The sequence below is a fragment of the Apium graveolens genome, chromosome 6 (genome assembly GCF_009905375.1).
Source record: "Apium graveolens cultivar Ventura chromosome 6, ASM990537v1, whole genome shotgun sequence".
In the NCBI taxonomy this organism is placed as follows: Eukaryota; Viridiplantae; Streptophyta; class Magnoliopsida; order Apiales; family Apiaceae; genus Apium; species Apium graveolens.
The window spans coordinates 38,380,341-38,452,429 of NC_133652.1; the positions used below are offsets into that span (position 1 = coordinate 38,380,341).

At 32.9% G+C, this 72,089-nt stretch overlaps 5 protein-coding genes, 2 long non-coding RNA genes and 1 pseudogene across 29 annotated transcripts; all 8 read right to left on the reverse strand.

The window, feature by feature from the left end:
• Positions 1-12,380: 12,380 nt before the first annotated feature.
• Positions 12,381-14,885, reverse strand: LOC141667893 (cysteine-rich receptor-like protein kinase 44). Its single transcript, XM_074474533.1, has 7 exons — positions 14,417-14,885; positions 14,196-14,336; positions 13,993-14,120; positions 13,693-13,903; positions 13,302-13,539; positions 13,038-13,185; positions 12,381-12,920 (listed from the first exon to the last, which is right to left on the reverse strand). The coding sequence occupies exons 1-7, from the start codon at positions 14,739-14,741 to the stop codon at positions 12,618-12,620; spliced, it is 1,494 nt and encodes a 497-aa protein (XP_074330634.1). The 5' UTR covers positions 14,742-14,885; the 3' UTR covers positions 12,381-12,617.
• A 1,754-nt stretch (positions 14,886-16,639) lies between these two features.
• Positions 16,640-19,482, reverse strand: LOC141667894 (cysteine-rich receptor-like protein kinase 10; annotated as a pseudogene).
• Positions 19,483-28,416: 8,934 nt separating this feature from the next.
• Positions 28,417-30,781, reverse strand: LOC141664023 (transcription factor ILR3-like). Of its 2 annotated transcripts, none has more exons than XM_074469885.1 (5): positions 30,478-30,642; positions 29,607-29,664; positions 29,336-29,413; positions 29,063-29,225; positions 28,417-28,915 (listed from the first exon to the last, which is right to left on the reverse strand). In XM_074469885.1, the coding sequence occupies exons 1-5, from the start codon at positions 30,503-30,505 to the stop codon at positions 28,652-28,654; spliced, it is 591 nt and encodes a 196-aa protein (XP_074325986.1). In that variant the 5' UTR covers positions 30,506-30,642; the 3' UTR covers positions 28,417-28,651. The 2 variants fall into 2 exon arrangements, with proteins under 2 accessions (XP_074325986.1, XP_074325985.1); XM_074469884.1 differs by having other exon boundaries at positions 28,420-28,915; positions 29,607-29,669; positions 30,478-30,781.
• A 7,599-nt stretch (positions 30,782-38,380) lies between these two features.
• LOC141664921 (uncharacterized) lies at positions 38,381-38,860 on the reverse strand. The gene has a single exon (XM_074470878.1). It carries the CDS (start codon positions 38,858-38,860, stop codon positions 38,381-38,383), a length of 480 nt encoding a protein of 159 aa, XP_074326979.1.
• Positions 38,861-39,757: 897 nt separating this feature from the next.
• LOC141668510 (uncharacterized) lies at positions 39,758-40,856 on the reverse strand. The gene is made up of 2 exons (XR_012553078.1): positions 40,778-40,856; positions 39,758-40,509 (listed from the first exon to the last, which is right to left on the reverse strand). It is a non-coding gene; the product is annotated as an uncharacterized LOC141668510 (long non-coding RNA).
• Positions 40,857-42,072: 1,216 nt separating this feature from the next.
• On the reverse strand, positions 42,073-45,415 carry LOC141668555 (uncharacterized). The gene is made up of 2 exons (XM_074475483.1): positions 45,329-45,415; positions 42,073-44,553 (listed from the first exon to the last, which is right to left on the reverse strand). The coding sequence occupies exon 2, from the start codon at positions 44,511-44,513 to the stop codon at positions 42,291-42,293; it is 2,223 nt and encodes a 740-aa protein (XP_074331584.1). The 5' UTR covers positions 44,514-44,553; positions 45,329-45,415; the 3' UTR covers positions 42,073-42,290.
• A 9,806-nt stretch (positions 45,416-55,221) lies between these two features.
• On the reverse strand, positions 55,222-56,600 carry LOC141663536 (uncharacterized). Its single transcript, XR_012551542.1, has 3 exons — positions 56,390-56,600; positions 55,683-55,721; positions 55,222-55,613 (listed from the first exon to the last, which is right to left on the reverse strand). It is a non-coding gene; the product is annotated as an uncharacterized LOC141663536 (long non-coding RNA).
• Positions 56,601-62,340: 5,740 nt separating this feature from the next.
• LOC141666602 (eukaryotic translation initiation factor 6-2-like) lies at positions 62,341-66,628 on the reverse strand. 22 transcript variants are annotated; one of them, XM_074472692.1, is made up of 10 exons: positions 66,387-66,628; positions 66,156-66,204; positions 65,951-66,047; positions 65,690-65,784; positions 65,437-65,596; positions 65,126-65,230; positions 64,943-64,996; positions 64,772-64,830; positions 64,301-64,531; positions 62,341-63,772 (listed from the first exon to the last, which is right to left on the reverse strand). In XM_074472692.1, the coding sequence occupies exons 2-5, from the start codon at positions 66,163-66,165 to the stop codon at positions 65,478-65,480; spliced, it is 321 nt and encodes a 106-aa protein (XP_074328793.1). In that variant the 5' UTR covers positions 66,166-66,204; positions 66,387-66,628; the 3' UTR covers positions 62,341-63,772; positions 64,301-64,531; positions 64,772-64,830; positions 64,943-64,996; positions 65,126-65,230; positions 65,437-65,477. The 22 variants fall into 22 exon arrangements, with proteins under 22 accessions (XP_074328793.1, XP_074328792.1, XP_074328797.1 ...); XM_074472691.1 differs by having other exon boundaries at positions 64,915-64,996; XM_074472696.1 differs by having other exon boundaries at positions 64,301-64,386; positions 64,943-65,026.
• Positions 66,629-72,089: the final 5,461 nt, after the last annotated feature.

A 72,089-nucleotide genomic window follows, 5' to 3' on the forward strand; every position in this document is an offset into this window, starting at 1 on the left:
TTTTTCAATTTAAAATACAATAAATCAAATACTGTAACTTATTTATAATCCAAAGAACTTCAAATTACATAGTTAAGTTAACTACCAACATTCACCATAATTACACAACTATTCAATATAAAATATTAATTACTTACCAAAATTAACTAAATAACCTCTAGTTACACAACAATAAATCAAGCACAAATATTTTAATTACCTTTAACCTGTAGTAATAATTTAATTACGAGTAACTTTAAGTTCCTGCAAAATTGGCGAAACAAATAAGGTCACACAAATATTTTAATTACCTAGTAATCTGTAGTAATTATTTATTTACGAGGAAATTTAAGTTCCTATATAACTACAAAATTGACGAAGTAAATGAGGTATAATGAAATCACTATGATCCACTTCTTATTAGTTATTTTTAGCTGACCTCTCTTCTCTTAAAGCATATAATTTATTATAAATAATTAAAAATAATTATTTTCTCTCTTTCATCTTGCAATAATGGTATTTTTTTAATAATAAAATATTACATAAGGGATTACTACAAGAATTTTATTGGAAATGAGCATAAATATTGATGTCGCATCTCCAACGCCATGGCATAAATAGTATAAAATACCGATAATTTAAAATTTGTTGAATGTGTTTGATTATAATGATTGATTATATTTTAAAAATAATATGTTATAATTATTTCAAGACGTTATAAATAAAATATTTTATTTTTCTTTGGCAATATATAACATGGAGTTTTACTACAGATATGTAGAGGTTTAACAAATATAACCAATTTCTTGGGTTGACTATTTTTACCAAGAGTTAAGATTCATTAGAGTGCCACTTATTTTACAAATTTTCTATATTCTTTATTTAAGGAATGACACTTAGACTTTTAGCTGGTTAAAGATGGTAACTTAAAGACTCTAAGTTATTAGAATTCTCTATTATATACTTTTTCATGCTCTTCCATTATGTCTATTCCGGAGCTATTATCCACGTCCCGTTAGTATGGTAACTTAAGTTCTAATTATCTTTCGTTTTGAAAAGTAATAAACAGAAAATTGTTAGTTTGTTTAATATAATTAAATAAAAAGTGAAAATTTAATTAGTGACAAAATGAGCGATATGGAAGGGGTATTAAATTTAGGAATGAATTAAGATACAAATTAAGATACTGTTGAAATTGCTCTACCTGAAATTCAAAGTGAATCACGATAATATTTACTTGAATTTGTTTATTTTTTTGAGACTATGATAAGATCGGATCAAATCTGAAGCCAAACATTTTCGGGGAAATTCATATACCACTGGTTGGGAAGGATCATTGTTTATCGAATCGAATGTACAATCTATTTAATTAATAAAAAAATTTAGGTGATGGGCAAAAATATCACATTTTTCAAAATTGGTGATTTAAATATCTAATTTGAGATATGCGGTAAAAAACATCATTAACATACGCTTTCTTATACTAGATATTTGAAATAGGTCATCTCATAACCTAGTATTTAACCTAATTTTAATTCGTTTAAAAGTTATTTTCTGAGACTTATTATATGAGATACGTTTTATCCCTAAATACAGATTGGGGATTTCAACCAATTTATTTTTAAAAAAATGCATATTGAAAATAAAATTTTGTGGGATACTCATTCTGAAAATGAGCCAAAATATTAAAAATAGGAATTATTGTCACTTAATCCCAAAAAGTGTTATTTATGTCATTTATTTAGTTTTTTTAACTAAATATATTTAAAAATATGATATAAACATTTGAAAATTTAAATTTATATTATAAAATAATTATATATTATATATAATATACGTACTATAATATAATATATTCAGATCAGATAATTAATAAAAATTATCCAATTATTAAGTATAAATTTAATATATGCATAAGTATTGAATGGATTGGATTTGAATTAATGAACAGAGGCCCAATGTTACCGTTTGGGCTATGACGTTTCTTCTTTCACAATCTTCGTTAAACAGCTTCTTTTGTGACGGCATCAACCCCGGGGTCAGGGGCTGACATCACCAAAATATAACAAACTACGAATATAAATTACTAATTAAACTTTCTTATAAAACACAACCCCAAACCATGAGTCGATGCAGGTTCAAGTATTATTTAGTTTACAACACAACAACTAACTAACTTATATCACAATCCAGCACTCTAACTTATTACAGCAACTCATCAGACCTTAGGGTCTGATACAACTACCTCAGAGGACCCGGGACCGGAGGGGGCTGACACTCTACTCTGCCCTGGTCTTCTAGACATCTGCAATAAATAAGTGCAAAATAAGCTGCAAGGGTGAGCAATCAATTGCTCAACAGTACCACTATATGAATAACAAGTAAAACAGTGTATATAAAAACAGTATAGGAACAGATATCAGGTCTCGTTTATAAAAACAAGTAAAACAGGTACAAACTGGATATCAAAACTAGCATGCTCTGGGGAACAATATCATCTGTAATGTGCTGTGTAAAAAAAGACCAGAGTCCAATTTTAGCATGCTATTTCTTTTCCAAAATCACTGTCCCATTACAGGAAACATAAATCATTTGTCACGTTACGGGGACCACAAAACTGTTTATTCCGTTACAGGAACCACAAAACCAAAATCAGGTATAAAATTGGACGAATCCTAGGGACAGCTGATCAGTCTATCCCACCATAATTTATTCCTGAACTCAAAGACTAGCTAGATCTCTGTCATGCTGGACTAAGCAGTCTAAATAGGGCGACCGACTTAGCCTCTTACGCAACCATGATGGGCCGTTATGGGCCTCTTATGCCGCCATCCACTATCTGATCCGTTTTTATCCAATTTTCAAAATCAATTACACCTATCTCTTTTTAAACAATTATCTCACATCACACATTCTAAAATCTTTTCAATTTAATCACAATCTAGAGATAGACATTTTCAGAAGTTACTTTTCCCCCAAAACATCAGTTAATAAAATATATTTGAATACGGAGAATACGTAACTTAAAACGTTCTGTTCCGGTACGTAATTTAAATCAACAATCATTCATATATACTGAACCGTAAAAGATTTGTTCAGGGGTACTTGCCTTGCGAAGCTTTACACTAACACTGACTCGGCTCTAACCCGACTTCAACTACTGGGTCCTTCGACTAGAACCTACATAATTGAAACAATCTAGGTTAAATGACCGGTTATGCTTGACTTATCCTCACTAAACTAATTACCCAACGACACGATTCCCGACTCGTACACATTCGTATAATAATAATAATATACACATAATAATGGTACACATAACAATTAGGGTTCGATTTGTATCTATTTAAATATATACACTTGATTCGTATGTAAAAGTAATTTTTAGAAAAATATTGACAGCGACTCCTCTATTTATAGATCTACCCGTCGAAACATTAATCGACGTCATAACCCAACAATTCACAATTCATAATTTCCATACAACTCATCACACAAATATTTATTTATGCTTTGAAATTAATTTATACGATCATTTTATTTATTTAAAATATTTAGGACTCAGATCAAAATCATCACCGTTCACCGTCCGCTCGTAAATATTCATCGCGGACGGCGGTAAAATCTGTTGGTGCCCAACGAATCTCGGGTGTCCGAATAAATTTCACTAATTACTAAAACAATTTCCCGCGCACATTGAATTTAATATCACAAAATATTAATCAAACATTTTCTGCTCAAAAAGGAACCCAAATTAGAATTACAACAGTCCAAAAACAACTGCACACAAACATACCAGCCAGACCCAACTAAGGCCCAACAGAAGCCCAACCCAACAAATCACAGCCGCAGCACACACACGGCCAACCGCCGCTACACACACACATAACCACAATCACACACACACATACAGTCACAAACACACACTTAATCACACATGCACAGAAATATACATATAATCATGTATGTATATTTATATAATCAAGCTGAAACAGGAATCGAAACCAGAAAGCTCGCCGGAACTACCGGCCGAAAACTCACCGGAGCAACAGCAAGAGAAACCGGAGAAGAAGAAAGAGAAAGAGAAGAGAAATCGAGGAGGAGAAAGAGGGAGGGAAGAGAGACGAGAGCGAGAGAGATTTGAGAGGAGAGAGATGGGAGAGATTTGATTGAGAGAGAGACAAAAAAACATGGCTCGTTTGGGGAGGGGAAATAACAGAGAAGGAGGAAAAAAGAATAAGGTTTGGACACGTATCACTGCATCTGCCATAATTAAACACGTGTCCAGCCTGCTTTTATATCATTTTCTGTTACATTAACGTACCGGCTACGCGTTAAAACACATCGAAAACTTACAAACTTTATACCCAAAATTCTCGAAATATTCAGAAGTTAGTAAAATAAATTTTCACAATTTAATATGAAATTTTCAAACGCGCAAAATACCCGGATTTAACAAATTAACGAAACAACGCGCGGTTGAAACTAACCCCGAAAATTACCAAAATAATTTTAAAATTCTCAGAATATTATGAACTTAATAAAATATGAGTTTCATGATTTTTGAGGAATCCTGGAATTAAATATGGATTTTACAAATAAACACAATCATAAAATCATTTAAAAATAAATAATTAACAAAATATTGATTTGTAAATTTTATAAAATCCCAAAAATAATTAAAATTATAAATTCATAAAAATAATTTTAGAGACAATCCAAATAATTTTGAAAATAAGTTTACCATAAAATTATTTTTAAAAGCGAAACAAAAATAATATGGTGCAACAAATAATCATACAAACAATCCACGCAATCCAACAATTGCATATAAATAATAGTAAATAGAATACATAGATCAAAATTAATCTACACTCTTTATTTAATTAATTATGCAATAATTACACATTTAAATATTACAAAAATATGCGAGTCGTTATATCTTTGCTCTAGGCTTGACCTTTGGGCTAGGACTTTCCCTAGTCGAGGCCTAATACCAACTTTCCCTGGTCGAGACCTAATGCTAACCTTTGGGCTAGGACTTTCCTTGGTTAGGGCCCAATACTTACCTTTCATAATCGAGGCCCAATGCCAATCTTTGGGTTAGGACTTTCATAGATCGAGACCCAGTGTCAACCTTTCCTAATCGAGGCCCAATGCAAACTTTTGGGTTATGGCTTTCCTTGGTCAGGGCCCAATTCGAACCTTTCCTGGTCGAGGCCCAATGCCAACCTTTGGGCTAGTACTTTCCTGATCGAGGCCCAATTGCAACCTTTGGGCTAGGTTAGTACTCCGCGAACCCATAGTCTTTAAGTCAAATATCTTTAATGCTTTTCCTACCAATAGAGCCTAAGCATAGCTTTGGGCTAGAACAAAGCTTAGTGGGATTTTTTCGCATAAAGCTGAGAGTCTTCTATATCTCTTCTGTAAATAAGACCTATAACCATTCTTTGGGAGGGTTATTCCTTTAGGCGAGCCCATTATTTTCTCAAGACATAAAATTAGGTTACACCTAATTCTGGGTGTAATAATTGCCCTTAGTTTCTTGCAAATTTAAGAGTAAAAGAAACTTTTTAAAAAATCATGATACTTGGGCGAGCCTTTCTCAAGTCCAATGTCTTTATGTTTTCTTCTACGGCTAAGGCCTCAAGTAAACCTTTGGGTGAGCTCTATCATTGGGCGAGCTCTATAAGCTTTAGTAGAGGACACCTTTTGGGGAGGACACAGTTTTGGTGGAGGACACTATATATGGTAGTGAACATCTTTGGTAGAGAACCCCTTTTAGTTGAGGACAAACCTTTGGTGGAGAACACCTTTGTTAGAGCAAATTTTTTTGGTAGAGAATACCTTTAGTAATGGACACCATGCATTGAGTGACACGTCAAACTTGAAAGATAAAATCTTTTATCGTTAATTGTGTCCAAAAGAGGACATCCTTCAGAAGTGGGCATGGCCCCTACCTTTGGGCGATGTCTTTTCTCCCATCTATCGGGTCGAACCTCTAGACGTCAAATTAGGGTCGATGCCCATTTTTAGGCATGACAACTCCAGTTTCTTGCAACAAGTATTTGTAAGAGAAACTAACTTATTCTCCCGGTATTTATCCTTTCCCTTCCTCTAAAGAGTGACTACTCCAAGAATGAGATAAATATTCATGAATTTCCAGAATTTGAGCGGGATTCTCCTTACATGTTATCGTTCTTTATTCTTCAATACTACTCTCGGGGGGTGACACCAGGTCCACTAATATACGACAATAATTCAATAAAAGAGAAGTTGCTTTACTAACGGGCGATTTCGGTTCACTAATGGGTGGCACGTTATTTCACATAAACTTGTTCTGAATGATTATTCTTCAATGTTGACTACTTGAACTTGGCCTTTGGCCTAAAAGGGCAACGTCATTGTAATGAGAGACACCGTTAAAATGAAGACATCGTTGAAAAGTGGTAGGAGGATTTAGATATTTTTTACTTCTTCTATTGGTAAATCTTTGAAGTGTGACCCAATTTCTTTAAGGAAATATCTCATAGCTAGGCCTAGTAGCCGATGGCACTGAAAGAATGAGAGAACTTTTGTGGAGCGTGAGGCTTTTCCAATGAGGCGGTCGTTGATAAGTGGGAGATATTCTTAGTTGCTAGAAAGACACGACTTATCATTCTTCAATTTCTCATTGTAGCATTCCAATATCATACACATATTATGTACTAGGCTCTAAAAGGCGAGGTCTCATAATATAGGGTAAGGTCGTTAATAAGCCCATTACTTCTTGTCTCATTTATTACCGCATTCTCTCGACCTTGTGGATAATGAATTATGAAAGGTCTGGCCTTCTTTGAATAGGCTAAGTAGTTGGTACTTCTATAATTTTCTTCCGTCTTAGAATACTAGTCACGAGATAGACTCACATCTCGATGGTCCTCAAAACAGAATCACTCTCTAAGGATCTTCAAAGCATAATCACCCCCAGGGGACCTTTTTCAAGAGATAATGTCCTTCTTTTCATGAGTTATCCAAATAATATCGTCCTATTTTGGAAGAGGTCTTCCAAATAATACTCCCTTTTAGAAGAGATCTTCTATAGATAACATCCTCGTTTAGAGGACGTCTTCCAAATAACACCCCTTTTAGAGAAGGTCTTCAACTTATGACATCTCCTTTTAGAGAAGGTCATCTACAGATAACATCCATGTTTAAAGGGGGTCTTCAAAAATTAGCATCCCCCTTTAGAGGTCTTTAATATATGATATCTCTTTTTAGAGGAGGTCTTCTACAGATAACATTTGCCTTCATAGAAGGTCTTCAAATTGTAACATCCTTCTTTAGATGATGTCTTCCAAATAACATCTCCATTTTATAGGTGGTCTTTAACATATGTCATCTTTTTTTAGAAGAGGTCTTCTCCAAATAACACCCTCCCCCACATGAGGACTTTTAAAAATAAGCATCCTTTTAAGCAAAACTATATATCTTCATGAAAGCACTGTCTTCATATAAGTCAAAAAATCTAAGGCGAGTTCAAGAGCTTTGGGCTATCTCTCTGGGTGAACTCTCAAACAAAGGGAGAGATTTAGGCAATCTCTCTGGATGAGCTCTCAAACAAAGGGAGAGATTTGGGCGACCTTTACTGGGTGACAACTCCCGGGAGACCTTTCAAGCTGGGGGAGCTTTGAGCGAGCTCTTCAGTAGAGGATAATTTTATGAGAATTCTCTTATAGAGGAGCGACTTTCTTATGCTAGAGCTTTAGGCGACCTGTCATGTGGGGTGAAAGCCTTGGGCGAGCTCTTAAGCATAAGGAGAGGCTTTGGCAAGCTCTCCTACAAGTGTTAAACTAAACACAAAATTCTTCTGTACATGTCACATCTCACAAAGAGGCATCTCATATAGAGACATCTCACGAAGAGGTATCTCACTTAGAGATATCTAACGCAGAGGCATCTCACATAGAGGCATCTCACTTAGAGGCATCTCACGTAGATGCATCTCACGTAAAGGCATCTCATGAAAAGGCATCTCACGAAGAGGCATATTATGAAGAGACATCTCACGAAGAGGACGTAAAGGCATCTCACGAAGAGGCATCTCACGTAGAGGAATCTCACGAGGGGCATCTCACGAAGAGGAATCTCCCGTAGAGGCATCTCGCGTAGATGAATCTCACGTAGAGGCATCTCACGAAGATGCATCTCACGTATAGGCATCTCACATAGAGGCATCCTTCATATCCTCATGTTTAGAGGCCTTCAAAAAAAAAGAATAGACCTATTCCCAAGAGGGACTAATATCAATCCTATAATGTTACAAAGGTGCTGGGAGTACGGTTCACTAGAGTATTCCTGAAATGCCCGGAAGTACGAGTCATAACAGTAAATTGGGCAATTTTCTCTGCGAAAGAGAAATCGAAGATTGATACTACAGCAGTACTAAGGCATCCAGAAGTACGAACTACTAGAGCAAGTTGGAATGCACTCCCTTAGGAGATAGGCTTATGAAAATATGCAAATATCCCCATTCGGAAGAGGTCTTCTATAAATTAAAACCTCCTATACAGGAGGTCTTCATAAAATAAAATCCCCCTTTGAAAGAGGTCTTCCACAAATTATATCCCCCCCCGTCGTGGGAGGTCTTCATCAAATAAAATGCATCTCACATAGATGAGGTCTTCTACATAATCCTCATAGAAGGTCTTCAAATGTATCCCAATCTGAGAATTTTGGAGATAGAGATATGCATTCTATATTCATAATTAGAGGTCCTAGCTAATAAGACCCATATATACTACCTCCAGACTTTGAAGACAATAAAATAAATTCAACTTTTTAAAGAGCAATAGTAAAATAGAGATGAATAGAAATGGCGTACGCTTTTGATAGTAATCCTTGAGAGGGTCTATCCCTCCAAATCAGCAAGATACTCCAAAGAGTCTATAACTCTAAATCCTCATATTAGGCATTATTCTCGGTAATACATCTTCCCATAGCTTGATACCTTATGCCGACCTAGATTTATCCATCATGCTATAATTTCTCTCAATCATAGTCCCATTTGTCGCTGAATTGTGATGATCTTCTAATAAAAGCGACCTCTAGTGGTCGCTTTTGGGCGACGCTCCTTGCTTCCACAGGGTCGCGGCATTTCTCCAAACTTCGATAAAATTCATCTGAAGATGCCTCTCCTACTCGGTCGTATCAATACAAGAGTCATGCTATTTATTATCGCACTCATCAAACAAATAGGTATTCCCCAATTTGAAGGATGGGGTTTCCCTTACCTTGGGTGACAACTTTCTCAAGATCTAAAGTTCACCTACTTGACATAGCATGTAGCGTAGATCTGGAGTCTTCTTAATAGAGGGGTAGTAAAAGAATCTCCCTCTTCAGCAACCCCTAAATATATTCCATCTAGTGTTCTTCATTGACGATTTTTTTTATTGCGACATCCTTCCTCTAGAGATGCCAAAATACCTCCTTCTAACGCCAATTTTTAACGGATGGATTTGGTGAAACCGAATTCGGGGATGATTGCTAGAATTGTGGTGGTAATTGACGACGACGAATGACGTGGGATGTTAGTTTACGACGAGGAATGATGTATGGCGATAATCGTCAATGGGGAACGACGTAGGATGATTTGGGTTAGGGTTTGGTATTTGGGGATGGCTGAGATCGTATGAATTGTCAAATTGCAATCAAAAGCGAATGTCGGGTTCTCACTATTTCGCAAGAATTGCTTCATTCCATACAATGTTCCTGCGTACCCCTATTTATCGTGGATCAAGCCAAACGTAGTTCTCAGAAAATAAGTAACCTAAACAAGCCTTGGCTCACCTTTATGCCGTCCTAATGGATCGGAGTCACCGCCTTCAAAATATGGTGGTCAAGTCATTGGCCTGAGAACATCGGAGTCAATGTCAACCTAGAACCATGAAAAAAGAAAACAAAGTAATGAGTTTTGAGACCTATGACCTACATAGGGGTGACGTCTTTTGACCCCCTTAACTGGGCGATCTATGTTAGCCGGAATGGGGACTAATCCATTATAGGCATAAGTATTAAATGGATTGGATTTGAATTAATGAGCAGAGGCCCAATGTTGACGTTTGGGATAGGACGTTTCTTTTTTGACAATCTTTGTTTAACAGCTACTTTGCTCTAGGCTTGACCTTTGGCCTAGGACTTTCCTTACTCGAGACCCAATGTCAACTTTCCCTGGTCGAGACCTAATGTTAACCTTTGGGTTAGTATTTTCCTTGGTCAGGGCCCAATGCCAACCTTTCCTGATCGAGGCTCAATGCCAATCTTTGGGTTAGAACTTTCCTTGGTTGAAGTCAAATGCCAACCTTTCCTGATCGAGGCCCGATCCCAACCTTTGGGTTTGGACTTTCCTTTATCAGGGCTCAATTCGAACCTTTCCTGGTCGAGGCCCAATACCAACCTTTGGGCCATGATTTTCCTGATCGAGGCCCAATCCCAACCTTTGGGCTAGGTCACTATTCCGCGAGCCCATAATCTTTATGTCCAATATATTTAATGCTTTTACTGCCAATAGTGCCTAATCATAGCTTTGAGCTAGAACTAAGCTTAGTAAGCTTTTTCCGCATAAAGCTAAGACTCTTCTACAATCTCTTCAATAAATAATGTCCATAACCATTTTTTTTGGAGGATTATACCTTTAGGCGAGCCCATTATTTTCTCGAGATATAAAATTAGGTTACACCTAATTTTGGGCGTAACAGTCTCGACCCCGTTAGATCTTATATTGTTTTGGACAAAAATTTGAAATAAATTTGATTTTGGATTTGAAAATAAAATATTTTTAATTTTTGTGATTGGGACTTGGTTGGTTAGCTTGTAATATTGTGTGATTTAATAATAATAATAATAATAATAATAATAATAATAATAATAATAATAATAAGGTTTCATAAAATCTGAAATCAATACGTTTTATTAAAAATGGAAACAACATTTCAACGTATGCAATAATATCAAAATTAAAAGTAGAATATAAAATAAATTAGGAAAAATATCAAAATAAAAATAAAATTTATAAATAGATTAGTAAGTTTTCCCCTAAATTCGGATTAATTTCTTTAAGTATATAACTAAATAAAAATTTATTCATTTAATTTCACTGAAAAAATATATACTCCCGAAATTTGAACTAGTACTGGAGTCAGAATATGGCATATTTTCAATTTTCACAACTTCAGTGTCAGAATTCAGAATGCAGAGGTTCAAATATAAATTTAAAAAGGATTAATTATAACTTAACCCTTAAAAGTATGACACACCCTTAAAAGTATGACACACTGTACACATGAACCTTTGAAAAAAAAAGTTATATATTTTAACCATTGAATTATTAGATTTGTTCACTTTAACCCTTTTGTCAAAATTTCTTCCAATACTGCTCTCAACCTCAAGGGTTATTATGTCCCCAATCAGATACTTTAAGGGAACATTATTCGTCAATCATTTTTCTGTCATTTTTTATTTATTAAATGATACTAAATATATATAAATGTATAAGATACTAATTAACTATGTATTATTATATTTAGTTTACTTTCGGTGAATTTTACTAGAATTATAAATTTTACTTATAATAAACTTGCAAAATAATAATATAATATTAATATCTAGCATATATGTAATTATAATCGATATAAATTAAAACTTATTTAATTGTATAAACTAATTAATATGATAAATACTATTATTAAAAAAATAGATTTTAAATAATTTTAAATATTTTTTTGCAAGAATCAAAACAAGTATATAAAAAATGATTAAAGGATTAAAGTGTACAAAATTCATAGTTTAGGGGCTGAATTATACAATTTTTAAGGGTAATATTGGAAAAAAAATTCAGCAAAATAGTTGAAATGTACGTAACATATAGTTAACGGGTTAAAATGTGCAATTTTTTTGTTCAAAACTTCATGTGTATATCACATTGTACTTTAAGGGCTTAATTATAATTAATCCATTTAAAAATAATGTTACCGAGTTTCTCAATAGTATCTTCTTCATCACCTATTAAATAAAGCCGCCACTTGTTAATCAATCATAAATAAATCATAAATAAAGTAGATGTATAAGTGCGTGAAGGTATGCGAGGGTATTGATGACCAAAAATAACTCTTTTTTTAGAAGTTGTAATAGGAATACCATTTTTTTGAAATTTTTGGCCAAAAATACCCTTGTAATACGCATTTTAGAAATGTGTAAATTTATCACACATTTGAAAAATGGGTATTACATAAATTAAATTAAAAAAATGCGTATCACCAGAATCAAATGGGTGATACACATTATGTGAATGCGTATCTCTCTTTTAATTTTTTTTAATACAAATTACCCATTTTTAAAATACGTATTAGTAATACATAACTGAAAAATGCATATTAGATGGGTAATTTTGGCCAAAATTTTAAAAAAAAAATATTTTTATCACAAACTCAAAAAAAGAGGTATTTTTGTCATTTTTCGTATTCAACCGTCGCAAAAGGGGTTGTTCGATGCTTTCTTAAAATTGTTAGGAATAATTTATTCTCAATCAAGGAAATCATTTGAAGAAAAATGTATGCAAGATCTTAAAAACCAATAAAAGCCGATGGACACTTGTGAATGAATCATCGAGGATGTAGATGAGTGATTGGAGCTCTGTCAACAGAGCAATCACTAGATTTGTGACTGCCACTTGAATTTATATTATCGCTAAGCAATGGCAGTTCTGAAGGTACTTGAAGAGTGAGAGATAAGCTATTTAGCATACGCATCACTGAAGCCATTGTAGGTCTGTTTGTAACATTTTCTTGCAAGCAAAGTAATCCGATGTGAATACATCTTATCATTTCACGTATTGATACCGAATTGTTTCTTAGTATCGGATCTATTATATTAACTGCAGTCCCCTCTCGCCAATTGTTCCAGACCTAAAAGAATATTAATTATGATGAGATCAGATAACTGCATTTGATAATTTAAAATGATCAAGTATGATAAGTGCATGCAGTATATGAAACTGATGCATGAACTCAGTGTCCACTTACAAAGCTCGCAAGATCTACATTCTCTCCATTTTGAAAAAAATGGTTCTTCCGACCAGTTAGTATTTCCAAAATTAATACACCAAAGCTAAATACATCAGACTTAACCGAGAACTGTCCATACATTGCATACTCAGGTGCCATATATCCACTGCAATTTACAAAGATGTTTGCTGAGATAAAATTAAATTTGTAGAACACTAGAGAAATTAATATATGATTCTTACACTTTTGGCAATAAGTGGTACAATTTGGAAGAAGACTTACTATGTTCCCACAATTTTATTTGTCATTCCCTGAGTTTCATCTATATTGAATAGCTTTGCCATGCCAAAGTCTGCAATTTTAGGATTCATTTCTGCATCTAGCAAAACATTGCTCGCTTTAAGATCACGATGAATAATCCTTAGTCTAGAATCTTCATGAAGGTAAAGAAGTCCCCTAGCCACTCCACCTATAATCCTGTATCGTTTTTCCCAGTCCATATAGGAACGCCTCTCTGAATCTTCAACATTGCCAACCACATATCATTATTCCATAACAATTAATTTAGTATCTTAAATTTTGACAGAAACACTAAATCATTTTTGAAATGTAACCTAAACTTTATAACAAATAAAAATGTCGGTCATCAAAGCATTAAAGTTAGATAACATACCAAAGATGAACTGATCAAGACTTGCATTAGGCACAAATTCATATACAAGGAGTCTTTCAGTTCCTTCAAAGCAGAAACCAAGGAGTCTAACTAAATTTCTGTGTTGCAGTTTTGCCACTAACGTGACCTCGTTTTTGAATTCCTGTTGACCTTGGTTGGAACCTGTAGAAAGCCTTTTAACAGCTATTTCTTCACCATTTTGAAGTGTTCCCTACAAAATAGATGTTAGTCAATTACTGATTGTATTACGTTGCCTCTTGTGATAATTAAAAACACTTTCCGCTCAAATTCTTTTCATGCCTTATAAACAGCTCCAAATCCACCTTCTCCGAGTTTATTGCTATCTGAAAACTGATCCGTAGCAACTTCAACAGTGCCAAAGTTGTATTGTAAGGATTCAGTGCTGTTTATATTTTCTATATTGTCATCTGAAAGAACAAGCGTAGAAGATTAAATTCACAAACATGACAATGCCGAATACTCTGCAACATAATAACACTTACCCAGCAATCTCCCATTAGCAATCCTCTGCTTTCGCTTTCTTTTAATGATGCAAACCAGAACAAGCAGTAGTATAACAAAACCAACAGTTACAACAACAATAACAATGACGGTGCCGATGTTATTATCATCTTTGCCAGCAACTACAGTACCATATATAAATAAAATATTAGAGGTTATATTATCAATTCGAAAATTTGCAGAGATGCTTCATCATTTTTACCTGGTGGAGGCAGCTGTGACTGTGGTGGTTGTGCATCAATGACAGTTGTTTGATTATAAAAACGTGAAACTTCAAACCTAAGCCTACAGCTTGGTTTCAAAATTTGGCCACCTACTCTTCCGCTGCAACATGCTGAAATATATCTGAAAGCATTATCAAGGCAGTCACTGCACTGCACTGAAGATAAATCAGGCGTGCACTGCACAAGCCCGTAAATAGTGTCAAAATCCGGCCCCCTCTTTTTCCCGGTGGCAAACTTCGTTTGAATAGCTTGTGCTTTCAAATTATCCATCAAATCTCTAAGGTCTTGATTAAATTGAACCATATTTTTAGAAAAACGCCCTTCCAAGGTCCCGGTTGGCTCTGTCACTTATGTGTTCAGCAACGTACTATTCGAGTACCTTAACATGCACTCTTGGTACCACTCAAAAGCCACCTTCTGGTTAGGACATAATTTTCTTAGCTTGTTCGTTGAGTCTTTTACACAGCTTCTGCAAATATCCGGTTGAACGCCCCTACAGAGCACTAACGCGTGAACTCTGTCCGGGCCTTGGCCCACAGAGGCATTGTAGAAACCGGAGTTGCTAGTGTTTGCAGCGGAGTTGAGGTTGGCTAGAGCAGTGTCAAGGTTCTTTTTGTAAATACTGTTACTTGTGTAGTTACCATTAGTACCACAATAGGTGCGTAGATGATCAGAGTGGCTAAAAGAGATACTCCCAATCAAAACACCAAAAATGATTATAATGTTTACAGGAGAGGGTATTGGTATCATTGTATTATCAATTTGTGGAAAACACTCTAAACTTGCAAGTTTGTAGTCATATTTTTTCAGCTATAAAGGGAAATGCTTACTAACTTTTAGTTAAGTATTGTACATTTCAAATATTTTATTTTCTGATATTTAAAAGAGACGTAAGAATAGAACGGTCTCTGTAGCGGAAAAGTCAAATTGGACGTCTTTGTATAGTTAGTTGAATCATGAATGTTCTTTGAAGTGTTTTAGAAACAGCTACGAACGTTGTTTTGAGATATAAACAAACGGAGTTTAATAATGTCGAGGACAAGTAGAAGACAGATGACCGAAACAAACATTCCTTAATTATTATAGCTGAGTTCCACTCGGTTTGAGAGACTCCAAGGTTCTTTCTAAACTCAATCATATCATCTGCCCCCATTTCCATTTCTGAACTACGCAGTTGGTCCAGTCAAGCGAGAAAACATTGTGTTAAGTATTTTTATTAGAGCAATTCGTTCGTTTCGTGTACTTTCGTGTCGTGTACTTTCATGTTTCGTGTCATGGATGTCTAACCCAAACCTGAATCGTTAAGAATTCGTTTCGTTTCGTGTTCGTATACCTTCATTTCGTGTATGTTTCTTGTCGTGTTTCGTGTAATTTAAGATTAATAATAAAAATAAAGATAAATAAAATATATATTTAAATATTAATTTTTTACTATTCGAGTCTTAAGTCAATAAGTCATAAAGACTCAAGTGCAGTCAAGTTTTATGAAATTTAAATTTAAATTTAAATATTATATGTAAAGTATTATTGTAAAGTATATGTATTCATATAATTTTGATAAATTTATTTAAATATTTATTTATTTCATGTACTTTCGTTTCGTGCAGTGTACCCAAGTGTAAACCCAAAACCGACACTAAATTTATCCGTGTACTTTCGTGTTCGTATATCAAAAATGTCAAATCAAACCCGTTATTTTCGTGTCGTGTTATCATATTGTGTACGAAATTGGAGGCTCTAATTTCTATATACCGCGTTATCAAGGAGGTAAGGATTCTTCTAGCTTTCAGGTCACATTGAGTATTGCATATAATTCCCCTAGCAACTTTTGTGATTTTGCAATAACTTATTGTTTCCATGTAGTCCGTATTTAGTCCATGGACAACGATTGCTTTTCGTAGAAATTGTATCCTATCTAAAGTTCTTAACCGCTAACAGTAGCAACTAGCAACTTTCATGACACTTCATGCCCTGAAATAGTAAGGTATTTACCAGGAAGGCACTGCAAGATTAATAACAAACCCTTTAGATAAGTAACCGTTGATGTCATGGTAGGTCAAATGGAAAGTTGCAAAACAATCATTTTAGTCTTCCTCTTTATATTGTTTACCAACTTTAAAAGTAATATGTTTGTTTCGTCTGGGATTAATCATTCATAGTCAAAGCAAAAAATAAATACATTATATGCAACAATATCAAAGTTGAAGAATTTATCAAAAAACCAGTACAATCAAGCATGTCTTAACTGATCATCGTGAATATAAATCTGTGCTTGAAGCATTGTTAAGAGAGTAATCTGAAGATTTATCTTTGGCTTTACTAGATTTATCAGACACTGTTGAATTAATAGTATCTCCAGGAAAAGACACGTCTGGATCAATGCTGCTGTGCATGAAAAATGCCGGTTCTGAAGGTACTCCAAGAGTGAGAGAGAAGCTATTTAGCATAAGCACCACCGACGCCATGGTAGGTCGTGCTGCAACATTTCCTTGTATACATAAAAGCCCGATGTGAATACATCTTATCATGTCGCGCACTGATTCAGAACTGTTTCTTAGTATTGGATCTATTATATTAGTTGCATTCCCTTCTTGCCAGTGCTTCCAAGCCTGAGAGAACAAAACAGGTTCACATGGGATCATTAGTTCAACCAATTGATAATTTAAAAATGAAGCATTTGTGTAAACAAAAACCATAATCTAACTTACAGAGCTGGCCAGGTCCTCAACATTATCACCATTTCGAAAGCAGTTGTTTTTCTGACCACTTACTATTTCCAGAACTAATATGCCAAAACTGAATACATCAGATTTAACTGAGAACTGTCCATACATTGCATACTCTGGTGCCATATATCCACTGAAACGCATTGTTAGAGATTTTATTGTAAAGCAAATCGACTTAAGATGGTGAGAAATAAATCTATAGCATACGATCCTTGTGATTTGAGTGACAAGTGCCTAGTTGTATATGATGGTTAGATAACTTACTATGTTCCCACAATTCTACTTGTATTTGCCTGGGTTTCATCAATGTCGAACAATCTTGCCATGCCAAAATCTGAAATTTTAGGATTCATGTCTGCATCTAGCAAAACATTGCTAGCTTTTAAGTCACGATGAATAATACGCAGTCTAGAATCTTCATGAAGGTAAAGAAGTCCCCTGGCAACTCCTCCTATGATTTTGTATCTCTTCTTCCAATCCAAAAATGAACGCCGACTCGAATCTACAGTGGAAACTAATCATGTAATTTTAATTTATGATATTCGATATGGAATTATTAACATTAACAGTTTATGGAAACAAGAGTACAGTCAGCAATCAAATAGGAAGATTAACAGAGAATGAAGAGGTAAAATTACATACCAAATATGAAGTGGTCAAGACTTGCATTAGGCACAAACTCATAAATTAGAAGTCTTTCACTGCCTTCATAGCAGAAACCTAGAAGTCTAACTAAATTTCTGTGCTGCAGTTGTGCTACTAGCGAAACCTCGTTTTTAAATTCTTCTTCACCTTGATTTGAACCTGTTGAAAGACGTTTCACAGCTACTTCTTGACCATTCTTCAATATACCCTATTTCATTAGAAGAGAAGATGTACAAGATTTAATATCTGAAGAAATAACTTTATTAGAAGACAGATATATGGAAAAAGTGACATTAACGATTAGCAATTTTTTCCATAGTTTGGAAAATATGAACAAATTTTTATCCAACTCATCTCTGTTGTTACCTTATAAACAGCTCCAAATCCACCTTGACCGAGCTTATTGATATCAGAAAAGAAATCTGTAGCAATTTCTATGGTAGTAAAGTCGTATTGTAAGAATTCAGCGCTGCTTATATCTTCCACATTGTCATCTGAAGCACAGCACATACAAGAATAGTTGCTTAATATAGTTAAAACTTAATTCAATTATTCAGATAACAATATGTGTGTGTTATTGTTTGTATAAATCTCACATTCTTTTAAAGTTTATATCCACCAATATGTGCAACCCTTTAATCTACACAAATTTTAAAATCTTAACAAGACAAAACTTACTCAGGGACGTCTCAGTAGCACTCCTGTGCTTTGCCTTTCTTTTGTAGATGCAAAACAAAATTAGGAGGAGTATACCCAGGCCAACTATGACAACAACTATAATTATCGTCCGCGTGGTATTATCATCCTTGCCTGCACAAAGCTTTTTGCAAGTAAATGAGAAACAAAATTTATTCCTAAAGCAGTGTGAAACTCGCTAGGGATGGCTCCATCTTAATCTCAGCTGGGTGACTAGCCATGTATATGCCCGCAGAAGCATTAGTAATCGCTAACCCAGGCAAACAATTACATTAAACTAAACATAGCCACCTATTCCTGATAGTATGGAGACCGACCCTCTGCCTTAATTAAAAAACTGGGAAGATGTAAATTAAAAATTATTTAAGTTTTTTAGAGAAAGTAGAGAGAGACAAACCATCAGATTTCACATATTAAGGCCATCATATGAACTACAATTTCATATAATATGCCATGGAAATTCATGTTCTGAGCAGGAAATGATTACCGGGAGGAGGCACTGATGACGGAGGTGGAGGAACCTGTGGCCGAGATGGTGGTGCATCAACAGTAATGGTCTCGTTAAAAAAACGTTCAACCTCAAACCTAAGTCTGCAACTAGGTTTCAAGACTTGGCCGCCTTCCTTTCCCCTGCAACATGTTGAAAGACCTCTCATAGCCTCATCAATACAGTCGCTGCACTGCGTTGAAGATAAATCAGGGGTGCACTGCATAAGCCCGTAAATGGTCAAAAAATCCGGTCCACTTATATTCCCCGTTGCAAACTTTTGTTGAATTGCTCGTCCTTTCAAATCATCCAACAAATTTCTAAGGTCTTGATTAAATTGGACCGTATTACTTGCATTATTCACATTCACTAACTCCCTAGTTGGTTCAGTAACCAGGTTGTTAAGAATGGAATCATTAGAGTACCTTAACATGCACTCGTCGTACCACTCAACAGCCTCCTTTTGGTTGGGTCACAATGGGATTGACATTCAGATAAATCTAGAACAGAATTGTGTTGCAGATTTTAATCGGGGATATTTCTGACTACAGAAAATGCAAAATGGTATACGAAGAGTGAGATAACACAGGAGGCAGATAAGGGAGAGAGGAAGCTAAACCAGTTATTTCTTTCGAAAAATTCAGGGACAATGCTGAACTTGGAATTGAAACTTAAATGTAGCTGTGTTATCGAGTATCAGAGTCCAATGTGATATTGATCAAGTGAAGAAGAAACAATTGACAGGAACACAGGATAGGGAGATGTTTTGATGAATGAGAAAAATATTGCGGAAATTTAAGATGTAATTTATCTAATATCCAATTTAGAGAAAGAGTATGCCTTTTACATTTGTTGGTTTATTAACACTCCCCATACTGCCCTTGCTCATGATAACAAATATTTTTAGTAATGTCGACAACAGATTAATGAACCACAACACACTAAAAAACATGACACATTGCAAAAAACTACTGTAAAATTCGTGAACTTCATAGTCGCGAGTTGATTGGTAAGCTAATTGTGATGCACAATCCACAAAATTAGATGGAACAAGAACATGTACTCACTAAGGTTCCAATTGTATGTAAAGTAAAATACTCAATTACATTCATGCTGCAAGTAAATATGTTGAAAAATATATTACCTGCAGCCTAGCTCTTCTCTCCTCTTTCCGCCAGATTTCGATCTGTAAGAAAGGTTTATTAAGTGACGCCTCTTCACAATGCTCCACCCGATGTGGGAATCATCTGATTATTGATTATTGATTTGAAATATTTAATTTAAAAGGAAGAATCTCTTTATAATATGATTATGATTGTAATGTAATATAATCCCTCTAAAATTAAATAATATCAAGTAGTAATTGGCCAATGACACAACGGGCTTGTGTCGGTCATAGCCTTCCAACATGATAGAAAGTAGTTCTTATTTTTAAATCATTGTCGTTTCGTGCCACAGCCGAGGGCTTTGATTTCGAAATAAGAAATACTTGTCTATTACATAGAGATGTGTACATTGAATAAAAATCTAAAGGTCGTTACGTGCCACAGCCGTGGGCCTTTGGGGACTAATTCAATTGTACGGAATGTTGGGTTAGACTTGACTTAGAATATTGAGTTTGTCGTGCCACAGTCGTGACTCAATTATTCAAGAGGCTAAAGTTTGATTAGGGAATTACTCAAATAAAAGCCCCCACAGATCCAGAAAAAGTGGCGTTCTGGGGTAACATTATTTTTTTATTATTTTTTTCCTTTTCCTGCATAATTGACTTGCACTTTGTGTAAAATGTCTCTAAGTTTCTAAGTGTAAAATTAGCATTGGAGACCTATTTCCGGGCCCTAATATTAAATTGTTAAAAAAAAATTGGTGATTTTTTTCTCTTGTATAGTCATGCGAACCTATTTTTAGTACGTATTTTTGTTTTAATTAAAATATAGTATATATATATGACTTTTTTGGTTTTGAAAAGGGTGCCAAGACAGTCGAGTGTGCAATTGTTACGTGGGGCATGTTTAGCAAATCTCATAATTAATTCCTAGAAAATTATTTTTGATTTGATTTTTTTTCTGTTGATTAGTGATATAAACCTATATGTAGTATGTAAATTTTACTTTAAATTTAATTTTTTTTGTAAGGTTTTAGTTGCATGGAATAGTGTATCATGGGGAAATATTTTTTTCTTGATGAGACCTTATATTTGATATGAACTAATTTGCTGATAATTAATACTTAACTTGAAACACAAATTCTATGACATAACATCAGTTACATAATAAAACACAATTGAAAAACTGTGCGTAGTTCGATACACAATAATAACACGATACATGAATAAAAATGAGTACGATGTAATTATACAAATATTAAAAGCCAACAATATATGAACCGGATTATTCTGCATCATTGGAGTCATCATCATCGGAGTCATAATCATCTTCATTAATGTTCCAGGTATGGGACTCGATGAACGCTTTCATTCTTCACAATTCCCCCGTTGACTCCTCAACTTCACGATGTAACTCGCGGATTCAAGTTACCATTTCATAAAAAAAATTTGTTGCTGACTCATAAGGTACCATTTTTGAAGTCACAAAAAGTCATATATACACTTTTTTTAAACAAAAATTACGTACTAAAAATAGGCTTACATGACTCCCCAACAAAAAAAGAATTAAACCAAAATAATTTTTTTCCAATTTAATATTAGGGCTCAAAATTAGGTCTTCATTGAATATTTTCGTTGCCGACTCGCAAGGTACTCTTTTTGAGGCCACAAAAAGTCATACATACACTTTTTTTAAAACAAAAATTACGTACTAAAAATAGGCTTGCATGACTCCCCAATAAAAAAAATTACACCAAAATATTTTTTTTCAATTTAATATTACGACTCAAAACTAGGTCTCCATTACATATTTTCCACTTACAAACACAACTGCAAGTCAATCCGGGAAAGGAAAAAAACAAAAAAAATTAAAAACCCAGAACGCTACTTCTTGGTCTCTGGGGTTGAATCTCGGAAGAAGTGGCGTTCTATGCCGTTTTTCAAAAATTTTAAGTGCATGTGTCAAAAAAGTGAATTTTCTCTTCAAACGTGTCAAAAAAAATGCGAAAGCCGAAAATGGTTGGTATATACAAAATTTTGTACACAATGACAGATGATGATGAGTTTTAATTGGAACGTCCCTCTGTTGTCATGTCATTTTATACAAATTTTTTGTACAAAATTTTATACACCTTACTTATTTGAATTTTTTAGAGTTTTGGCAATCACGGCGATGTTGAATACATGATGGGTGTTTTTTATTGTGAATTTAGATGGTTCGCGTACACTTATGTGTTAGAATCCGATTTTTAAGTTTTATCTTTGCTGTCTAAATACTCACTTTAATTTTAATACAACAAATATTTGTTCGGGATCAAATAGGGCTTGGACATTGTCTTGAGTATAAGCTACTTGCTAACTTCTTTAAAATTAGGTCTTTATGAGGTGCCCCAAAATAAGTGGGAGTTAAGTCGGAGGTGCTTTGCCCGACCAACACCAAATAACCAAATACTTGAAATTAAGAGAGTTCGACTCAAATAGTACATGACAAAAAAGGAGTGAAAAACCCTAAAGTGAGACAGCCCTCTGTTTCTTCCGTTTCTGCTCCTGCCTACCGGCTGTCAGGGGCTTCCGCCGGAACTTCACCGGTGGTAAGCCCCAAAACTTTCCTTTTCTTTGATTTTCCTTCTTCCATTCAATAAAAATCGAATCAAAACCAAATATCTAGAATTTATTTCTCAGATCTATCTTGATTTTGAGTCCGATTCTACAAATAAAAATTACCACTAAATTCAAATCCCCCTCCTTAACATCATACCAAAATTTGGTGTCATTCTAAGGTATTTGAATTTTTTGGTTTAAGTCTCGTCTATTGACGTGTGTCTGGATTGTTCCCCTTTTGTTGGAATGTTGAAGTATGTTTTTTGGATGCTTGTTTTTGTTTTGTTCCTGGCTGTTTTGAAAATGATTTATGTGGTTTTGTGGGAGATCTGTTTTTCGTGCATGAATTTGGGTTGGTGTCGAATATTACAAAAGCTTACTTTTCACAACTAAAATGTGTTCATCTTTTGAGATCTTTCACCATCGGCTTGTCTATAACTGGTTTTTGGCATATAGATAGCTTGGGTGCTTCTGAACATTGGGCTACAAGTGGTGCGTATGTGGAGGTCATTTGTGATATTACTAGTTCCAGGATTGGTGCAGCCATTTTAATCTTTTTTCATTCAAAGAATCTTGAGATTCATGATGTTAAACAGTCTGAAAACATAAGCGACTATTTGCTTAGCTCGTTTATTTGTTTAATCCTGACTGTATTTTTTTCGATGGGAGTTTTGTTCCTGTTGAAATTAAGTTGTAATTTTGGTTGATGCAATTTATAAAAAGCATTTTGTCAAAAAAAAAAGAGAGTTCGACTCTTTGGTCGGATAAATGAGCTTATCCTCACCGAGTCACTGTCTTTATATTGGCTTCCAAATCACCATCATGTTTATTCTTTAAAACGTTTATTAAATTTTGTTTACGCAGTAGGGTACGATTTTATATAACAATGAAATTTTAAGTAAGACTAACGATAATTAGAATGAGATTTCAATCTCTTCTTCTATATATAATAGAAGAATAATGATATAATTTTATGAGATTAAATTTTTTTATTGAAAAGACTAAATTACCTAAGTTATTTCATTTAACTATACAACATCTTACCACTACACCATACGTATCATACACATAATATGTAAGTGTTGGATTTTAAACGCAGCGGGGGCATGGCAAAACACTTTTTCACATATAAAATCCAAATAAAAGCATACAGATCATGAATAAAAATTCGAGGGATCGAATCTAACCTTTAAAATAATTCGGAGACAACGATCAGAGATCCTTAGCAGTTGCTCCTCAAGTGTGAAGCACTCCACCGGTATCCACCAAGAAAACGACTTTTAGGAGGAGGAGGAGGTGGAGAGAATTTGGTTTTCTAAAACTTTTGGGTTTTTGGGGTTGGAATAAAATTAGGGTCTATAATAGTGTATTTATAGGCAAAATTTTCAGCTGAAATTTTCCCATAAATATTATTATTATTATCCCATTTATTATTCTCATTAATAATTAAAACACCTTTTAATTATTAATCCTTTTTCTAAACACTTTAGAAATAATTCTCTCTCTTGATTTAATTTCCAAAAATTAAATCCTTAATTAATAATATTAAGAACTTTTCTTAATTAATTTATAATCAATTAAATCTCATTTAATCAATTATTAAATTTGCCAATTAATTATTTATTTCACAAATAAATAATTATTAGCCATTATTAATTAATTCCTCCACCATAAAACCATTCTCTTTTTATGGTGTGACCCTGTAGGTTCAATATTAAGCCGGTAGTAGAAATAAATAATAATAAAACTATTTTTATCATTATTTATATAAATTCTCTAATTTATTAAATATAATAATAAAACTATCCTACAATGTCCCGATTAAATACAAGGCATGGATCTCGTGTCAAGCCTATCTAATTCAATCACTTGCTTACCATTTACTATGCTTAGTTCTATGTAAATTAGAAACTCCTTTCTAATTTCATTTACTCTGGCCAGAGATTCCTGAACTAGCATAAGTGGATCAGCCTTGAACATTCGCTTCCTTCACTGGAAGGGGTAGATCTTTTATTGATCATACACTATCTTCGTGTACAAATTCCTATACCCAGTAGAGCCCTAATAATTGTCCCTGGAGACTAAGAACTAAACCAAAGCATAGTTCAGTGTACACAAGATGACTATGATGACCTCAAGTCTAAGGATACTTGTACAACTATCACTATGTGAACAACTGCTGACACGTGAGTGAACTCCATCAGTTGTTCAGCTGGGCGAGTCATGTTCAATGAACTTATTCCATAATAAGAACCTACATACTAGCTATAGTGTCACCACACAAATGTCTATGAGAACAGACATCCTTCATAATGAAGCAAGCATAGTATGTACCGATCTTTGCGGATTATTAATTACCAGTTAGTAATCCTATGACCAGGAACTATTTAAGTTTAGAGTTATCATCTTTTTAGGTCTCACTATTATGATCTCATCATAATCCATAAAAAGCTTTACTCTAAACTATGGTATATCTTATTTAAACACTTAAATAGATAGAGCCCGTAATAAAAACAAAACAAGTCTTTTATTAAAATCAATGAAATCAAAACAGATTACATAAAGAGTTATTCCTAAATCCTAATACATGATTGGACTTAGGACATATTCCTTTCAGTAAGTGTACTAAATGAATATTTTAGTTAACTTTAAAGATACTTATTTAAATTCCGCAAAAAATGATAGTTAGTTGAATATTTGTACAGTTAATTATAAAAAATTAAATTTCAGATATAAAATTAGGCATAGTACATAAATTGAATATTATCTTATTTATTAATCATTTTTAGTTTGAAAATATATCTCATATATTTTTAACATATTTTTTTTTATTATAAAAAGTAATTAAAATGTACATATATAGTTTTTAAAAAATATTAAAAATAGAATCCCTTATATAAATAATCTATATTGATATTACATATTTAGATTAGTTCGAATTATAATGAGTCAATGCATTTTAGAACTTACCCATTGTTCAAAAAATACTCGAAATTTGACTACATGGCCCTACCGAAAAACATCGTCACGTTCTACGTTTAGTAAATTTAAATTACAAGCCAGCGAGAATATCTTACCAATAATGTGAAATTTTTTAATATTTTATGTTAATATAAATTAATGTGTTTGAGATCTTTATAGTATCAAGTCAATTGATTATTTATATTAAAATTACTAACTTCACGGGTAACGTATTATTATTTTTGGGATTTGTCCCGATTTTAAGAATATTTAAAATTTGAAATGAGATCTAACGAGATTTGTTAAAACTACGATGATATATTAAATCGATTTATTTTTCATTTTTCACTTTAAAAAAACTAGTTTTTAAAAAAAGAATTCTTTTAGATCAACAATATTCATTGATCAAGATAATATTATACAAATAGTTTGAATTATTTTAATATTTTGATCAAATAAAAGTTATATCTATACTATATTGTAGCATTTGATTCAATGCATTTTATATTATTTGAGGAAAAAAACATATATTGTTCAATAATTTGAAGGATTTAACCAGTTCAACTGATATTTATAAAACTTTATCAAGCTGAAATTTTTTAATTTTAGGAGAATAGTATAAAATGTTATCAAATTATTATATGAAGAAATATTAGAGTCGTAATGAAAGAAACTAAAAAACGGTTTAAATAACGATATAATTACAATTTTTCTTTCGAATTCTTGAAAAAAATCATGAATATGAATAATAGGTCTTAAAAATATATAATTCATTTTTATGTTACAACCATGATTGATACCCAGTTGCGTAAAAAATAGATATGGATTGTTTGTTAGTGATAATGTGAATACCATAGGGTGAGTGACCAAAATACCCACCATTTGGGGAGATTTGCCTAAAATACCCACCTGCGGGAAAAGTGCCCAAAATACCGACGAAATACGCATTATCATCTTGCGTATTCTAATTTTCAAATTTTTACAAAGAATACGCATGGCAGACATGTGTATTCACTATCAGACATGCGCATGTCAGACATGCGTATTCTTTGTAAAAAATTTGAAAATCAGAATACGCATCTCTAAAATGCGCATTTCGTCGGTATTTTGGGCACTTTTCCCGCCGGTGGGTATTTTGGGCAGTTAAAGCTGGAAATTGGTGTATTTTGGGCATTCTTTCAATACGATATATAAATTATAGCAATTTATTTATTACATAATTTTAATTTTTTAATAATTATAAATGCATGTTATTTAAGTAATCAATTGTCTCACTAAATGTTAATAATGATTTTATATATACACAAACCATATATTTAGCATATAAATAATTGAAACCATCATATTTTACTAAGAGATATAACATACAATAATTTATATGCTAACACACACATATACATATAACTTAATATTACTTTCTTAACAACAGTGTAAATAAAAAACTAACATTTTTCCAGACATACATACGTTAAATTACAAAAACTAATATTTTTCATTAAAATCAACTTTAATATTAACAATAATGTAAATTTTACATTATTGTATATTATGATTGCAAGTAATTCTGACTTCAGTTATGCATTTTTTATCTTTTTAAATTGAGTAAGTTAATTGTAAGTTAGTAGTGAACTCAATAATAAAATAGAGCAATAAATATAGTTTATTTAAATAAAATTCAATATTTTGGTCAACTCTGTATTCAACATGTATGTTAATTTTTAGCTTTTTATTTGTAAACATACTAATGACATTCTATAGATTAAGTTTAATCATTTCGTTTTAAACGTACACTTACTAGCCTGTTTATATTCATTCATTAAATATAAAATAACGGATACAAAAAATATAGTATAATAATAATTGAGAGGATATTCACTGCTAAAAGTGAGGAATCATTCGAAACCCCTAATGCTATAGAGAAGAACATGAAGCTTCTTGGAGAAATTTTTTATCTCCATTTCTTTAAAATTTGACTCAAGAGCCTATATAAGGATATGGTTGAAATTGCTCGAAAAACATTATAATTGCATAATTGATAAAAAAAACTCTAAAAAATGACGAGACACGAAGTTATCATGATAATATAAAAATGAAGTGAAATCGCATTCGTATTTATATACCAGCCAGGCCGGCCCTGCAAGCATGCAGAAATAAAAATTACTTTGTTAACTTTATGAATATCACTATCGACCAAAACGATCCGCCCAACGTTATCTTTGGATGAAGCATCTTTCTTGGATGCAAAAATGTATAATCAATTGTCTCATTTTTAAATCTCAGCCTCCTTCAAAATGAGCTCAACCCCTAGAACCCCTCACGGGCTCTCCTATATAAGCCAACACTCTTGATTATATTTATTGTCTAAGTTTCTACTAAGCACAAGGTCTGGGCAGATTTACCCATACAATTAAATCACCATATGGAAAAGTGACACCATGCATTCCTAGCATGAATGGTTTTGTATATGTGTTAATTGTTCTTATGGTGATTTATTTGTGTGGGTAATTCTGCACAGAGAGTGCCGAGGAAACTCATTTTATTTGTGATATACTACTGGTGGATAGGAAACTGAAGCCTCTTCTTATATATGCACATTTTTTAAGCTTTTGGATCAACAATAGCTATGCTGCTTTGTTGTTGAATTGTCCCTTCTATGCAGAGGGAAGTCATTTTATTTTTTCTTTAAGGCAAGTGTTTGAGTCCCTTACTTTGTTTACTTATCTTTTGTCCCAGAGTCTCAGATCAAACATTAGCTATAACAATTTCTTAAACAACATTGCATACAACTGTACCCTCATTGTTATCAAACAGACTGGTCTATGACAGAAATCAATTTAGGTAACAAGTCAACAAAAGCAATTAGTTACTGGTCAATGACATTTGCAAAGAAGTTAAACATACGAAATAACCAAAAAAATGACAATAACAAGATAGTTCATCCTGTCCCTTGGGCTAATTTTATGTCAACGGGTGGGATTAAAGTCTTAAACACTTAGGCAACTGGAGAATGGAATACATGATCCTGTGTTGTGTCGACTGCAGCAGGGGGTGTAAATTGCCACATGGGAACTCCAGGATAACCTACAAATGGCACCATCTTGCCACCAAAAAGTTGTCCAGGGCCTGCAAATGGAGAAGGAACTACTGCAGAAGGTAAGAAGCCTGGCTGAGTGTGTAAGCCTTTCACTTGCTGTTCAAGTTTTTCTTTCTCTGCCTTCAGCTTCTGTTTCTCGTCTCGAAGTTCATTTTTCTCCGCCTAAAAAATGAAACATGATTCAGGAATATAAAATGATGTGCATGTTATTGTTACTTTTAGAGAAGTCATAGTCACCCAATTTACTTCAACTAGAAGAGAAAATTTAATCCTCAAGCTAGATGTAAAACAGATTTTAGACAAGCGCACCTTCAATTCATTCATCTTATCCTGCAAAACATCATGCGACTCCTTCAGTTTCTTAGCTTCATCCCTCAACTGGTTAACCATTCGGATGGCATCACTCAATATGATAGCCTTGTCTGTTTTGGGTGTCCTTCCAGGTTCCAGGATAGAGCTTAATTCTTGGAACCTTGAGACAATACCAAAGGTAAGTTTCACATAGTTATACAATGGAAGCACAAAGGAAAGCGTTGCAATGATAAACACAGAAGAGGATAAAGAGATGGACAGAGTGCTTACTTATCATTTAATCGATCTCTTCTCATTTTCTCTCTACATGCTTTGGAGTCGGATACAATGCACAACCCAGACTTCATCCTACATAGAAAATAAATAAATTTTAACGACAAGTACATCAAATTTGAAGCAGAGTACATATTATCTAAAGGTAAAAGTCTTGTTTAAAACATACATATGTTCTTTTTAAAAATTAATCCCCAACCCTATCATTCTCTAACAGAATTAGGGATACGAATAAGAGGTGAGTGAATATGGATAACTGGATACATACCTCTTTCTAGAGCCATGCCCCTTAAATCCATCAGAACTACCAAGTGAATCACCAAAATCTGCACTGAGAATGACAATTAGTCTTAGAATGCATTTACGCGATGGTATTTTGCCAACATCATTGTCTAATTTTTTTGGAATCTTAGTATCAAGATTTAAAACATCTTGGAGGGTGAAATAATATGTTTGAGGACAAAACTTTGTTTTAGCCTAAAACTGATGCTATAGTGTAATTAAGAGGAGAAAGTATTGCCAGAACAGAAGATCTGTACACCCTCTAACAATTTTGCGTGTACCTTAAGCTGCGTTGCTTGGCTTCAAACTTGTCAGGACAGTGGTTAAACAGGGCAACATGTAAAAGGGAAATGAAAAGATATGAATCTGCTCTTTTAAATAGGGCAAAACTTAGAACATGGTCTAGGTCTGCCAATATGCCAACCTAATCTTATGTCTCTTACTGGTCTATAATGTTGCCTAACCACATAAATGATGCAGCAGATGTAACATTGAAGTTTTCAAGTTTTAAAGCGGTAAATTAGTAGGAACGGCTTTAATCAAAATGTAAATAGTCTTAATATAAGATTCAAGGCATAATATTCCAAGCGCTATAAATAAAACATCAGATTCATAGCATAGAGATGTATATCAGGAATCTTAATAAGATGACTTATAATTAGTAACGTATTCAAATCCCTCTTGCATTTTTACAAAATCTTGCTATCATGCTTATATCTTAAACAACAAAATCAATGAGAAACCGATATGAAGAACAAAATTTTAATCTCAAATGGTACCGAAATTCATGACATCCCACAGCAGAAAAAAGAATCTTTAATGATCGAAATTTAAAAAAAAAAAACAAGAAAAGATACCTTGATCCAATAGTATCCGGAAAAGCATTGGCAGGCCATTGAAAATGAGTTTGATGACAAGGTAGATCACCACCTAGAACAGGAACACTGTCCAGTAAGTCATATTCAAACATCCAACTTGAGTTATTCTCCTCCATCGATGCCATTATTACCGGCAATTCTGACAAAAATCTATAGAGATTTCACGGAGAATCAGAGATAAATTACAGGACAGGGAAAAATGAAGAATATTGAATGGTTATATAATGCAGGAAGGTTGTTGTTTGGTTTGAAAAAGTTGAAAGTAAGTTTTGTACTGCTGCTGGCTGGCGCTACTCAGTATACACGTCAAAAATTCCACATTAGGATTCTTGTTAGAATTATCTTTTATAGATTTTCACGAAAAAAAAAAATTAATAAATGTGTATAAACGTTGAGGAGAAACACATTTTATGCAAGCATATTATATATGGAAAGATAATGTACAATATTCGAAGGTAATACAAATAGTAAGCTATTTGGTAAATCAGTTGAGCAAAGCTGACTAAACCAATAGATGATGTGTGGTTGGACTTGAGAAAGCCACACATTGTTGAATAATATAAAAATAGAATATCACATGAGCAATAAGGGCACGATGCCAGTATAATTTATTTATTAGTTCCAGGACAAATTGCAGATCTAGTTTTAAAGCATATGCGATATGTTTGTTTCGATTCCTACAGATGGGGTATATAAAAAAATTTACTTCCAAATACAGGGCATACTTAAGCTATGCTGCTTACCCAATAAAACTATTTAGTTAGCGAGCGAGCGCATAATAACATTTTATAGTACATCAAAAGTATGACTAGGAACAATATATCGCAATAATTTGAGTCATGATTTATAGTTAAGAGCAAAACCAAACATCTAGTAATCAAAACCATGGAGCAGGAGCAATCATAATAATAATCGTAATTTATATATGTTTTAGAAAATAATATTGTAGTGACTGTGCATCTTATGCGGAATCACAAAGATTCCGCTCAAAGGAGATGAAATGAAAAAATTAGATAAAACACTGATGATAATTTTCTAGGTAGAGCGTGGCCTCTGTGGTGGCGTGGCTTCTATTCTGGTTGCATGCCTTTCAAATGCACAAGGCTGTGTTGGACAGGATACAGTATATCCACAATTTTATGACCTATGAAGGCCAGGCGTTCCGTTTTTACCTCCCCTCCACTTCTGAGATTGTAAGATATGAACATCTTGTCTTTCACCCAAAGCCGCAACATCTCTGACTGATCAAAAGAATGAGGAATAATTGTACCATGCTTGTCTTCAAGAATCTTTATTGATGCTGATGGAATTAAAGTTTTCCTTTTCCCCCATTTTTGTTTTTTGTAATCTTCAAGCACTAATACACAAAGATCATCTTCCAATCTATCAACCAAAGCTAGCTTACCCTCGAAATTTAAAGGCCAGACCTCCTTCCAACTTTTGTATTGACCTCTTGGAATATTTGTGACGGTGAACTGCTCAGTACCTAAATCGAGGGAGACTACTTCTTCAACCATGATATCCCCACTTGCAACTACGCGAACACAGTGAACAGCATCACCAGTTGACACTACAGAAAACTTCTTTCTCTTTCTTTTAGGATAAACTTTGGTAGGCATATTGAGAAGCCTCCAAGAGAACTCGTCATGTTCAGCAGAAAAGACTTCACAACATTCAGTGCTGCCTTCATCATATATGGAGACAAATTTATAGTTACTTGTTGAAGGGACGTAAGAGAAGACGATACCATGGTTATCTTTGTGTGGATCTGGTAATTCAAGAACTTGTTTGGTGGTTGGGTTGCGAACGCGGTACTTGTTTGTGACTCTATGCTTCTGAAGATTCAAACCGTCACAAGCATACACATGAAGATAATCCTCAGGTTCAATTGATACTTTAGGTATATAATAGAAGGCATACAATTTGGGAGCCCGCTCCATACGCTTTTCTATGAAGTGGCGATCTTGTATTAAAGCATACCATTGCTTGCATACAAGCATAAGTCTGCCATGGAATTCCACTGGCAACCAGCTCAATATTTCGGTAATAATTTCAGGGGGGAAGAGTGAAGAATCTGTGACAACATCATCAATCTTCTTTCCCTTTATAAGTTGTAATGCCAAAGCTTTGCGAAATCCACAGGACAAGGAAGAATTCATGTTACCCATATATATATCAGATCAATCTGTTCTGCAAGCTGTATGTGATTTCATAACCAAATTAAGCACAACAAACATAGAAAATTCTAGAATTACATAGCGGACGCTCTTTAAATAATTAAACTAAAAGACCACTAGAAAAATATAGAACACTATCTTTGTCAAGGAATCTGAATTAAACCTAGGACAAATTACCACTCAAATTAGTTTATGCTGCTTATAGTTGAGATTTGCTTCTATTTCTTGTTGAAGGTATAGAACTAGAACCTAAAACGACAATCACCTAAGCAAACGCTGAGTAGTTGTATGCCTAGAACCTAACCTTGCAAATGATAAACAGCTACTCATCAGTCATGCCCTGAGCTTGAAAGGTGAAATCAGAACTCCAACAAATTGTCACTGACGACTAGTTCAACAAATTGCCTTGATTTGTGCAAGTAAATTTAAACAAAGCTTCAGCTAGAGAAACATCGATTATTTCCATTCTTTGTACCAAGTCTTTAATCTATCTAAAATATTAGAAACTAAAGCAGGTGACCTTTTGCAGAGAGATAAAGGTAAAAAAACTGAAAAAACACCAAGAACTATATACACACTTATTTTGATTAAGGTTATGTCTATAGTATATAGCTAAATTATCACAAATGATAGAAATTGTGAATATCAACAAACAGAAATCATACATATGTTGATCAAATAGACATGTTTAGTGATTATATATTATTAATTGTTAATTTGGTGACAAGATATATAAGCACCATATATTATGTAGAAGAGAGCATAAGGATTGTTGTGTAGAAGAACTAGCCCTACAAAGCTACAAATAGTTGTTAGATACGTGAACCGGGTGACGGGTATGTGAATGGCGTAAACGAGAATGACGGGTACGGGAATGAGTTAAACGAGAATGACATGAATATCTAACAACTAAAAAGTACGGGGTAATGAGGTTTTCATTCTATCCGACCAAAATATTACAAAACACTAACACAATACCCGTTAATCGAACTCATAATCATGAACCAATTAAACACATCTGAATACTCAAACAAACAATGTAATATGAACAAACAATAGCAAGTAACAGCATTATTTGATTTACGGCTTAATTTGAGTTTCAGCACTTACTTACTAGTGAGAGCCAAAAAAAGTGCTTCACTACGCTTCGTTTTCAGAAGACAATAGAAGCTATCAAAAAGTTAAGATCTATCAATACACCATATATAATGTGAAAGTTTAATCATGTCTTTGTGTCATACTTGAATAAAGGGGTTTACATTATTATTATATATATATATATATACAAGGAATAGGATACAATGTCATAGTTATCTTCGAACTCGAAATGGCAACCTAAAAATTTGGGATGATAATGTTGATATCCGAGCTCAAGTTTTATTATATTTTCGAAAAATGAAATCCCCAATTATCTACCGACTCCGAATACAATAAATATTTTTTAAATTAATAATCTCTGCATATATTATTGTCCGGTTAATAATATGAAAAATTTATTCTTTATAAAATTTTAATTTCAGAGTTGGCACACTTACAATTTTATATTCACTACATTATTTATATTTAAATTTGATGTATAGAGTAGATGTTATTATAAAGTTGTGATACCTATTATTTATCTATTTATTATTTTTTCTCATTTCTCTTTTTCATAATTGTACATGCTAAAAAACAATAAATAATTGTTAAATATATCATTATTAATATGATCCCTAAGAGCATGTTCAAAGTGTAAAAATAAATATAGACATTGTTATAATTTTGCGTCAAAAAGTAGTTTTTGATTCTAAATTAATATCATGACTTCAACAATTGATTCTATATTTTGTTCTGAATTTCATCAACTCCCAAATATCCCACTATTTTGAATAAAAAATTAATTTTTTAAAACTAACTTTTTACTTTTTGACAAGACTTTTTATTTTTTGGTGAGGTGGGATGACATGGGATGAGGTGTAAATTATAATTCTACTATTTTTTGTTTTATATTTAATACATATATAAATTATGTAAATTTATAGAAGGTATAAAATACCATTGAAGTGATATATTTTAATATTTATTCTATGATACTGATATAGAACAAATATAGCATGCCATTGGAGTTTGTTTGCTCTAACAAATCAGGAACATACTACAAGTAGACTTCTACTGCTTAAACCCAAATCCATTTATCAACACATAAAGGCTTTAAGTTTGTACTGCTTTTTTCTGATTAACCATCTTAGCTCTCAGCAGAAATATTCAAGGTATTCTAAAATTATTGTGTCTAAATAAGTTAAAATTCTAATTAATAAGTGCTTACACTATAACATACGTTTAATGTTTCATGACTCATTAATCATGAACCAAAATCTCTTCAGTTTTCATCTATCTTACCTTTATGCGATGCTCCACCTGTATGCACGATAACATGTAAGCATCACAGTTTTAATTAAAGGATAAGACAAAACAAAATCAAGCCAAAACAGTTGCTCGCAAGGAAGCATTTTTACAATTGGTGTATGCAATATTTAAGCAAACCAAGAAACTAGTAAACAAAACCACAAAGCAGAAATGATAAAATATAATTTATAAGTTGTCAATATACCAGACTATTGTTAGCAAGAAGAGAGTACGAGGCCTCCGCATAAAATCTTTAATCACAAAGATCTTTGCTAGAAACTATAGAGAGAAACACCAAAAATTATTATAATATAAAAGCCAGATCAGTATAGTTTAGGTGTGGAGTCATGGGTGGCCGAGACACCAGATGCCTGGGGCGTCTTCTATTCTGGTCGCATCCCTTTCAAGCGTACAAGGCTATGCCAATAAGCATACTTTGAGCAAATACACTTAGTTTTGATATCATAAAAAATATAATCATTGCTGTGTTCCACCCAGAACCACAATCTCTCGGATTGATCGATAAGACATGGAAGAATTGTTCCGTGCTCAACTGCTAGTTTCTTCATCAATTCCAGTGGAACTAGAGATTCCTTTTCACCCCATTTCTGTTTTTTGTAATTTTCTAACACCAATACGCAAAGTTCTGCTCCTACAATATTAACTAAAGCTAGTTTGCCCTTATAATTTATAGGCCAAACCTACTCCCAGCTTTTGTATTGGCCTTTTGGCAAATTTGTGACAATAAACTGCTCAGTTCCCAAATCAAGAGATACTACTTCTGCAGCCATGTCATCTCCACTTGCAGTTACACGAACACAGTAAATAATGTCACCGATTAATATTATGGAAACTTCCTTTCTTTTGCTATTAAGATAGTCTATAGTAGGCATTTTAAGAGGTCTCCGTGACAACTCATCATTCCCAACAGAAAGAATCTCACAACATTCGATGTTGTTTACATCATCATATATTGAGACAATTTTATAGTTAAGTGTAAGAGGGGTGTAGGCGAAGAACATACCACTGCTACCGCTGTGCGGATCAGGTAATTCAAGGAATTGTTTTATGTCAGGGTTGCGAATGCGAAACTTTTGTGTGAATGTATCCATCTCAAGTATCAGGCCATCAATAGCATCGACTTTCTCATACCCTTGTCTGGCCTCGGCTTCAATATAGGTAATATTCCTTCTCATATGTTTTTCTATAAAGTGGCGATCTTGGATTAAAGCATACCACTGCTTGCATACAACCATAGGTGCGCCAATGAACTCTACAGGCAACCAGCTCAATATCTCCATGATAATTTCAGGCGGGAACACTGAATCAGTGACAACAATATTAGTCTTCATTCTCTTTATAAGTTGATTTTTTTTGTTGGTGGTTCCAATTTCTTGACTTTTGAACCCTTGAACAGTTCTCTGACTGTTTGAAATAGTATCCTCTTTCTTCCCAGATTCATCTCCTTTCTTTGCGCTGTCTGATCTAAGCACTCGAGTGCTTCCAGTTGCAGCACTCTTATCTATCTCTTTTTTGTTTATCACAGATTTTAATTTTTTCACTCTACTTCCGTCAACTTTTGAGTTCCCCTTATCTGTTAGTACAAGTTTTCTCTTAACAGCAGCTCCACTTTTTACAGAATTACCGGTTTTTATTTTACCTTTTGCCACGGTCTTCTTTCCATCAGTCTTTTCAGGAACTTCCACAGGCATCTTCCCCTTGGCCTTTTCATCCACTTTCGCAAGCATCTGTCCTTTGGCCTCCAGATTTCGGGGCCTCAAAACCCTGGTACTTCCGATTGCATGAATGTTTTCTTTTGACCTAACACTTTGAACAGTGAGGGAAGCCTTAGAACCTTTTCCTCTTGCTGCGATCTTCTCTGATCTCTTAACCTTTTCCTCTTCAGTAGTTGGTCTTGGCCTTAGAACCATAGTACTTTTGATTGCAACAGATTCATTTTGTTTCTTCGTAGCCATGATTAGAATTAACTATAGACAGTCAGTGAATGATCCACTCATAAAAGTTGTTCTGCAATATACAGGTAATAGTCAAGGAACTTGAACAACATAATTTTAATCTCATTAATTAACAAAAAACACAATAACATATTACATACAAGGTCTTGGTCTTTAACAATCGTGTCCCTGTTTATTCAACATACATACTTTAAATAACAAACTGCTCTAGAGACCGTTTATATAACACACTACTCCAGGAGCGTCGAATCTATATTTCAAGCGATCGAAACTTTTTCTTTCCGCTGATCCGCAGAAAATTATAGCGGAAAAGAAAAAAATGTTTCAATCTGAGCCATTGAAATAAAGATGTTCTGGAACAGTGCATTAGAGAAGGCTTCCCTAACACGAGTGTGTTAGGGAACAGTCCTTCATATATGTATACGTTCCGGTACAAATCTTACAAGAACACATTACACAAGTCCCTGGACAGATATTTGATCAAAAGTAGTTCGTGTAAGAGATTAAAACCACCAGTCTCAAGCCACTGAACTGAACACAAACTCTCTTGATATTCAAAGATGGGAGAAATAAATCTTATTTTCCTGAGGATACCACAGAATATATTTATAATTAAATTTCATTGGTGAATTAATAATATAAACAAATTTAAACCTATTGGATACAAGAAAACCTATGAATCTATGTAAACCAGTTTATTCAAGAATTTTGGTCAGTTTATGTAGATGCCAGAGTTCATACAAGAATTTTATTTACGGACGAACATGATTTCGAAATAATCTAACAATTTAATACATGAATAATGTCAAGAAGGACCAAGAAGCTGTCCATGATTCGAAAAAAAAAGGATAACAGTATAATGTTTAACTAAAATTAAAGAAGTCGATAATATGAAATCAAACATGATTAAGAAAGTAATTACCACATAATCTGGGTTTAAGAATTATGATCGAGAAAACATCACTTTGTACACTCCAGAAGACAAACAAATGTCAATGCAGAGACGCTTGAAGATTTTATAGTTGAGGAATGAGATGAGATTGTAATATATGTTGGAGCCTTATGGCAAACCTAATTCTATCGACACCCTAAATGCCAGGTGCACGCGGCAGGACAAATACTACAGTTAAACCTCGATTAAGTAATATCCGATAAAGTAATAACCTCGCTTAAGTAATAATTTTCATCGGTCCCAACTTGGGCCAATGTTGTAAAGTAATATTCTCGCTAAAAGCATAAGATAATAAAAAATTCGAAAGTCATTAAGGGCCCAAGTAATATGTAAAGTAATAATTCCATAATTATATATATATATATACTGTATAATGTATATGATTACAAAATTTAATTCTTATTAAAATATGAATCTATTGTAGCTTGTTTCTTCTTTCCACCAAAGCCAAAATTAATCTCGTCCTTGACTTTATGTAAAGCAAAAATAACTCCTGGTATGTTTTGCTCGTGTTGTAACAAGTAATTGTTCAAAGTGGTGAGTGCTTGAAATGCTTCCTTTGATGACACGCTTGGGATGACATTGCTATCGTCGGGTTCGGGATCAGTCCCTTCATCAGTGCTCATTACCGACTCAATGATTTCTTCATCCGTAGGTGATTCCATAACCGCATCATTCTCGTTTGGATAGTTTAAGAGATGCTCGACATCCATCACATTCCTATATCGTAAATTAGAGATAACTTCATTTAATCCTTCGACACCTTCATTTATTTCTCCAAGTTCTTGTTCATCATTTTCTTCTGAACGAATCTTGCAATGCCGAAAACAATTTGCAATTGTGGTTGTTTTCACATCAATATTCCAAGCCATGTTAGCAAAACTAATAGCATTCAAGATATTAACTTTTTGGATATAAGTAATCATAATAAAAGTAATTTTAGATCAAATACATTGCATGTGATTAATTCTAGTTTTTATACGTACATTATATATTATACTGTACCACGTAAACATAAAAATTCGGTAAAGTAATAAAATATTACTTTATCGATAAAGTAATAAAATATTATTATATCGATAAAGTAATAAATTCGTTAAAGTAATATTTTTTTCCGGTCCCAAGGGTATTACTTTAAAGAGGTTTAACTGTATATCATTCTCTGACTGTTAATAATTAAGAATAAATTTTAAAAAAAATACTTTTTAAAAAAAAAAAAATTGTTTTTTTTGTAACTATATAGTCTGTAATCAAAATTAATCGAATGTAATTTAGTTTTACTTTTTCATAAAAAATAGTTAAAATTATTGTTGATCGTATTTAAGGTTACATTTGATTGCAAAAATCGTATTTTTGTAAATAAATATATTAAAAACCATATTTTGGAAAATAGTAATATTAAATAAAAAAATATTGTATTCTTCAAAAAAAACCTCAATTTTCAATTTCGTACAATTTCTAATGCTACTCTCAGAATATATATATATATTTTTAAAAATGAAATGATCTGTAATACATAATTCTTATGTATTTTATAAATTTATTTATATTTACATATATTAATACATAATTAAAATTATGTGAGAAAAAAGTTTCTTTAAGTTGAATTAGTTGCCTATGGCAATGCTTATAAAATGATTATGAAAAATGGAAGACCATTTCATTCATACATCTTGCTGTTATGTGCCTCAGGTTAACATCACAGTTTAAATATATATCAAATTACCAAATTTAAATCAAAGGGAAACAGTAAATGATTTCTGCATACAGATCAGAGCAAAATCAAGAATCTAAAAACCGAAACCACAGAGAGCAGAAATGATCAAAGTTATAAGTGATCAAATATAGTACGACCAAACTATTATTATCAGCAATAAAAATACAGAGACTCAGAATCTTATGCATAAAATCACAAATATCAGGCCTAGAAACGAATGTAGAAACAGGACTTTGAACAGTGAGGGAAACATCTTTTCTCGCAAGAAGATAGTTCTTTGGCCTAAGGCTCATGATAGCAAGGGGAGCCTCAGCCTCTTTCTTCGCATGAAGTTCTGTTTTTAATCTCTTAGTTCTGTCTTTTGCAGATACCTTCTGAACAACTTCCATCCTGGATTCATCGCCTTTCTTTGCACTGTTTGATCTAAGTACCCGAATGCTATCTTTTGTTGGACCCTTATCTATCTCATTCTTGTTCATGGTTTTTACTCTTTTTACTATATTTTCAGCAGTTTCTGTGTTTCTCCTATCTTTTCTAACAATTTCACCTTTTTTAGAATCAACAATACCTATCTTTCCACTCGCTACAATCTTATTTCCCTTAACCTTCTGTTTAACCTTTTCCTCTGCAGTAGTTGGTACCCGTGGCCTTAAAACCATAGAACTTTTGATAGCAACAAGTGGACAGGTATCCGCGGCCTTAGAACCATAGTACCTTTAGCTGCAACAGATTCACTTTGTTTGTTTTTAGCCATGATAACAACGCAAATAGACAATCAAAGAATGATCCACTCTACAAAATGTTCTGCAATATGGATGGAATGGACATTAGCATTATTACAATTGCATAACTTGGCAAACAATCAACAACATGAATTATATCAATACAAAATTTACAAAAACACAAGCAACTAGACAAAGATTTGATCTAAAGTAGTTCGTTAAAAGAATTACAGTCACGAAGCCATTGAACACGAAATCTTACTTAATAAAAAATCTATGAACGAAAAGAATAAACGACAATGATAATCTCGATGTATAGAAATCGAACATGAGTAAGAAAAAAAAATTACCAGATGACTTGGGTTTCAGAATTTAGTGATGGGAAGAACATTACTCGAGAAGACAAACAAATGGGTCAACGCAGAGACGCTTGAGGGGTTTAAGTTAAGTAATGAGATGTGGTGGTAATTTTGTAGACCTATGGCAAACCTAATTCTATAGAGACCCTACATGAATACGACTACACTCGATCAATTTCTCTAGTTCATTTAAATCTTTTTTACTTCTAATATTAATACTCTTAATAAATACATTTAAATTTAGGAAAATAATCGAAATTCAAAACAACACTTTTATAAAAAATAATTATAAACACTATAAATTCTAACATTACATTTTTATTTAGATCCCACTATATGGATATCAATATCAAATATAATTATTTTATATTTTTTAGTCTTCAGCTCACCTACTTTATTAAATATTAAAATAAAATAGTAGAACACATTTACACCTCACGAAATAAAAACTATGAAATATTATCTAAGTTGGTTGCATATTAACAAAAAAACTCAAAAATGTTTTTCTCAAAAAAATGTATACTCTACATCCATTAATTTTGGATAATCTTACAAAGCTGTAAAACAAAATTTGCAGGATCAATGTACACAAAAAAGTGGAAGACATTTAAATTTTCATAAATCTTACGATTATGTGATTACACACATGATTACAGATTTCGAAAATTAGAACTATTCGGTTAATATATCGATTTTTGATTAATCGGACGATTTTTTAGCCGGATAATTTATCGGAAATCGGACAAATATTTTTGACGATTTTAAATAAATTATCGGGAATTTTTAAAAAACCGTCCGATTTTTATAACGATCTGAAACACTAATAATATGTTTACATCAATCAAAGTTTAGTATATTTCAAAAAGAAAAAATATATAAAGGGAACAGTAGTTAAGGAAGGGACTAAGGCAGGGGATGGAGAAAATATACATATCTTGGCTATCACAATCCTCCATTAATATCATATGAACAATCAATAGTAACTTATAACAAGAGTTAAGGTGCAAGTAAAATCTACGTCATTTGAGTTTCAGCATTGAGAGAACAAATTCAGGACATATCCTCCCAAAAGACAAAATAAAAGCTTTTAAAATAAACTTCTAATACATAATGTAAATCTAGCTAAGTAGGAGTAGCTAACAAACCCGATATATATAGAGCTTATTGCATCTTTCTGTAGAAGTAATGAAGAATAACCAAATCTAGAATAAAATTGCACCATTATAGCATAGCCTTTTATAATACATCAAACTTTTTATTTGCCACATGTTACACGTACAAACTGATTTACGCAGATAGTTAAGACTTCAAAACAAAATAAGAACCCCTTGTAACCAAACCACAAAGCCGGCACCATCATGAGGGAAAGAAGAAAGTATGAGTGCGATGCACAGAATCACAAAGATCGTGCTGGAAACAATGAAATGAAATAAAGATGCATAAAAATATAAAAAAAAATAGTCCAATATCTTTGAGGTGGCTGAGCCAGTGACATGTGTGTCTTCTATTCTGGTTGCATCCCTTCTAAACGTACAAGGCTATGACAATGAGCAAGCTCTGAACGAGTTCGTTTAGTCTTAAGATTATAAGAAACAAACTTCCTAGCTTCTTTTGCCCAAAACCACAATGTCTCAAATCGATCGACAAGATAAGGAGAAATTTTGCCATGCTCAACTTCAAGTTTCTTCATCGTTTCTAACGGAAATAAAGATTCCTTTTTGGCCCAGTTCTGTTTTTTGTAATTTTCCAGCACCATTACGCAAAGTTCTGATCCTATTATATCAACTAAAGCTGGTTTGCCCTTATAATCTATCAGCCAAACCTTCTCCCAGCTTCTGTATTGACCTTTTGGCAGCTTTGAGACAGTAAACTGCTCAGTTCCTAAATCAAGGGATATTACTTCTTCAACCGTATCATTTTCGCTTGCAATTACACGAACACAGTGAACAACATCACCAATTAACTTCATAGAAAATTTCTTTCTATTTCTTTTAAGATAGTCTTCAGTGGGCATTTTAAGAAGTCTCCATGACAACTCATCATTTCCAACAGACAAAATCTCCCAACATTCAATGTTGTTTTTATCATAAAATATTGACACAATTTTATAGTTGAGAGTAAGAGGGACGTAAGCAAAGAGGATATGATAGCTACCCTTGTGTGGATCAGGTAATTCAAGGAACTGTTTGGTGTCAGGGTTGAGAATGCGGTACTTCTGTGTGGATGCATTCATCTCAAGTCTCAGGCCATCACAAGAATTGACTTTCCTATACCCTTGTCCGACATTAGACTCAATAAAGTTATAATTCCTTCTCATATGCTTTTCTAAGAAGTGGCGATCTTGGATTAAAGCATACCATTGCTTGCATACAACCATAGGTGTACCAAAGAACTTCACTGGCAACCAGCTCAATATTTCCATGATGATTTCGGGTGGAAACACTACATCAGTGACGACAATGTTAGCCTTTTTTCTCTTTATAAGTTCATAATTTTTGTTGTTGCAAGTTTTTTTATTTTTTAACCCCTGAACAAGTCGAATCTTGTCTGCAATAGTATAACTGGCACGTGTCTCTGACATTCCACCTTTTCTCGTAATTCTTGTACTAGCCTTCACAGGAAGGCTTTTCTTCGGCATAGGACTACAATTAGCGGAGAAAGCTTCTTTCTTGACAAGCATAACTTTTTTTAGTTTTTTGGTACTGGCTTCAGCAGATTTCTTCTTAAAATCTTTCTTGCCAAATTGATCTCCGTTCTTTGCACTATTTAACCTTCGTACCCGAGTGCTACCAGTTTCCACGGCCTTATCCATTTTTTTCTTCTTTATCACGACTTTTAATTTTTTCACTCTACTTCCAGCAACTTTTGTGTTCCCCTCATCTACCAAAAGTCTTCTTTTCGCAGCAGTTCCAGTTTTTACAGCATTACCGGTTTTTGCAGCATTACCATTCTTTTTCTTTCTCGTGTTGAACCTATGTACCCGAGTGCTTCCAGTTTCCGAACCCTTGTCAATTTCTTTCTTTTTCATCACGGCTTTTAATTTTTTCACTCTACTTCCAGCAACTTTTGTGTTCCCCTCGTTTACCAAAAGTTTTCTAATCGCATCATTTCCAGTTTTTACAACATTACCAGTTTTTGCAGCATTACCATTCTTTATCTTTCCAGTGTTTAACCTATGTACCCGAGTGCTTCCAGTTTCTGCACCCTTATCAATTTCTTTCTTGTTCCTCATTGCTTTTAATTTTTTCACTCTACTTTCAGCAACTCTTGTATTCCCCTCATCTACCAAAAGTTTTCTCTTAGCAGCATTTCTAATTTTTACAGAATTACCATTTTTTGCAGCATTACCATTCTGTATCTTTCCACTGTTTAACCTACGTAGCCAAGTGGTGCTTCCAGTTTCCGCACCCTTATCCATTTCCTTCTTGTTCATCGCGGCTTTTAATTTTTTCGCTCTACTTCCAGAAACTTTTGTGTTCCCCTCATCTACCAAAAGTTTTCTCTTCGCAACATTTCCAGTTATTACAACATTACCAGTTTTTGCCGTATTGCCATTCTTTATTTTTCCACTTACCGCAGTCTTCTTTACCTTCACCTTACTATCAACTTTCACAGGCATTTTTCTCTTGGCCTTTTCTTTAACTTTTTCCTTTCCAGTAGTTGTTCTTGGCCTTAAAACCATGGAAAATTTGGTTGCAACAGATTCACTTTGTTTCTTCTTAACCATGATTAGAATGAACAATCAGCAAGTGATCATACAAAATGTTCTGCAATATACCAGGAACAGTCAGGATGTAAACATCTTTACTACTGCATAGCTTGTTAAAGTAAAAACATATTTAAGGAGAAGTTCCTACACAAAACATTTGAACGTGTGATAAACAACAACCACCAAGCCATTTAACACAAAATCTTCATAAATAAATCTACCAATACCCAAGACAAGAATAGAAGGCGAAAATAAAATATTATGGATATGAAAATTTATTTTTCTACGGAGTCTTGCTTACAACTTAAAACTTGAAGTATGATATTATGCACACATAATCCGGAATAAAAAAGTCAATACACATCAACCAATTATGTGCCATATTTATATTGTGACTCTAACTCTAATAAACACACCAGAATAGTTAAATATTAGGTATGGAATTAGGATAATTTTGGAAACAAATTAGACCAATACATATTATGTAATATAGTAGAGGGGTTAGTGTGTTAGGAGCTAGGAGTATGAACGTGCAACTTTAGAGGGGAAAAAACAATTTTCTGCTGGCATATACTTTTTTTCAGTGTGCTAAATTCAGAACCTAAAACACATTCTTAAACATATAGTAGTATATATTTTTGAAGCAAAACAACCAGTAATTGGACACCGATCCGATCATATTAACATATGAACCTACATTGGAAACCACATTGTTTAAGAAGTACACACACAAATAATGATTTCAAAATTATCTAGAATATTAGTCAAAGAATATATATTAACCATAAAAATCTCGACATAAAGAAATCCAGCATGATTAAGATAATAATTACCGAATGATTTGGGTTTCATAAGAAAAAGATGAAAGAACGTTACTGCCTGCTCGCAACCCCTACCTCCAGACGACAAATAGATGCCAAGACGCTTGTGGTATAACCTAACTAGCTTACTGGGTCTTAATATTTATATATTTTTATTTTATTTTATATAATTTTATTAAAATTCTATATAAATAATTAAATACTAAATAATAATTTTATAATTATAATTTCAAATTAGGTTCAAATAGTATAAATACAAAATAGTATATGATTGATTAGATCTTATTCATAAATAATAATATAAATGTTTGTTGTTGGTGAGTGAGATTTGAATCCGAAAATTTATATGTATTTTTATAAATAATATACATGTTTATTATTAACGGGATTCGAACCCGAGAACTTTTATCTATTTTTATAAATAATAATATAAATGTTTGTTGTTGACGGGATTCGAACCTGAGAAATTAAATAGTTTATTTTTTTAGTATGTGAAACTAACGGCTCTGATTATTTGATGAAAAAGATCCGACGGTTGTGATGTAAACGGATAACCAAAATGAGGGGTCAACCAAATTACAAATTATACACCATTCCGGTTATTACAGTATAGTATAAATTTCTCCAAGACCCTAGATGCATAGCCAGAGAGTCGATCATAATCAGGTAACTATATTATTTTTTCTGAAATTATTAATTCAATATTTCTTTTAAATTTAAAATATAATTTCACAAGAAAAATTAAATTATATTTTAAGTTATTTTCAATTTCTTCTTTTTAACTCCAAAACCGAAACCAAACACTAATAACAGTTCAGCTTTTTTGGGTTTCATTCACTCCGGATTTAATTGATTTTTACGGTATTTGATTCACTTTCACTTTGATTCCGATTTTCCTATTCAACTTTTCGATTATATATAATTTATAGAATAAAGATAGCATATACTACAAAATCATCGCGATAACTTATTTTTTTTCTTAAATCATAAATATAGATTATTTAATACAAATATTTAAGAACAAATGTTTATTATATCTTATAAATATGTGAATATTCTACTATGCAAATTAGATATATAAATAAAATAAAATTATATTTCTTTTAATATGTACCACTTTAATGTCATATTTTCTTAGATCAACATCCCTAATAATAAACATATATATGTATATAAATAAATAAATGAAAAATTCTAAGTTTATGCAATTACAATATTTATAATATGATCAGTAAAAAATAGGATTGTTGGGCGTTTAGGCCTGAAAATGATCTCAAGAGATATTAAGACTGTTAAGGTTAAAAAAAGAAAATAAGTATAACATATGTATATTTTTTTATAAACACATGAGGTTAAATGAATATTTACAAATTTATCATTAAAATTTTTATATTATAAAATGTCTTAACATGATTTGCCTAATGACAATCTTGGCCCCAGTTTTTCTTACAAAATTATATACTTTCATAAAAAAATTTGTTGTAAACATTTGGTCAATCATATATTTGAAAATCTTGTAAAATAATAGTCAAGTTACTCGAATATTAGGTCAAGCATATATTTGAAATGTATTATTTTGTAACATATTAATCATTATTAATTAATTATTCATAAAAAATCGATTAAAGATTATTAAAATTATTAATTAAAAAATTAAAATACATAAATATTGTGACGCTCCCAAATCGGGGGTCAGAGGATTTGATCGACACGATGAAACCTCAATATAAAACAACATGTTTAACAATAACGAATTACTAACAGTTGAAATACAACATTTGCGACTTCAACTAAACTAAGATCTTTTCCGGTTACAGTTCTAGAAACAAGAATTTTCAAATTCCATAAATAATTTTTTCACTTTCTTTTAAAACTCTTTTCAACAATCTCAGAACTCAAAACTAAATCTATTAGTATAATTTCGAAAAGAAATATACTAGACCCAACTATATATATGATAGCACAAGTAATATATATATACAAACAACTTAGCATAATAGAACATATACTAATTCTCCAAACCCTGGACCAACCATCTTCGTAATTGCATCCTTTTCTTTTCTTTCTCGAATTTACGCGGCTAAACAGCGCAAGTTATACCTCTCACTGGAAGGTAAGATTTAAAACAGACAAGTATGATTGAAAGACATGCTCAGCAAGTTCAGTATAACACATATATGGTCTTTTGATATAAAACCGACATCTGTAATTGAGCAGAACATTTATAACAATAATTGTTGAATCAAAAAAATTGTTAAGAAACCTAATAATTGTTTACTCAATTGTATTCAAAACCATTTTTAATATTTTTATGCGAAAATGCTTCAACAATACCTTAAATCCCATTAAGGATCAAAAATTGTGAAATAGTGTTTACGGGAATATCGTAAACAATAATGTTACATATTGAATTCTCAATGATCAGATGAAGCTCAGGATCTGGCTGTTCGGATGTTATTAGGATCTGATGTACCGTCAGGATTTGGTATGTCATCAGGATTTGTATGACATCAATATTTGAAGACAGTCAGCATTAGAGGATTTGTTCTATTCCTTATAATTTGGAGCAGATATCTGTTACGTCTGAGAGATAGGACTTTATCTGTTTAGTTTAAAATATGTATCAGTTTCAGTTAGTTGTTGATAATGCATATCTTAAATTAATCTGTTGTAGCTGTGTAGTATATAAACACAGTTTGGGTCATTACTTAGCAAACAACTCTCGAGGATCATTCGACCTAGCAGCTCTCAAGAACATCAGTATTTCTTGAGAGAATTTTGTAACAGTTTTTATCAGATATTTAAAAAGCTGTTATGTTTTATTACTTGTTCGAAACATTTATACAATTGTATCCAACCCCCCCCCCTAAATAATTGTATCTTTACTGGGCAACAATTGGTATCAGAGCACACTGATAAATTTACAATCAGAAACGATCTAAACATGTCTCCGAACAAGTATGAAAACATTAAAATTACCATTCTGAAAAAGTATGAATATCCAACATGGAAGGTGAAGATGCTCATGTGCCTGGAAGCTATAGATCCAGATTATCTAGACGTAATCAATGATGGACCCTTCATGCCAACAAAACTGGTGCCTGCAACTCCTACTGTTGCTGAACACTATCAACTGAAGGAGAAGACAGAATGGACACCAGAAGAGAAAGTAGCTGTGCTGAAAGATGCAAATGTAAGAAATATTTTGCATAACAGTCTTGATTCTGTGATGTCAAACAGGGTCATAGCTTACAAGACTGTCAAATAAATCTTAGATGCTCTTGAAACTCAATGTCAAGGAACCATGACCATCAAGAAGAACATGAGGGCTATTCTGATTCAAGGAGATGAACACTTTGAGGCCAAGCCTGATGAAAGTCTCACTGAAATCTATGACAGATTTCTAACTCTGCTAAACAATCTGTCTTTGGTGGGAAAGGTGTATGATCGAAAGGACTCAAACACCAAGTTTCTGAGAGCCTTGAGCGAAGAATGGGAGACTCAGACTTCAATCATACGACATCAATATGATCTGGACGTAATTACTCTGGATGAAGTCTATGGCATGCTGAGAACTCATGATTTGGAGGTTCAGCAAAGAAGAGAGAGGAAAAACAACAAAGGGAAATCTGTTGCTTTGAAAGTGAATGCTAAAGCTTCAAAAGAAAAGTCTGTTGGAGCTGTACGAAAGAAGAACAATTTGCCAGAATCAGATACTGATGATTCATCATCAAATCCTGATGATGATACTGATTCTGAAACTGATGAGAACATGACAGATTCTGATGTCATGCAAATGGCCGCATTGCTGGTTAAGAGCTTCAGGAGAATGCAATTCAGGAAGTCTAGGAACAATAGAAGCTTCAGGAAGAAGTTCACTGGAGGTGAAAAGAAGTCAACTGGGAGAAAAGATGGAAAGGACTCTAAAGCTGGGAAGCTAGACAGGACAAAGATCAAGTGATACAACTGTGATGAACCTGGTCACTTTGCCTCAGAGTGCAAGAAAACAAAGCATGATAAAGGGAAGAGCAAATCCCTGATCACTTCAAGCAAGAATTGGATGGACTCCTCTGACTCTGAAGGTGAAAACACATGCTATGCACTGATGGTCAGTCTTGATGATCCTGTTGCTTCTGAGCCTAAGGTACAAACTCCTTTCTTCTCTTTTGATACTGAAAATATATCTGAATTGAAATCTATTCTTAAATCTTTGCATGGTAGTTTTAAGAATAAGATCTTAGAAAATGATAGACTTATAACTAAAATTAAGATCTTGAAATCTAGGAATGATCAGTTAGAGTCTGACTTAATTCATCAGTTAGATTTGAAGAAATAATGTGAGAGCGCCAAACATACAGTTAATATTCTTGAGTCTAGATAAAATATTGTTAGATATATTTGAGATGTTATGTCTAATCTAATTTGTGTTAAGTTTTCAGAACTTAACAACAGGACGTTATCGAGAAGATTATACATTATAACCTAGCAGCTCTTAGTGATATTGTTCATCACTGAGAGAGAACAACAGTTCTATTGTAATAGAGTTTATTTGAATATACTTGATCTGTTAGATATATTTGTGATGTCATGTCTAATAATGATTTGTGTTTAGTTTTCAGATCTTGACTAACAGGACAAATAAGGACTTAACTGGAAATCAGTACTTATACTGAAGTCAGAACTTAAGATATCAGAACTTAAGTTATCAGAACTTAAGATATCAGAAGATATTCATCAGGAGATAATATCAGGACTTAAGAAGACTTTCAGATAAGGAAGACGGCTGATTGAAAGGAAAGAAGATTAAGACTAACACAAGAAGAGATATGCATGGAGAAGAATTCTATGAAGAATATAAGACTTGGAGAAAAAGATAACTAATTGATATATTTTAGGATGCAGAATTATATTCGATATCAATTAGTGATATATAAACACAACATAGGGTTTACACTAGATGTGTTAATCATTATCGAGAATATTATTCATTGTAACCCTAACAGCTCTCGTGATATTTGTTCATCACTGAGAGAGAACGGTTCCATTGCAATATTGTTTTATTAATAAGATTATTCTTTGTTACATATTTGTGTTCTTAATTTGATTTGATTGTATTATACACTGTATTCAACCCCCTTCTACAGTGTGTGTGACCTAACATGATCTTTGTTACATACTTGTGTTGAAATCGATTTGATTGTATAAGCACTATATTCAACCCCCTTCTATAGTGTTGTGTGACCTAACAAGTGGTATCAGAACTTTTCTGTTGACACACATACAGTAAAGATCCAAATAACAATCATGTCTGAAGAAACACAAACCTCAACTAAGCCCACCAAAACTCAAGAAACTCAGAACACTCAAACCCACAGTCGATATGAGACTATTAGGGTTCCCATACTGAGACCATCTGAGTATCCCATATGGAAAGTGAAGATGGCTATGTTTCTGGAAGCTACAGATCCAGAATACCTTGACAGAATTAATGAAGGACCATATAAGCCTACCAAGCTCTCTGTTGCAGTTGCTGAGCAACCAGCAAAGATCATACCAAAGGAGAGAGGTGAATACATACCTGAAGATATCTCATCTATTGCCAAGGATGTAAGGGTAAGGCATTTGCTGCATAGTGCAATTGATATTGTCATGTCAAACAGGGTAATTGGATGCAAGACTGCAAAGGAGATATGAGATGCTTTGGAGACAAGATGTCAGGGAACTGATGCAATAAAAAAATAGAATGACTATAATCACTCAAGAGTATGAGCACTTTGACTCAAAAGCTGATGAGTCATTAACTGATTTATATGACAGGTTTGTCAAACTCTTGAATGATCTGTCACTGGTGGACAAGGAATATGATCTTAAAGATTCAAATCTAAAATTCCTTTTAGCTCTTCCTGAAAATTGGGATTTGGAGTCTACTACCATAAGAGACAACTATGACCTTACTGAAACTACTCTTGATAAAATTTATGGTATGCTCAAGACTTATGAACTTGAGATAGATCAAAGGAGCAAGAGGCATGGAAGAAAGTCAAGGACAGTTGTTCTTAAAGCTGAGGAGGAGTCTCCTAAAGTTGTTGTCTTAAAGAAGGGCAAATGAAAGACTCTCATCATAAAGTCTGATTCAGAGTCATCATATTCTGATGATGATGATTCAGAAACTGAAAGTTTATCTAAAGTTGATGTTGATGTAGAGATGATGCAACTGTGTGCTCTTATGGTGAAGGGTATCACACCGATAGCCTACAAGAAATTCAGAAAGGGCAAGAAGTTTTCCAGAAAAGGTGGAAGTTCTGATAAGAAAGGGTTCAGAAAGTCTGAAGGAAAAGGAGGAAAGTCTGACAGAGGAGACAACTCAAATATCAAATGCTACAATTGTGGTGAAAGAGGCCACATATCTCCTGACTGCAAGAAAGGAAAAAGTGATAAAGGGAAGGCACTTGTCACAAAGAGGAAAAGCTGGACAGACACTTCAGATTCTGAAGATGAGGTGAACTATGCCTTGATGGCAAATGTTGATAGCAATACTGACACTGTTGAATTGAAGGTACCTCAAACAACCTTTGCTTTTCATACTGATGATATTACTGAGTTGAGATTATACTTTAAAACCATGTTCATTAGTTTTAGAGATCGGACTTTAAAATGTGAAAGATTAACATCTGAAAGTCTTGCTCTTAAAAACAGAAATGACTATTTAAAGGAGTTAGTTTTTCTTCATCAAACTAAGAAAGAAAGATATTAGGCTTTGTATGTTAGAGATGAAGTGCTAAAATTAAATGAATCTCTAAAAACTGATTTAGAAAAGGAAAGAGAGATCATCAGAACTTGGACTAACTCTGGCAGAACAACTCAGAATTTACTAAGTAGTGGAAACTAGAAAGAGTGCTTAGGTTATGGAGATGATAAAAGTGAGAAAGGAACTGTGCAAATTGAGCCAACTGTTGTTAAACAGACTGCTAAGCCAAAGGTAAATCCTGTTAAATTTGTAGCAAAAACTGTTATGTCTAATTCTGAAAAGTTGAAAGATTCTAAGACAGAAGTAAAAGAAAAGACAACTTCTGACAAATTAAAACAGGATAAACCAGTTGAAGTAAACATAGGCTTAATGACTAAGAAGCAACTTAAGCATAAGTTGAAAGAGATTAGAAATGTGAACAAGGTAAAGGAAGCTAGGAAAAATAGGAATGGAAAGGAAGGTGTGAATAAAAGCAATAATTATATGTCTGTTCCTAATGCTCCTAGAAAAAAATGTTATAACTATGGAAACTCTAACCATCTTGCTTCTTTTTGCAGGAAAAATAAAGATATAAACTTTTTACCTCCTAAATCGGGAGTTAAGAGTCAGTCTGTTAGGCTTAAACCACAAAATCCTTGTTTTAATTGTGGTAGTTTATGGCATTCCATTTATACTTGTAAGGAATATCATAGTTTGTACTATGATTATTATCAAATAAAACCTTCTTTGAAGAAAGTTAGTGTAATTCCTTCTAGTGTAAATTCTGATGCAAATATGATAAATAGTATGTTAGCATAAACTCTGAAATTAAATTCGCTGCAAATGCTAACAAACTTAAAAAGGCCAAAGGATCCAAGCAAGTCGGGGTCCTTAAAACTAACCAATAGTGGTCTTTGTGATTGCAGGGCAACAGGAAAAACATCATAGTTCTTGACAGTGGATGTTCAGGACATATGACTGGAAATAAAGCCCTGCTATCAGACTTTGTGGAGAAAGCTGGCCCGGGAGTTTTTTATGAAGATGGCAATATGGGAAAAACTCTGGGATATGGCAATATCAATCTTGGAAATGTCATCATTGAATCAGTAGCTCTTGTCTCAGTACTTAAACACAATCTGCTAAGTGTGAGTCAAATCTGTGACAGATGTTATCATATGGATTTCTTTGAAGAACACTGTGAAGTTGTAAGTAATTCTACAGGCAAAGTGGTTCTGAAAGGTTACAGACATGGTAACATATATGAAGCCAGACTTTCAACAAATTTTGATGGTTCTGCAATATGTCTGTTGAGTAGAGCATCAATTGAAGAAAGCTGGAATTGGCACAAGAGACTCTCTCATTTCACTACACCATGTATGGCCTCTAGCAACACCCAAAAAAAGTGTAAAAATGGCCGAAAAGTGTTACCTAAAGCTAAAAATTGGGCTATGGTTACATTTTTTGAAAATTTGGTGGTGTTGGATTTGCTCGTGCTACAATAGATGTCTATGGTAACACTTTTTCAACCTTTGGTAACATAGATAAAAATGTAACCATAGACCCTCTATGGTTACACTTTCAGTATCTATGGTAACATCATGCAGGCGTAACAATAGTTTTATTGCAACACACTTGAAGTTATAGTAACACCGAAAAAATGTTACAATAAACTCTTTTGCAACATAATTTAAGCTATTGTAACACAAGATGATAAAACAGTTTAATTCTTTTGATAACATCTTTATAATTTATTGTAACACTTCCTTTTAAACACTCTTGTATATATTGTAACACTTTTTCCTATTTTTACCAACATAAAAATATCTATTGGTTACACATTTTAATTTTCCAAATATAATAATTCATATCTACTTGTAAACATTAAAAACCTAAATACACATTTAACTTTGGTATAACTTTTCAACCAAAGATCTAATTCAACCAAATACAAACAAAGTTCTCATTCAAAAAAAGAGATAAAGTTCTAATTCTTCCAAAACAAATTGAAATTTTCCTTCCACTTGATTTGTCCGTTGCCTCCTCAAATTTCCAGATTTTTCGTTCTTGCTTTTAAATTTGACAAGTATTGGTAAGAAGTACTTGATCCAGGTCTGCTAGATTTCCTTTTTGATTTCTTTTTTAGAGAAAGCTTGCCAACTGGATATGGATTGTGTTCCTTGAATCATAAAACTCAAATTAGTCGGTTAGCATTATATATTTGTATTTTCAATAATTTATGTCCTTTTTTTATAATTAAAATAACTTGAAGCCAACCATGTAAAATTGTAAATGATTGATACATATCCTAAAAATTATGAAGCAGGAGATATAAAGTATCAAGTGTTGCATGAATTGTCCCACTTAAGACAATATCAAAATTATTTCGAAGTATTATAATGACGGGAGAGCATAAAATAATATGATGATCATCTACATATAACATCTAAGAAGATTATTTTCTAAAATTATCATCTATAAAATGCCATAATTATGCAATGTGACTGCATATGAAACTAAGCGATTCATATGTAACCAATGTTTTTTACCAGGAAGTTAAAAAAAATTAAGTACATGTTATTTTACATAAATTAATTGCCACATAATGTGCAATAGCTTTACTAACAAGTTGTAAAAGTTTTGACCGTTGGCAGTGACCAAATTGCATGGGAAGTTAAATTTTCATAATTTATCATTTGAAAACAAAAATAAAGTAAGCATCAATAAATAATATTAAACATTTCATAAATGCAGGCTTAAAACTATCCAAGATATAAATAATAATAATTATTCTCATATGGTTGTGGATGATGTAGGTCCTCAAATGGTTCTGGCTGAAGAGTCGAATAATAATGTTGAGACGTAAACAAGACGGAGATAGAGTTTTCAGGCCCAAATACATGTGCATTGAGAAGTGTGGAAGGTAAAACAAGACAAATTTTATTAGATAATAGAAAAAAACTCATAAAAATATATTTCTCTATATCTCTCTCGTTCAACATCGATCTCTCTCTATATACAAAAAACAATTCAAACTCATAAGCAAGCAAATAAAAAAAAAGTATAGAAAAATTAAAATTAGAAAAAAACTCAAAAGAACTATAAGAAATAGAAAACTAAAAATAAGACATATGAAAAGTAAAATCTCTAAAACATCATACATAATTGCAATCGTGCACTTAGTTGGAAGTGGGGAAAACTAATGAGGAGAATGGAGTGCCTCTGACCTGTAGACAATGGAGAAAGACACAATATATGAACTTTTTTAACTTGTAAGACTTATAGTTTCTAGGATTTTTATTTATAAATAAAAACTATGCAAAGTTTTTACATGCTTTGATATGTCAAATGCTACAAGCTCTGTAATACCCGTGCCAGCCTGAAGCAACCAAAATATAAAATAAGCAAATATAAGTGTATTTATTATAAGGGAAAACATATTTGTGGGGGTGGAAAGAAGCTGATTTAAGGAAAAAATGTATCATCTTAAAGATACAAAGAAAATTTTGAATAAGAGCAAGAACCAGTGGAAGGTGCTTCCATAACTCCTATGAGTACCACAAAGGTCATTCCCTGAAACAACATATGTAAGAAACATAATAAATCATTAAACAGACACATGTAGAAGGGCTCGTGGTATACCTGTATGTCGTCATTGAAAACATGATGTGTAGCTCCATACTTTGCCAAAAGACCAGAACATACACAACGCAAAATGGACAATTCATCATTTTATCTTACGAAGATCATCAAAACATTTTTTTTATTTACAGAAAGTGGAAATATCATTTTCTTAATAAAATACTCCACATATTTCCAAATAAAATTAAATGAATTACAAGTTAATCAATTTAGAAGTAGCAAAATATAAACCTACTTATTTAACAAAATTTCCACAGTAGAATCTTGAATAATACCATTGAAAACAAAGGAAATAAATACAACAATGGAACAAATAATTAAGGCCTAAACACTCTTCAACACACGCTAATCTGGAATAAATCAACCATCCCCCCCCCTCTCTATATATTTTACCGGTCTCTCTCTCTCTCTCTCTCTCTCTCTCTCTCTCTCCATATCACTATATCTCTATCTAATTATTTCTCTCTCCCGAATCCCGTTTTTTGTATTATTTTTAAATCCTCTCTCTCTACATCTTTGTCTCTCTCCTTTCGATTTTAATTTATCAATATCTCTCTTGATGCAGTTCATAATTTCTAGGTTTATACATAGGAAGCCCATTTTAGAAAAAATAACAAACCAATGCAAAATTAGTAACATGGATTATAAAAAGTGAAAGCTAATATACATAAACATCTAATTGAAATCAAGAAGAAAGCTTCAAAAACCTTATGTAGAATTCGTAATTGAAGCCTTGTGTGAAAGCCCAAATAGAAACCTTAATTGGTAGAACTCCATTGCTACAAATATGTTGAATACGGTGAATACTGATTTAGTTGAAGAGAATGACGTAAAAAGCGATGGGTTAGGGAAGAGAGGTCGAAGAGGGTGAAAGTGTTCAGATTGGGGAAGTGTCTGGATAAGTGATAGAGTAGGTGTTTAGATAAGCGGGTTTAGAATTTTATTTTTGGCCACTCAAATTTTGGCTAAAAACTTGACCCGCCAATTATACCGCCTAATTTTCCAGGTCTATGGTAACAAATATTTTATTATCAATTCTAACACTATATTTTATGTTACAATAGAAATTTAATTACGTCTATGGTAACATCGACTAACCCCTATTGCAACGTCCAAAAAAGTGTTACCTTAGGTCAAATTTTAGTGATTTAAGGTAACATTTTTGTTTATAACACCAAAAAAAATGTTGGTAAAGGCCATATATGGTATAGTGTGGGTTGTGTTTCGTGCTTATAGCCGAATGGAATATATGTATAAAAGTGATTGATTTGATTCCGTTACCTTGCTAAATGAATGCATGTGTAATTTCTAGAAGTAATGTGATTTATGTGTGTGTTTTGGTTCGAATGAAATGATGAAAAAGGAAGGATTGAGTCGTCTTGATATAAGGTTATATAAGTGTAATATCCAGGGATTTCGCGACTTGTATTCTCAAATATTATATACAAATGTGTGATTTAATATGAAATTAGAAAATAAAAATGTATATATGTGAGCACACGATTAAGTGACCCGTATGTGTTGATATGATTAAATAAATAAAGCGAAGATGTGACCGATAAAGATATCGGATTTTTGTGTAAATATAACGAGAATGGAAAAGTGAGAATATTTAAGATTTAATATGAAAATTAATGGAAGCATGAATCTTCTATTGAGGAAGGTGGGATTACGTGATATGTGACTTTTTCGTGTTCAGCAATGTGGTCGATGCATTTTTAAACAATTTTAAATATTTTATTATGTGAAAATAGGAGTATATGTGCTTTTAAATATTCTTATAAAATAATTAAAATTATATAAAATCATGGTATTTATTTTATTATCTCTAGAATACTACTAGAGACTTTATAAAAATAATGGATGAACTTATTTTGGTGATTTGGTATATTTAAATGATTTTAGAATCATTATTTTGATTTTTGAGTAGTACTTGTAAAATTTATATAAAATAATCTATACGCTCAAAAATTATTTTAAAAATATGGGGAGAAAGGTAATTTAATTCTCTACATGTTAAAAATAAAATTTCATCTCTTCCCATTCTTTAATTTCCCAGATTAATTATCTTATGAGCGAATTATATGATTTCTGCACTAAATAATATTGTAATAAAAATATGTTTTAATATTAAATTACCAAGCTGCCCCTGGGTGTTTATAAAACAAACCCAGCCCATTCTCTCCTCACTTCAGCCCCTATCAAATCCCTAGCTCTCTCTCTCTCTCGCCAATTTTCAATCTATCTCTCTCGATTCTTCATCTCTCTCTTGTTCCTCTTTAATTTGGATTGATTTTTGTTGTAAGCAAGGTTGGATTTTACTATTTTTCCTCTCCTAAAGAATGATATGTGCTTATATGTGTGTATACTTGTATGTATACTTCGATTTTTGAAGAACCCATTCCGAGTTTGGTTCGAAATCTTGGATTATGCTTCGATTCTTGCTTCTTTGTTTCTCCTACACTATGATATGTACTTGTATATATATATATATGGATGTATATATTACCCGGTCTTATGAAACCCATTTTGGGTCGAATTCGATTTTCTGAAAAATGGTTTTGGTTTTGATGAATTAATTTGTATTTGTGATGAAATGGATGAGTATTTTTTTGATTATATGTTTCGTAATTAAATAATGAAAGTGTTGATGTTAAATTCGGTTTTTCGAAATTATAACTTGAATTTTGTGAATAAAAGGTTCTAATTTACGAGTATTGGAACCAAGTTGTATATATCAAGTCCGTTAAATGCTTGGTGATTCATTTATGGAATTGCTTAATTGAAATCTATATATTATAAATTGTTGGATAACCCTTTCCTAAGGCTTGGTATCCATATGATTTTTAACTTTAATTTGACCCAGTGGACTATTCATTTTTAGGTTTGGTATTCATATTAGATTTATGAAAAATCCATGTACTTATTATGACCTATTTTAATTATTATGACTCATTTTAATTATAGAAACTTTATAATATAATTTTAAATATGAATTGTGTTATTTATGGTAAGTTTTTTTTTGAAACCACCTATGGTAAGTTTTTAATACAAATTTGAAGTAAATTTAAATTTTAACAGATCTATTTATAGAAATAATCTCATAAAATATATAACATAAAAATAACATATGTGACGAAAGTAGTTCTTAAATAAATTTGTCATAATATGTAGATGTAATACACTTATTATATAGATAATTTAATATTTCATAATCATATTATTTAATTTAAATTATAAATTTATTTATTTATTTTATTAAATAATTTTTGAAATCCCCGTGTGCAAAGCACAGGCTATAAACTAGTTGGACATAATTGGTTTTTAATCGATTAAGGTGGATGTTTGTTGTTGGTGTTGTTGTTTGTGTCGACTTGAGATCGATTGGGAGCTAATAAAATAGGGGGAGTGCTGCTCAATTTTTCTAAAAAAATGATATGATAAAATGATTTTAATGTTAGAAACAAGAAACACACTTATATTAATTTATCTGTTTCTATTAAATTATTTTCGAAAATGATTTATTTACTCAAATTGACTTGACTTAGATGGTTTTAAATTATATTTAGATAATCTTTAATTGATTTAGTTGATCGGTTAAAAGAGTTAACTGATTAATTTTATCGACTAAGGATCTATTTAAATAGTAACTGATTCCAATTAACTTGAGTTATATTTAAATATTATTTTCTATACTTACTCTGTATTATCAAGATAAATGTTTTCTTAAAATATTTTTGGATTGTGTTCACATAAGTCTGACGTGCAGGTATGTTATTTGGTAAGTGTTACTTGTATAATTATTTGAATTGGTATGTGTACGTGAAGTATATATATATATATATATATATATATATATATAATACTCGTACAGGTATTTTACGTATAGCGAATGGGTAGAATAGAGTTAGACGTTCAAGATGAATGATGATTTACTATGAGGATACTGAAATAGTGTATTTATATGTGTAGATTCGGAAAGTGAGAACGCTCGGTTAGGAAAGGAAATGTCCCACTAGGTGACGTGATAGTAAGTCCTGTGGTCAATAAAGGAAGCAAATAAGGCAAGTAACATTTCAACCATTGCCTCCTATGTTGTGATTCAATGTTATGATTGAATACCTATTGTCACCCTTTTTATTAGCCTTGTATGTTGACATGGCTTGTTCCTTTTCCTTTTGAATATTATACCTTATTTCAAATGCAAATGCTTTCAAGTTGATGATAGCTTTGATTTCCTGAACAATGGTTCTTTTGGTACACCCTACCCTTGCTATGTAACAAAATTTTATAAACTTGAAATTAAGAATGATTTTAAACTTGAAAGGGTCTCGATGCTTTCAAAGAAATGGTAAAGATTCTTAAATGAAAAGTATTTCGAAAATGAAAGTTTTCAATCCAAATGATTTTATGAATATCCATTGATTGGAAGTGTAAGTGGCCAAGTGACGCCGGTCTATTATGAAGACCAGTGAGGGCTGCCACATAATAAAGACCAGTGAGGGCTGGAAATTGAAAGGCTGAATACATGGCCTTATGGGTACCCTATTCACGTCTAGAGGGGCTATAAAATCCGGTATGGGGGTTGTACGTGGCTGATCACCCATGCAGTCTAGAGTGTCATACACTCCAATTGGGTAAACAAATATTTTGTGTAAAGAAATATCCAGATGATTGAACTATTTTCTTGAAAATGATATGATTTCATGAATGAAGAAAGGTTTTGATGAGAAGATCTGTTTTGAAAAGTATTATTTTGATAAAGAAAGGTCTTATGAAAGTTTTGAGACATGAGATGTTTTTATAAAGTATTGGTGGTAAAATGACTACCTTGGAATGAGCTTGATCTTAAAACCTCTTTTAAGAACCTTGAAACCTTATCCCTTATCTCATTCTGTTAAATAATCTTACCTTTTTATTTAATTTAGTTACTTGCTGAGCTTTTGTAGCTCACTCTGTTATTTATCTAACCATGACAGTTAAGCATGAGGAAGATGGTCAGGCTTAGGCACGACTGTTAAGAATATCTATAACGGTCCTCACTGTACTGTTAGAATCTCTATACCAGCTCAGGTAGGGGATATACATAAATAATAGCTGGGAGTAAGCTATGTTGAATTAGATCGTTGTTATCAGTACCTTTAGGTTGTTTTGTGTAATTCCAAACCAGAGTTAGGACTTTGGCTATTTATTAAGGTTTGTAATAATTTTATGTTGACCGTTAGTAGTTGTAACTTGTTTCATACCATAACATGTTTAAGATCCTTGTGGTGTAAAGGGGTTATATATTTAATTACGATAATGTGGTTAACCGTGAAAAGTGACTCCCCAATCTAGACCCCGGATTGGGAGGGCATCATAAGTGATATGATAACTCAAATATAGAGTTTGAAATACAAGGATTAAATGCTATATGTCGTATTTGCATCGTAATGTGTGATTCAAAGTCTATATGGTTAGAGTATATATATACGGGCTTTGGTATAAGCGTGTTGTGTGATCATATTTGAGTATATATACTTTTAGGGTATTGCGATTAAGGGAAATTGTTAAGCGTTCTGGGAACGTCGAGTGAGAATCTAATTAGGGTTTAATTGTTGATTGTAGATTCGGAGCGTAAAGGCATTCGGGCTAGGAAAGGGAAAAGTATACTAGGTGGCAGTAGTTCAGCTTCTGTGAAACAGGAAAGCGAATTCAGACAAGTAACTCTACTTGTGTAAATTATTGTAGAGAGGATATTGTTCATGCCATGTAGAGTATTGAACTTTTATAGCGATGTACCCATGTTATTGATTCTTGAGATACCCTGTCATTGTCCTTGTGAACTTGTTATTGATAAGATTATTGTTCAAACCCTTTGGTAACCTTTTTTTATCCTGATCACCTGTTAATACCTTGAATTCTTATAAACCCTATAAGAACCTTTGCAAATCCCTTGTGTAATAATCCTTCATTTCTTTATAATCTTATTCACGATGATCCTTAAAACTACTATGATTCACTAACTTGTGTACCTTGTGATCATTTGGTCAAGATCCCAAGAATTGAACTTTACTTATCCTTGATTCATTTCTCTATCTTTGAATTCTTGAAATTGAATTTAAGAATGAGTTTCGACTTGGAAGAGTCTGAATGATTTCATATTCTTGGTAATGATAAAATGAATATAATAAAACCTTTCTTTTCCAATAGAAGGTTTTCAAACGAATTCCTGATGGATTGGATTGAGACGTAAGAAACTAGTGGGACTAGTCCAGTCATATAAATAGGCTAGCGGGGCTAGTCCAGTTTAAGGCTGAAATTATGTCATAGATACCTTAAATAGACTAGTGTAACCACAGTTCTGTTGCAACACACCTTATCCTTTAGTAACACCAAAAATATGTTGGAATAAACTCTTTTGTAACACCAGATTTTCTATTGTAACACTCAATTCAATATCAATTCAATATTTTGGTAACATTTTTATATCTTATGTTTTTTAACACTGGTATTTTTTTGGTAAATGAGGTCTAAGCCTCGTAAAATATATAAAAGAGAAAGAATTTACATGAGTGACTTGTCAAAATTTCTCTTAGAACAGGCTCTAAGAAAAACAAAGAGAAAAAAAAATAAAATAAATTACATAAAAAATCAAACCTAAGTTAAAATAAGAAAAACAAAGCTAAAAGACTTAACCAAAAAGCCCACTAGCTAGCAATCTAAAAACAAACACCAGCCCACCATCTCCAAAAAAAAGAGCCCAAAGACATCCCTAGCCCATATGGCCCAACAGCAAAAATACTACTGCTCTCGGGATATATACAAACCCATATGAGCAGTCCACTCGAACCCAGCACTCGGAAATAAACCCTTGCAGCAAAAACGGCAACATCCAGAAACCCAGAAGCCAGAATCACAGATGTACATAAAATGCTCCAAGAGAAAATCCCAGGCTCCCGTAACGGAAGACAACAAAAAGGAAAACCTGATCCTCAAATGACAATACTTCGAAACAGCCAGACACCTGCAAAGCGAGCTCTGAAAATCTGGAAATAAACTAAAAGTAAGATTTAATCAGAGCACCGGAAGAAATCAAAAGAAAAGCATTTCGCACCTGTGACCACCACATCATGAGCATTACAATCATGTAGTTCAACCTTTCAAGGTATCGACGAATAATGGGAAAAAGAAATAGTATTCCAGCAAGCATATTTGGTGACAGGTAGATAACAACGGCCAAAATAAACATTGTAGGTGAGTTAGAGCCATTTCCAAACCAATTTTTAATGGTTTGAGCTAGCCCAAGAGGATTTTTCCATGTATAAGCATAGGTAACAGGTAGAATGATCACCCATGCAGCAGCAGACATAACCTTTAATATAAATCTAAGCTTATAGCCCTTATTTTATTAAAAATTACACAAACAAGAAGAAAAGTAATTATGAAAGAAAAAATATTGTTAAAAATGCCACATGTCAGAGTACAAGCATAATATAATGTAGATTATTTAGGATGCAAAATAATGGAAAGGGAATTATTTCACAATCCAATACAATTACAAATATAGGCCAAAAAAGTTAAAAATCAAGTTACATTGACCAAGCTTCAGTATTGCAGCAGTTATAAAGACACTTAGTACTTTCTTGAAGATATTAGCATTGAAGATTAAGCTTGGTGATCCAGAACCATTCCAGGAAACAATTTAAATTAAAACCACAAGGAAGCATAACATCAAGTAATTCTCTATATAGCCTTAAAACTGTTTAATATTACCTTGTTAATATTACCATACAAAAGTTAACAAAAGTTACAGAAGATGAGGCAAATTTTATTTTTCTGCTATTGAATGTTTAAAGAATATAAGAGAAGTAAAAAAATGATTTTAATATTACACACAAGTTACAATAACATAATACAGGGCACGGAAGCAAGAACAGAAGAATGTTATGAAGTACCGTATGTCTAAATTAAGCAGGGACAACAAGTTTAAGAGCAGTTAGAGCTTTCTTGATATTCTCTACAGCAGCCTAAAGCGTGGGAAATGAAGCTGCATAAGAAATACGAATACAAGTGTCATCCCCAAATGCATCCCCAGGGACAAGAGCAACCTGTAAATCGAGGACCCATATTAATTGAAACTAGAAGAAATTGTTACATAACAAAATAAGCAATTTTTCTTTATGTATTCCTCCCATAAGTATGATTATTAGAGCTAAATAGATCCTAATCCAGTAAATGATGTTAAGTAGCACTAGCAAGCAACTGAGGCTAAATCCAAATGGGATACTGTCATGCGAGCCCTGGATAAATGGGATACCGATAAATCAACTGCTCCTGATATAATTTCCTATAGATCAGAAAGTTCTAATGAAATATAGGTCAGTTGTATCTTGATACTCAGCTTATATTTTTAACAAAATCACTATAAATAAGACAACCAAGAAAATAGGCATCAATTATCGTTTTTGTAAATAGCAGTATCTGCACATATAGATGAAGCTAGCATATTTAACATATTATCAGCCTATTCTTGAAATAACATATTAGCATACAGTAGTTAAGTATAGTTAAATAGTTAGCATACAGAAGTTTATCAATATGAACAGGGCCTTGGATTTCTTAATTATATTACATACCTGTTATTCACGTATCAATCTTTGTGCAGTGAGAGGTGGTGATGGCAGAACAGGTGTGTGCGGAAGATAAAAACCATCAATTTCACCTAACATAAGCCACAGTATGCGTGTGTTAAAACATGCCTCACAGAAATTGAGGCCCAATTTTGAAAGACTCGCCATATTTGGGAGAAATTTATTTTCTCAGAAAACTGAAACTCGCATCACACATACACATCCTCCATTTGGGAGCTGAAAACCAAAGATTTATGAATAATTAACATAAAAAATCATTAAAGAGATGAAAATTGTCAGTACTCAGCACACATAAAGAATCCTTTTTCAGAGTTCTCGTTTTCTGCCCCAGTAGAATCCATCTATTTCTTTTAAAATATTGACAGATTTATACCATCATATACTTTACATGTTATCTTTTATTATTGTTTACAGTAACCTAACAAAGTCAACCGGGAATTATTATTCATGTCTTACCCATAGATGTTGTCTTTCCATCCCCATTGACACAAACTATCATGATTACAGCTGGTTTCCTAGCAAAAGCATAATTCACCAGCACCAAAATTAAGCTAAAATAGGTAAAATCACAACATCATGGAGATATTAAACAAAAGTACCATCCAAGTTGAAGCTCTGTTTTAAGACCTTTATTTGTCAGCAAATCCAGCACACTCTTCTTTAAAGCGTCTAAAAATATAACTGGATATACAGGTCATTAAAATGGAACCCCTATAGTAATAAATCAATCTATCAGCCAAAAATATAATTTCCTATAGATCAGAAAGCTCTAATGAGATATCAGTAATATAATTTCTTATATTAACACACCTGTTGATGACTCAGGAACATAACGATAATGGTGGAGAACACTAGTTGCTGGAAGAAATCTTTTGGGAACATTTTCAGCATATATTCGGGCTTCAAAAGCATGACCTGATCAAATTAAAACAAATAATACTCTGTTGACAAGGATTGTAAACTAATAGAGTAATAGTAGAAGCATAGATTGAGAAACTTGACGTCTTGGTGAAATTAATAATTTGACCTCATTCCCTGGGAAACATGTATATACTTGTAAGTGAGTAATTTTCGAAACAATCTCTATGATTACAAATTTGGAGAAGAGTCAGTAGGCATACCATGTAATCAGAAATCAAATCGTAACACTGCAGCCATACTTTCATCGGACTCTTGCACACTCCTCAAGCACATGACAAAACAAATAAATCTCCCGGTCTACAGCCACATCCTTACCTTGGTCAGTTGTAGTGTGAGGCAAGAGGAGCCCATTTTTGTTACCTACAAAAAGACAAAGCAAGCAAATTAAACACAAAAGATAAACTAGAAAAGATATTTAAACATTAGACGAAAAATAACTTTTATATCCCTTACCAGCACAAAGCCTTCCAAGCCTTCCAATGATTCGAGTCCCACCAATTGACGTTTTAACAACCGGAATCACACCAACTAACTCAGACTCGAACACACTACATAATAAAACATTCACACATTTATATATAGTAAATAAACAAAAGAAATCTGCTTCACCTTGAGGTTGTAAAAATAATGGAGACTTGAAACTCGATTAAATTATAAACAAATACACGAAAAAGCGGAAACCGATAATACGACAAATGAAACAAAATATTAAACCTGTAGAAGTTCTCGGAACCTCCAATAGCAACCAAACAGAAAGCATTGGTCAACTTGGAAAAAACCCCAATCTCACATGAATTCTCAAATTGAAGTCCTATAAATACAAACCCATTAATCATTATAAAATAATTAAAACCATTTCATCTACTCAAAATCCATTAAAATATAAACACAATATCATAAATAAATCCGAGAAACTTACTGGTCGCCATTTTGATATGATAAATTAGAGAATAAATTGATACGAAGGCCTGTAATATAAAAAAAACTTAATAAAAACACAAATTACACATATTCTAACAGTAATTTATCATGTACTAACAAGCACTTGAGTTAAATAGTATGGTTGTTTTTATAATCATATGATATTTATAAATACGTTTTTCATAATGCTGTAAAATAAAACATAGAAGAAGAAAAGAAGGGGAAGTACCTGAACAAGAAGAAAGCCCTAATTTCGAAATCCAAGCTTTGACCCAAAACCCTAATTTCTCCGATATCTGAGCTCTGACCCAATAATCTAAGCAACCCGACTCCAAACAACCCGACTCCAAGCAACCTGACTGATATTCAAGCTATGAAATTTTCTATCGCCTTCAGGGAGAGAGTGAGTTATTTGTGCGAGTGTGAGAAAAGAGCGGGTCAATTTTTCATTTGGGCAGCCCAAATTTTGGCTAAACTAAAGCCCGTTTTTATAATCCCGCCTAAATATTCATCGCTATGATAACACTTATTTTTAAGTCAATGCTAACAATAATTTTTTAGTTACAATAGGGATTTCATCATGTCTATTATAACAATTTATATTCTCTATTGTAACAGTAACACAAAAAAAAATGTTACCTCAGATTAAATTTTAGTAACTTAAGGCTTGTGATTCATGTCAAAAGGAAAAACAAAGAAAATCTTCATTCAAGAGCAAAACTGAATCCTCAATTCTTGAGCCTTATCACCTACTGCATGTTGATCTATTTGGTCCAGTCAATGTCATGTCCATTGCAAAGAAGAAATATGCTATGGTTATAGTGGATGAGTTCACAAGATACACTTGGGTGTATTTCTTGCACAAGAAGAATGAAACTGCATCTACTCTAACTGATCATGTCAGACAGCTGGATAAATTGGTCAAAGATTCTGTTTAAATCATAAGAAGTGATAATGGCACTGAGTTCAAAAATTCAATTATGGAAGAGTTCTGCAAAGAGCATGGAATTAAGCAGTAATTTTCTGCACCTGGAACTCCACAGCAAAATGGAGTTGTAGAAAGAAAGAACAAGACTCTCATTGAAGCTGCACGAACTATACTTGATGAAGCAAAGCTACCAACCTACTTTTGGGCTGAAGCTGTGCAGACTGCTTGTTTTACACAGAATGCTACACTCATAAACAAGCATGGAAAAACACCATATGAGATGGTGAAGAAAAAGAAACCAAATCTGAAATACTTTCATGTATTTGGATGCAAGTGTTTTGTTCTTAAGACTCATCCCGAACAGCTGTCAAAATTTGATCTAAAAGCTGATGAAGGAATTTTTGTTGGATATCCACTTTCCACAAAAGCTTTCAGAGTCTACAATTTAAGAACAAGGTTTGTCATGGAATCTATCAATGTATATTTTGATGATAAAAAGATGACTGGACTTGAAGATTTCAATGATCATGATCAGCTGAGATTTGAAAATGAAGATTTAAATTTTGATTATGTAAATTCTGATGGCTTAAATCCTGATCCTGTAAGTTCTGACGGGTTAAATTCTGATGTCATTGAAACTGTGGTAACTACTCCAAGGGAAAATGCACCTGTCTAGGGGGAGCAAGCTGAAAATCCTACCACAACTCAAGACTCTCAAGAAGCATCAGAACCTGTCACTGGCTCTTCAAGTTCTGATTCATCAAGTTCTGATGAGCCAAATTCTGATAATTCTAGAAACTCTGATTCTTCAATTCCTGAATGATCCAACTCAAATTCTTAAGTCTCAGAGAGCATAACTACAGGGGGAGCATCAGAAAATGCTGATGGAGACAGCATGGATCATGGAGGAGGATCCAGTTTTAGAGAACAACTTCCATCTGTAAGGAAGTGGACTAAAGCACATACACCTGACATAATAATTGGAGATCCTGAAGCAGGTGTCATAACTAGAAATGCAATATCAAATAAATGTCTCAATCATTACTTTCTATCTCAGACTGAACCAAAGAAAGTGGAAGAAGCTCTTCAAGATGCAGATTGGGTGCAAGCAATGCAGGAAGAGTTAAATGAATTTGAAAGAAATGGAGTCTGGACCCTAGTGCCAAGACCAACGAACAGATCAATTGTTGGCACCAAATGGGTGTTCAGAAAAAAAACTGACAGTGATGGCATAATTACAAGAAATAAAGCAAGGCTGCTTGCTAAAGGTTACTCTCAACATGAGGGTATTGATTATGATGAAACATTTGCACCAGTTGCTAGATTGGAAGCCATAAGAATCTTTTTGGCTTATGCTGCTCACAAGAAGTTTAAAGTCTTCCAAATAGATGTGAAAAGTGTTTTTCTCAATGGAGAATTGGAAGAAGAGGTATATGTTGAACAACCTCCACAATTTGTAGATCCAAAATTTCCTAATCATGTCTACATACTTGATAAAGCACTTTATGGTCTTAAGCAAACTCCAAGAGCATGGTATGAGACTTTAGCTCAATTCCTTCTGGAAAGTGAATTTAACTGAGGCACAATTGATAAAACATTGTTCTACCTCAACCATGGAAATGACTTACTTTTGGTACAATTATATGTTGATGATATCATCTTTGGTTCTACAAATGCCAAACTATGTGAAAGGTTTGCAAAGCTAATGCAGTCAAGATATCAAATGAGTATGATGGGAGAACTTAGCTATTTTCTGGTACTTCAAGTCAAGCAAAATGAAGAAGGTACTTTCATAAATCAATCCAAGTACACCAGAAATTTACTCAAGAAATTTGGAATGTAAGACTGTTCAACTGCATTCACTCCCATGGCCACTGCAACCAAGTTAGATAAAGATACTGGAGCACCAGTAGATATTACTAACTACAGAGGTATGATTGGCTCTTTACTCTATTTAACTGCAAGTAGACCTGATATCATGTATGCTACCTGTCTTTGTGCAAGATTTCAGGATGATCCAAGAGAACCTCATCTAATAGCTGTAAAAAGAATTTTCAAGTACCTCAAGGGTACAGCTGATCTAGGATTATGGTATCCTAGAGAATCAGATTTTAAGCTAATTGGTTACTCAGATGCAGATTTTGCAGGATGCAAAATAGACAGGAAAAGCACTAGTGAAAGCTGCCAATTTCTTGGAGGCAGATTGGTTTCTTGGTTTAGCAAGAAACAGAAATCAATTTCCACATCAACTGCAAAATCAGAATATATTGCTGCAGGAAGCTGTTGTGCACATATTCTTTGGATGAAGAATCAGTTACTGGACTATAGATTAGAATTTTCTAAAATACCCATTTACTGTGATAATCAAAGTGCTATTGTTGTGACAGCTAATCCAGTTCAACACTCAATGACAAAGCACATCATCATTAGGTACCATTTCATAAGGGAACATGTGATGGAAGGTACTGTGGAATTGTATTTTGTTCCAATAGATCAACAACTAGCAGATATCTTCACAAAACCACTATGTGAAGCTACTTTTACAAGACTGGTAAATGAACTTGGAATGGTTTCAGGTTCTTTCTCAAAATCTGCTTAGTTTTTGTTCTCATGCATCAGACTTTATGATCAGTGTTAACAAATTGTCTTATCTCCATGAAATCTCTGCTTAAACTGTAATATATTAAATACTGATTGTTATCTGATATGATTTTATATACTCTGATAGTGTTTTGAATGTTCTGTGACTATTCAATCCAACGAGGATTATTGTGCTAGATGCTGACCTAGTTGTCTTTAACATACTAGAAATCCCATGTTTGAATTAGTTATTTATGTGGAAATCAAGTACATAAGCAAATTCTGATTTTGAGCTTAGTCAAATTTACTTTGTGTATCTTATTATTAAGTCACAAACTAGATTTTTGCTTCTTATCTATCAAATTCTGAAGTCAGTAAATCTTAAGGATGAACTATATGCTTGATAAGCCTCACTTATCTGAAGAAAAGAAAAGAAAAAAATTGAAGTCAGGCACTCCTTTGAGATCTAGAGTAATATATGTGAAAGGGAAGACCCAAGTGCATTGCTGGTATTAAGTTATATGCATTAGAAAAGCAAACAAATTTTTCTTGGTGACTTTACACATTCTCTGATTACTGGAGAAATACTCTGATAATAGCATAAATTCTGATAGTAGTTGTGACTCACTTACACTGAGAAACCACTGTAAAAAGAATGTCAAAAGATGCATTAAATGAGCACAAACAGTTGAGGTCGACTCTTACATAAATTTATTCTATAGTAGACTTCAAAATTAAAGACAGATTTTAAGCACTTTTCTTAGTTATGCCTTATTTCTAAGATATACTGAAGTTTATCAGACTTTAATCATTATCTGATCATTTGAAAATGCACACACTCTCACTCCATATGAATGATGAAAATTACTGTGGTGATTAAGTTATTTTTGACAAACAGTTTAGTATTATTTGCATAAATTCTGAGGACAAGTTCTGATGAAAGTTCTGATGATTAAACTATGAGAAAACCAGTCAGTATTTGTATGAAGACATTCACTTTTTGAGTACAGAATCCATGTTCTGATGACCGTTAAATTCTGATAATAGTCAAGTTCTGATGCAAATCCTGATGGAAACTCTAATGCTTACATGGCATTATTTATTTACTTGACTTATTTGTGGTTTTACTGTAACGGTCATATTTATCAGAAAATAATTAAATGAGATAAAAATAGTCATAATCATTTGGTTAGTGGGAAACGTGTTTGCCTTGACAACTGCATGTGCACAATAATTACTGTTTATTTCTCGTGCCCACTAACTACTGCTTTAACTATTTACTGGCTGAAAAGTGTAAAGTGTCTGTTTTACTTCCAAAAAGAGCTATTGAGTGGAGAGAATATATATATGGGAGTTAAAAGATTTTATAATCTTTTACCTACTTTCTAATTATTTTCTTATCTCTCTTATTCTCTCCCTCTGTAAAAATTTTAGTTGGAATATGGAGATGCATATGGATGGGTGGATTGGATTTTGGTTGTAGATATATGGATGTTGGTTATTTGTTGGACATCGGAATGGTCAAATGTTGGTTGTCGGAGAACGTGCTTGTATTTTGGTTGTGGACATGGAAGTTGATTTAGTATATTTTTGGTTGTTTGTTGGATGTTGATTTAGTTTTTTTTTGTTTTTGTTTGGGTTTATGCATAAATAAGCAGACTTATTTTTTTTTTAAAAAAGAACTCAAACATCGGTTCTTGTTTTATAAAACTGATGTGAAGCAACTAAAAACACATCACTTGCTTAAACTAAAAATGATTTCTAAACTAACAAAATAAATCAAATTATAGGAATGAAAATGATGTCTAAAATGTTAAAACACATCGCTTTGTGCAAGTATATAAAAGTAAATCAAAAGAAAACTGATGTCTTCCAGAACAATGTACATCGGTTTAACTTACGCAACTGATGTTAAAGTAGAAGTTTCACATCGCTTCCTCAAGTAAAACTGATGTTATAAGTTATATTTAACGTCAGTTGAGTAAATAAACCGATGTAAAATACAGAGTAAGATATCAGTTTTTTCTAAGAATCTGATGTCTATCAGTTAAAATTTCTTCCCTGTTATATGTTTCAAGTACTTTTTAACCTCCTAAATACCATTTTTCACAATCTAGTTTTAACATGTTATTAAAAAAGGGCTAATTATACATCAGTTTGCTAAGAAAACCGATGTCTATGTACATCTTTAACAACGGCTAAAAACCGATATTAAAGACCCCTACCTTTCTCTACACATGTGAATACATCGGTTTGAAAAAAAAATCGGTTTATAAATGATGTCTAAGGGCATTTTTCTAGTAGTTTAACTTAATCATTGGTACTACATCTGATATTCCAACACGAACTCTATATGAGATTTGGCGCCTTTATATAACTATACACACTCATATAAACTCTCGTTTCTAGTTTACTATAACCTCG

Excerpts from the sequence above, each read along its gene's own strand:
- LOC141667893 (XM_074474533.1), bottom strand. The coding sequence starts at position 14,741 with ATGGTTCAATTTAATCAAGACCTTAGAGATTTGATGGATAATTTGAAA. Across the intron at positions 14,337-14,416 it reads GTCACAGCTGCCTCCACCAG|TTGCTGGCAAAGATGATAAT; the intron begins GTAAAAATGATG and ends ATGGTACTGTAG. Across the intron at positions 14,121-14,195 it reads TGCTAATGGGAGATTGCTGG|ATGACAATATAGAAAATATA; the intron begins GTAAGTGTTATT and ends TTGTTCTTTCAG.
- LOC141664023 (XM_074469884.1), bottom strand. The coding sequence starts at position 30,623 with ATGGCATCGATGGAGGAGAATAACTCAAGTTGGATGTTTGAATATGAC. Across the intron at positions 29,670-30,477 it reads CCGGATACTATTGGATCAAG|TGCAGATTTTGGTGATTCAC; the intron begins GTATCTTTTCTT and ends TGTCATTCTCAG. Across the intron at positions 29,414-29,606 it reads GGGCATGGCTCTAGAAAGAG|GATGAAGTCTGGGTTGTGCA; the intron begins GTATGTATCCAG and ends TTTTCTATGTAG.
- LOC141664921 (XM_074470878.1), bottom strand. The coding sequence starts at position 38,860 with ATGGCTTGGAATATTGATGTGAAAACAACCACAATTGCAAATTGTTTT.
- LOC141668555 (XM_074475483.1), bottom strand. The coding sequence starts at position 44,513 with ATGGTTAAGAAGAAACAAAGTGAATCTGTTGCAACCAAATTTTCCATG.
- LOC141666602 (XM_074472706.1), bottom strand. Across the intron at positions 65,785-65,950 it reads GGTTCCGAGAACTTCTACAG|TGTGTTCGAGTCTGAGTTAG; the intron begins GTTTAATATTTT and ends TTTATTATGTAG. Across the intron at positions 65,597-65,689 it reads GCTTGGAAGGCTTTGTGCTG|GTAACAAAAATGGGCTCCTC; the intron begins GTAAGGGATATA and ends GTCTTTTTGTAG.